Consider the following 69,412-nt stretch of genomic DNA (forward strand, 5'->3'; position numbering starts at 1 on the left):
AGAGGGAGAGGTAAAATTGATGAAGGAAATGAGGTAGGTACCTGGGGACGGGGAGTAAAAACTACTAACGCTGTTAAAGAGAGGGGATATCGGAATTAGGCAGGTGAATAAGAGGGGTGAGAGGAATGGAGGGATGAAGTAGAGTCAGGTAAAGGTGAACAGGCAGGGGAATGAGGTATGACAAGAGAGAGGTGGTAAAACTATAACAGAGGGAGGTCACTTACTTGTGACACACTTGTATTTTGCCTGGCCCAACAAGGTTTTGGGCATTGAATAGGCTGGCAAAGTGGGCATAGGCACATATTGTATTGATTTGATTATGTAGTGCAGCTGCAGTTTTGCAAGGGTTAAATAGCCTTGGACCACAAAAATTACATTTTAAATAAACAGAAGGGGGGTCAACTACATTTGACCCACTTTTATTTTGCATGGCCAAAAAAAGGTTTTGGGCATGAAATAAGTAGCTGTAGTGATGCAAGGGTTAAATAGCTTTGGGCACCAAATTTGACACTACCAACCAATAGCATGAGGTCACTTTCTCTTGACCCATTTGTTTTTTGCCTGGCCCAACAAGGTTTTAGGCATGAAATAGGCTAGCAAATTGGGCACAGGCACCGGATTTTACCATTTTGAATAAATGGCTGTAGTGTTGCAAGAGTTAAAGAGTCTTGGGCAACAAATTTGACATTTGGATTCCACAGAAGGGGGTCACTTACATATGACCAACTAATTTATTTATTTATTTATTTACAGTTTCTTATATACCGCAGCATATTCCGTTGCGCTTTACAATTGTCAACATTGATAGAACAAAACTGGGTAATAACAGACAGATATATAGGTAGGAAGTCCCTGCTCGCAAGCTTACAATCTATATTATTATTATTATTATTATTATTATTATTATCCTTTATTTATATGGCGCCACAAGGGTTCCGCAGCGCCTTACATAGTACAGAAACATAGTACATAAACAGTTGAACAGAACAAGAAAACAGTGTCATACAGTTTAAGACACTACAAGACAAGTACATGGTATATAAACACTGCTGCAACAGAAGCAGGATGGCAAAAGTCACGGGTTAGGTGCTTTTGAGTATAGAGCAGATAGTATAAGTAAAGAAAGGATAAGCACAAGAGGATAGAGGGCCCTGCTCGTGAGAGCTTACATTCTAAAGGGGATGGGCAGACAGACAGGGGTGACACAGATGTGGTAGACAGTGAGCGTGGGACAGAGGGTTAGGATGACAGATGGCTGGATTCCTATTTTAGAGTATGTGTGGAAGTCATTTGAATTAAGATTTACGCCACTGACATTCTACTTTAAGAGGCAGTTTTTGTAGGTGTTTGTGGAGAGCCATGGCTGTTATATCAGTTTACGTGAAGTCTGACGGGTGGCAGAAGCCACTTCATGTGGGGCTATTTAGAGAGTGTGGTTAACGTGTGAACCAGCAGTCTCAGGTAAATGTCGAAATTGGTGAAAGCAGTTATTGTAAAGAGATGTTCAGATGTAAAATAATAAGTTGTGATCAAGTGTGAATTCTATAAGGCACATTTATTGATTTGGAGGGTGATGGGAGACATGTGAGGTTTGCAGGATATATATTCCATAGTAATCCGCTGTATGTGTGAGGGGCCTGGATTTGGTGATATGTCACCAGATAATAAAAGCAGAAGGATGGAGAAGTAGATATAGTTGTAGGTGTGTAAAAGTTTTTTATAGTGACACAATGAGGCTGTAATTGTCAATTTTTGATTAAAAGAAATCTCATTAGTTTTTAGAGGAGGTGAGTGACTCAATAGGGCGGCAGTGTGCCCAGAGAGGGGAGAAGCAGGGAGAGTTAGGGATGTTATATCCTTAGAGAAAATACAAAGGAGAGAGTTGATAAAAAGAAATGTGTAGTACATGGTGAGTTTTAGGTTTGTTATTTTTAGTCAAATTTTAAAGCAATCAGTTTCTTAATCTGAAATTACCTTAGATGTTGGTCAATGTTTGTTCAACTGTTTGATTAACTGTTATGTAATCACGCTTTGTGCCTTTAACACTTGGTGCTTTTAACCCCAGCTGCAAACAGCCCCAGCTGCCCCTAGACTGAATATAAAGGAGTGGTATCCTTGATTAAGACAGGCTACAACTGACTCAATTGCTCTGCTGATCAAAGGAGATAACTTGATCTGAGTTGGAGCAAAAGCCAGGCCAGATATATACCATAAACTATGCTTCACTGAACAATATAGACTATACATGTAAAAACAATTCTATGCAAGAGATGAAATATCACATTCATTTAAAAACTGCACATGATTGCATGAAGGTCTATGCAGAGTATATATGCAGTAGGCAGGATGAGAGATGAAATATCACATACCTGAGGGATGAAATGAAATAGGGAAATAGGCATTGATACACAAGGATAGGTGCTATATATTGCATCTTGGTCCAGTAAAAAATGCACAGTTTCTTGGTTGGCTGCATGATCCAGTCACACAGGAATGTCGGCCAAATGTCATGAGGATGTGAGAGAAAGACAATGTGTGAGGATATGTGTGGACTGTAAAAGGGGATGTAATTAGATATGGTAACTATGAAGGTTGTGAGGGCGGTTCTGGGATCTGATAAGCTTGCCTGAAGAGGTGAGTTTTCAGGGATCGCTTGAAGGATTGGAGACTAGAGGAAAGTCGTATTTTGCGTGGTAAGGCATTCCATAGAGTGGGTGCAGCCCTAAGAAAGTCCTGTAACCGTGAGTGGGAGCAAGTAATGCATGAGGATGAGAGACGCAGATCTTGTGCTGAGCGGAGAGGTCGGGTAGGGTGATATTTTGAGATGAGTGAAGAGATGTATGTTGGTGTGGTTTGGTTAATAGCCTTATGTGTAAGTAAGAGTATTTTGTATTGATTACGGTAGAAAACCGGCAACCAATGGAGGGACTGACAGAGCGGGGCAGCAGACAATGAACGTTTGGCAAGGAAGATAAGCCTTGCAGCTGCATTCATAATTGATTGTAATGGCGATAGCCTGTTTTTGGGAAGACCAGTAAGGAGACTATTGAAATAGTCAAGGCGGGAAATAATAAGTGCATGAATTAGAGTTTTTGCAGTGTCTTGTGTGAGATATGGTCGCATTTTGGATATGTTTTTTAGATGTATGTAACATGATTTAGAGACAGATTGAATGTGGGGAACAAAGGACAGTTCAGAGTCAAGGATGACACCAAGGCAGCGAGCTTGTGGGGCAGGGTGGATTGTCGACTTATCAACTGTGATAGAGAGATCATGTTGGTAACTGTTGTTGGCTGGTGGAAATATAATTAATTCTGTTTTAGAAATATTAAGTTTCAGGTGGCGAGATGACATCCAAGATGAAATTGCAGAAAGACATTCAGTGACACGGACTAGTACAGTTGGTGATAAATCTGGGGAAGATAGGTAGATTTGAGTATCATCCGCATACAGATGGTACTGAAATCCAAAAGAGCTGATTAGTTTGCCAAGAGAGGAGGTATAGATTGAGAATAACAGAGGCCCTAACACAGAGCCTTGAGGTACTCCAACTGATAGAGGTAGCGAAGAGGAGGCAGAGTCAGAAAAACGAACAGTGAAAGAGCGATCAGATAGGTAGGAAGAGAACCAAGAAAGAGCAGTGTTCTTAAAACCCAGGGATTGTAGTGTTTGTATGAGAAGAGAGTGGTCAACAGTGTCAAAAGCAGCAGAGAGATCTAGAAGAATTAGGAGTGAGTAATGGCCTTTAGCCTTGGCAGTGACCAGATCATTTACTACCTTAGTCAGTGCTGTCTCTGTGGAGTGTTGGGAACGGAAGCCAGACTGAAGTGGGTCCAATAGGTTGTGTGAGTTAAGAAAGTGTGTGAGGCGAGTGTAGACAAGTCTCTCAAGTAGCTTGGAGGGGCATGGGAGCTGGGAGATAGGACGGTAATTTGAGAGAGTGTTGGGGTCAGAGTTTTGTTTTTTCAGAATAGGAGTAATCACTGCATGCTTGAACAGTGATGGAAAGATGCCAGTAGAGAGAGAGAGATTACAGATTTTAGTTAGGGTTGGGATAAGCACAGGAGACAGAGCTTTACTGATTTGTGAGGGTATAGGATCTAGAGAAGAGGTAATAGAGTAGGAGGATGAGAAGAGGGAAGATACTTCATCTTCATTTGTGAGATCAAATGAAGAGAATATGCCAGAGGATACAGGTAGCGAATTGAGCAGGTCACTAGCTGAGGAAGAGCATACCATTTCATTTCGTATCTCATCAATCTTGTCCCTAAAATAGGATGCCAAATCTTGTGCACAGATAGTAGCAGGTGGTTTGGGTGAGGGAGGGGTAAGAAGCAGTTTAAATGTATTAAAAAGTCGCTTGGGGTTAGAGGCTTGAGCAGAGATAAGAGATTGGAAATATGATTGTTTGGCAGTGTCCAGAGCAGTACGATAAGAGTTGTAGATAGTCTTATATGTGAGGAAGTCACTTGGAGTATGAGACTTTCGCCACTGACGTTCTACTTTACGTGAGAGTTTTTGTAGATGCCTTGTAAAGTTAGAGTGCCACGGTTGACGTCTAAGTTTACGTGGTGTGTGATGGGTAGCTGGAGCTACTTCATCAAGGGCTTTTTCTAGAATCTGGTTTAAGTGTGATGCAGCAGTCTCTGGAGAAGTGAATGTAGAAATTGGTGAGAGTTGTTGTTGTAGAGAGGTAGATAGTTGATGAAAGTTAATAGCATTAATATTTCTGCGGGTTTTAGGAGGTGTGGTTGATTTCACTGACGTTGAGGTTGATGTAATTGAGGAGAGTGTGCAGGTGATAAGGTTGTGATCTGAGAGAGGGAGAAGAGCATTAGTGAAATCAGAGACTGAGCATAGTCGGGTGAATACAAGATCAAGGCAGTGGCCCTCCTTATGAGTAGCGGAGTCAGTCCATTGGGAGAGGCCAAGAGAGGAGGTTAGAGAGAGTAGTTTGGAGGCATGAGGAGATTGTGGACTGTCAATGGGGATATTGAAATCACCCATAATGATGGTGGAGATGTCAGAGGATAGGAAGTGAGGGAGCCAGGCAGAAAAATGTTCCAGAAATTGTTGAGGTGGCCCAGGTGGGCGATAGATAACAGCAACTCGCAGAGAGAAAGGGGTGAAAGTCCTGATTCAATGTACTTCAAATGATGTAAATGTGAGTGAAGGTACCTGTGGGAGAACTGTGTATGTAAAAGATTGGGAGAGTAATAGTCCTACCCCACCTCCTTTACAATTACCAGGCCTGGAGGTGTGTGAGAAGTGTAGGTTACCATAAGAAAGTGCAGCAGGGGAGACAGTGTCTGATTGCGTGAGCCATGTTTCTGTTATCGCCAGAAGGTTGAGGTTAGTTGAAATAAAGAGGTCATGGATGGATGTTAGTTTGTTGCAGACAGAGCGTGCATTCCATAAGGCACATTTTAGTGACTTGGAGGGTGAGGGGAGGCACGCAATATTTATATTGACCTTGCCCAACAAGGTTTTGGACATGAAATAGGGCATTACATTGGGCACAAACACCAAATAATACATTTGAATAAGTAGCTGTAGTTGTGCAAAGGGTAAAGAGCCTTGTGCAACAAATTTGACACTTGGAATCCACACAAGGAAGTCACTTACATATGTCCCACTTGCAATTGGCCAAGCCCAAAAAGGTTTTGGGCATGAACTAAGGTGGTAAATTGGGCATCAGCACCATATTTTATTCATTTGAATAAGTAGCTGTAGTTGTGAGAGGGTTAAATAGCCTTGGGCAACAAATTTGACACTTGAAATCCCAAGAGGGGCGTCAATTACATGTAATTCAAATGCAATTGGCTTTCCCCAACAAAGTTTTTGGCTTGAAATAGGGTATTAAAGTGGGCACAGACACCAATTTATACTTTTGAATAAGTAGCTGTAGTTGTGCGAGGGTTAAATAGCCTTGGGCAACAAATTTGACACTCGAAATCCACAAAGGGGGGGCACTTACATATGACCCACTTGCAATTGGCCTTGCCCAACAAGATTTTGGACATGAAATAGGGCATTAAAGTTGGCACAGGCACCAATTAATACAGTTGAATAAGTAGCTGTAGTTATGCAAGGGTTAAAGAGCCTTGGGCAAAAAATTTGACACGTGGAATCCACATAGGGGGTTAATATACATATGACCCATTTGCAATTGGCCTTGCCCAACAAGGTTTTGGGCATGAAATTGGGTGGTAAAGTGGGCACAGTCACCAGATGTTATACATTTGAATAAGTAGCTGTAGTTCTGCAAGGGTTAAATAGCCAATGGGCAACAAATTCTACACTTGGAATCCACAGAGGGGATTCACTTACATATGACCCACTTTCAATTGGTTTTACCAATAAGGTTTTGTAGATTAAATAGGGTGGTAAAGTGGGCACAGGCACCAATTAATACATTTGAATAAGAAGCTGTAGTTGTGCAAGGGTTAAATAGCCTTGGGAACCACATTTTACACTTGGTATCCACAGAGAGGATTCACTTACATATGACCCACTTGCAATTGGCCTTGCCCAACAAGATTTTGGACATTAAATAGGGAATTAAAGTTGGCACAGGCACCAATTAATACAGTTGAATCAGAAGCTGTAGTTGTGCAAGGGTTAAATAGCCTTATGCAACAAATTTGATAATTGAAATCCACAAAGGGGGGTAACTTACATATGACCCATGTGCAATTGGCCTTGCCCAACAAGGTTTTGGACATTAAATAGGGCATTAAATTTGGCACAGGCACCAATTTAAACATTTGAATAAGTAGCTTTAGTTGTGCAAGGGTTAAAGAGCCTTGGACAACAAATTTTACACTTGGAATCCACAGAGAGCATTCATTTACATATGACCCACTTGCAATTGACCTTGCCCAACAAGGTTTTGGGCATGAAATAGGGTGGTAAAGTGGGCACAGTCACCAGATTTTATAAATTTGAATAAGTAGCTGTAGTTGTGCAAGGGTTAAATAGCCAATGGGCAATAAATTTTACACTTGGAATCCAAAGAGGGGGGTCACTTACATATGACCCACTTGCAATTGGCCTTGCCCAACAAGATTTTGGACATTAAATAGGGAATTAAAGTTGGCACAGGCACCAATTAATACAGTTGAATAAGAAGCTGTAGTTGTGCAAGGGTTAAATAGCTTTGGGCAACAAATTTTACACTTGGAATCCACAGAGGGGATTCACTTACATATGACGCACTTGCAATTGACCTTGCTCAACAAGGTTTTGGGCATGAAATAGGTTGGTAAAGTGGGCACAGTCACCAGATTTTATACATTTGAATAAGTAGCTGTAGTTCTGCAAGGGTTAAATAGCCAATGGGCAACAAATTCTACACTTGGAATCCAGAGAGGGGATTCACTTACATATGACCCACTTGCAATTGGCCATGCCCAACAAGGTTTTGGGCATGAAATAAGGCATTAAAGTGGGCACAGACAATTTATACATTTGAATAATAAGCTGTGTTGTGCAAGAGTTAAATAGCCTTGGTCACTTTGTCAAATTTGACACTACCAACCAACAGCATGAGGTCACTTTCTCATGAGCCACTTGTATTTTGCCTGGCCCAACAAGGCTTTGGGCATGAAATACTGTAGGCTGGTAAAGTGGGCACAAGTACAGATTGTATTGATTTGTATAAGTAGCTGTAGTTTTGCAAGGGTTAAATAGCATTGGTCCACAAAAATTACCCTTAAAACAAACAAAGGGTTGTCACATACATATGACCTACATTTTGCCTGACCCATCAAAGTTTTGGGCATGAAAAAGGCTGGCAAAGTGGGCTCAGGTACAGCTTGTATTGATCTTAATAAGCTGTAGTTTTGCAATGTTTAAATAGCTTTGGCCCACAAAAATTACACTTGAAACAAACAGAGGGGGGTCACTTAAATATGACCCGCTTGTATTTTGCCTGGCCCAAAAAAGGTTTTGGGCATGTAATAGGCTGGCAAATTAGGAACAGGCACCAAATTATACCATTTTGAATAAGTAGCTGTAGTGTTTCAAGGGTTATATTGTCTTGGACCACAACAATTACACTTAAAAAATCAGCGAGGGGGGTCACTTGCATATGACCAATTTGTATACTGTCTGGCCCAAAAAGGATTTGGGCATTTAATAGGCTGGCAAAGTGGGCATAGGCACATATTGTATTGATTTGAATAAGTTATTGTAGTTTTGCAAGGGTTAAATAGCCTTGGACCACAAAAATTAAACTTGTATCAAACAGATGGGGGTCACTTACATATGACCCACTTGTATTTTGCATGGGCAACAAATGTTTTGGCCATCAAATAGGCTGTCGAAGTAGGCAAAGGCACCATATTTTACCATTTTGAAAAAATAGCTGTAGTGTTTCAAAGATTAAATATCTTGAGCCATTAATATGACATTTGATACCAACAGATACCAACACCTACATATGAACCACTCAATCAACAGATACCAACACCTACATATGAACCACTCAACCAATAGATACCAACACCTACATATGAACCACTCAATCAACAGATACCAACACCTACATATGAACCACTCAATCAACAGATACCAACACCTACATATGAACCACTAATATTTTGCCTGGCCCAATTAGGTTTTGGGCATGAAATAGGCTGCCAAATTTAGGCACAGGTACAGAATGTATTGATTTCAATAAGTAACTGTAGTTTTGCAAGGGTTAAACAGACTTGGGCCACAATTTTGACCTTTGCAACCAACAGAGGGAGGTCACTTACTTGTGACACACTTGTATTTTGCCTGGCCCAACAAGGTTTTGGACATTGAATAGGCTGGCAAAGTGGGCACAGATTGTATTGATTTGATTATGTAGTGTAGCTGTAGTTTTGCAAGGGTTCAATAGCCTTGGGCCACTAATTTGACACTTGAAACCAACAGAGGGGGTCACTTACACATGACTCAATTGTATTTTGCCTGGCCCAACAAGGTTTTAGGCATGAAATAGGCTGGCAAAGTGGGCACAGGCACCATAATTTTCCATTTTGGATAAATGGCTGTAGTGTTGCAAGGGTTAAAAAACCTTGGGTCACTAATTTGACACTTCCAACCAACAGTAGGAGGTGACTTACTCGTGATCCACTTGTATTTTACCCGATACAACTAGGTTTTGGGCATGAAAAAGGCTTGCAAAGTGGGCACAGGTACCCCATTATACTATTTTGAATAAGTATTTGTAGTGATGCAAGGGTTAAATAGCATTGGGACACTAATTTGACACTTAAAACCAACAGAGGAGGTCACTAACACATAAACCACTTGTATTTTGCCTGGCCCAAAAAAGGTTTGTGCATGAAATACAGCAGGCTGCTTAATTTGGGCACAGGTAGAGATTATTTTGATTTGAAAAAGTAGCTATAGTTTTGCAAGGGTTGAATAGCCTTGGGCCACAAATTTGAACTTTGCAACCTACAAAAGGGGGGTCACTTACATTATTTTATTTTATTTATTTATTAACAGTTTCTTATATAGAGCAGCATATTCCGTTGTGCTTTACAATTGCAAACATTAATAGAACAAAACTGGGTAATAACAGACCAATATAAAGGTAGGAAGGCCCTGCTCGCAAGCTTACAATCTATAGGGAAATAGGCATTGATACACAAGGATAGGTGCTATATATTGCATTTTGGTCCAGCCAGAATGCACAGTTTCTTGGTGGGCTGCATGATCCATTCACACCGGAATGTCGGCCAAATGTCATGAGGATGTGAGAGAAAGAGGATGTGTGAGGTTTTGTGTGGACTGCGAAAGGGGATGTAATTAGATATGGAAGCTATGAAGGTCATGTGGGCGGTTCTGGGATTTGATAAGCTTGCCTGAAGAGGTGAGTTTTCAGGGATCGCTTGAAGGATTGGAGACTAGAGGAAAGTCGTATTGTGCATGGTATGGCATTCCATAGAGTGGGTGCAGCCTGAAGAAAGTCCTGTAACCGTGAGTGAGTGGGAGCAAGTAATGCGTGGGGATGAGAGAGCACATCTTGTGCTGAGCGGAGAGGTCGGGTAGGGAGATATTTTTAGATGAGTGAAGAAATGTATGTTGGTGTGGTTTGGTTAATAGCTTTATGTGTAAGTAAGATTATTTTGTTTTGAATACAGTAGAAAACCGGCAACCAATGGAGGGACTGACAGAGCAGGGCAGCAGACGATGAACGTTTGGCAAGGAAGATAAGCCATGCTGCTGCATTCATAATTGATTGTAATGGCGATAGCCTGTTTTTGGGAAGACCAGTAAGAAGGCCATTGCAATAGTCAATGCGGGAAATAATAAGTGCATGGATTAGAGTTTTTGCAGCGTTTTGTATGAGATATGGTCGAATTTTGGATATGTCTTTTAGATGTATGTAACATGATTTTGAGACAGATTGAATGTGGGGAACAAAGGACAGTTCAGAGTCAAGTATGACACCAAGGCAGCAAGCTTGTGGGGCAGGGTGGATTGTCGAGTTATCAACAGTGATAGAGAGATCTGGTTGGTAACTGTTATTGGCTGGTGGAAATATAATTAATTCTGTTTTAGAAATATTACGTTTCAGGTGGCGAGATGACATCCAAGATGAAATGGCAGAAAGACATTCAGTTACACGGACGAGTACAGATGGTGATAAATCTGGGTAAGATAGGTAGATTTGAGTATCCTCCGCATACAGATGGTACTGAAATCCAAAAGAGCTGATTAGTGGTATAGATTGAGAATAACAGAGGCCCTAAGACATAGCCTTGCAGTACTCCAACTGATAGAGGTAGCGAAGAGGAGGCAGAATCAGCAAATGAACAGTAAAAGAGCGATCAGATAGGTAGGAAGAGAACCAAGACAGAGCTGTGCCCTTAAGACCTAGGGATTGTAGTGTTTGTATGAGAAGAGAGTGGTCAACAGTGTCAAAAGCAGCAGAGAGATCTAGAAGAATTAGGAGTGAGCAGGGCCAGATTAACAATGGGGCGGATGGAGCTCCAGCTCCATAGGCCCATTGTCATGACAACATGATGTCTCTCCATCTGGTCTCCACACGGTCAGCCATAAATCATAAGTAGTAAAATTGTATTTCTATTTACCTCACAAAATTAAGGATTTTTTTTATTTTACATATTTAGGGAGACATTGGAGCAGAGAGTATAGGGGGTACACGCCCACATGACACTGGCCACACCCACACAGCACTGGTCACGCCTCCTCTGCTTCTCATAATAGGCCCTTTGGTCATTTTCAGCTCCAGGCCCATGTGGCCATCAATCCGGCCCTGGGAGTGAGTAATGGCCTTTAGCCTTGGCAGTGACCAGATCATTTACTACCTTAGTCAGTGCTGTCTCTGTGGAGTGTTGGGAATGGAAGCTGGACTGAAGTGGGACCAATAAGTTGTGTGAGTTAAGAAAGTGTGTGAAGCTGGTGTAGACAAGTCTCTCAAGTAGCTTGGAGGGGCATGGGAGCTGGGAGATAGGACAGTAATTTGAGAGAGTGTTGGATTCAGAGTTTTGTTTTTTCAGAATAGGAGTAATCATTGCATGCTTGAACAGTGATGGAAAGTTGCCAGTAGAGAGAGAGAGAGATTACAGATTTTAGATAGGGTTGGGATAAGCACAGGAGACAGAGCTTTACTGATTTGTGAGAGTATAGGATCTAGAGAAGAGGTAATAGAGTAGGAGGATAAGACGAGTGTTGATACTTCATCTTCATTTGTGAGATCAAATGAAGAGAATGTGCCATAGGATTCAGGTAGGGAATTGAGCAGGTCACTAGATGAGGAAGAGCATACCATTTCACTTCGGATCTCATCAATCTTGTCCCTAAAATAGGAAGCCAAATCTTGTGCACAGATAGTAGCAGGTGGTTTGGGTGAGGGAGGGGTAAGAAGCAGTTTAAATGTATTAAAAAGTCGCTTGGGGTTAGAGGCTTGAGCAGAGATAAGAGATTGGAAATATGTTTGTTTGGCAGTATCCAGAGCAGTACGATAAGAGTTGTAGATAGTCTTATATGTGAGCAAGTCAGTTGGAGTATGAGACTTTCGCCACTGACGTTCTTGTATTTTGCCTTGCCCAATAAGATTTTGAGCATGTAATAGGCTTGTAAAGTGAGCAGAGGCACCAAATTATACCATTTTGAATAAGTAGCTGTAGTGTTTCAAGGGTTAAATAGCCTTGGACATCAAAAATGACACTTGAAACAAACAGAGTGGGGTCACTTACATATGATCCACTTGTATTTTGCTTGGCCCAAAAGGGTTTTGGGCAGGAAATAGGCTGGCAAAGTGGACATAAGGCACCAAATTATATCTTTTTTAATAAGTAGCTGTAGTGTTGCAAGGGTTAAATAGCCTTGGGCCACAAATTTGACAATTCCAACCATCAGCAGGAGGTCACTTACTCGTGACTCTCGAGTATTTTGCCTGGCCTAACAAGGTTTCAGGCATGAAATAGGCTGGTAAAGTGGGCACAGGTACAGACTGTATTAATTTGAACAAGTAGCTGTAGATTTACATGGGTTAAATACCCTTGGGCCACAAATTTGACACTTGCAACCAACGGAGCACTTACATAAATAGCGGGACCCAGCACCAGCAGGTGAGAGTAGAAATCTACCTGTGCTGCACAGAATGTTGAAGACACTCACAATGCACTGTTTTTTATGCAGAAGAAGTTAGAATGCCCCATATGATTTACACAAAGGAGAAGAAAATGGATTAACTCTATCACTTTTCCTAATGAGAGAATATCCTCCATCATAAACAGTATTCTGGCAACTACAATAAAGACACTTTCAGGCCCCCATTTATCAACATAGTATATTTCCTTTAGCGCTCGCTAGGGGTTATGACTTCTTTTCTGCATTTAACAAACAGCGGTAATCAAAGATGGCGAGAACACTGAAGTCCCAATTGACGTCAATGGGCACCAGTCGCGGCCCTTCTGGCTTCAGCAAAGCCTTCCAGCCACTGCTGAGTCACCCTGTCGCTACCAGCGTGAGGTTGCCAGCAGCCCAGCGGAGGACATCGCAGAGGAGGAGGACTTCGCGGGTCCTCGCTGGAGGGGTAAGTATTGGTAAATAACAGTGAATTTTTTTGTTTGTATCACAGTGTTCCTAAATTAAAAATTGTGCTGGTGTTTACCTTCATTGATAAATGGGGGCTTCAGTTTCCACAACAAAATCGCAAGCCTAGGAACAATATATTCAGAGACAAAGTTTCCCTGCATCCGGGCCGCCCGAGGACGTCACTTCCGGCCACGTTCGGAAAAGATATACAGAAGGAAAAGACTTCAACTCATGTCAGATCCGAGGGACCACCATCAGGTGTACATGACAGAGCGTATGACACATCAGGGAATACGCTAAGCTACAGTCTCTTCCCCCACCGGATATCTTCAAACCGGTACCGGAAGGGACTGGCTGCACGGCTATTTAAAGTGAATTAATTTCTCATTACCACCGAGAAAGGGACAAATGGTCCCAAAACGCATTGAAAGGATAGGTGATAGAGCAACTACTACTGTGCTGTTTCTCTGAGGGCTTACATAGGGCCCCCGGAGCCACTCCCGTGCTGAGATTACAGTTCTGCATATTATAATTTTAAGGGCATGCATGTGGCATCCATTCAGTGCTGGTAGATGGCTGGGGCAGCCCAGCTGCTGACAGAAAACTGGGCTTGTCCCCAGCCTGACATGAAATGGGAGGCGTGCCATACAGGCATGCCCCCAAGTAACGTCATCTAGGAATCGTTGCCTACGAGGCCATGCCCCTTTATCGATGGCGCGCAGCTTTGCCAAGCGAGCAGAGTAACAGGCACGGTCCCTTTCTTGCATAGGGCCCTGGACTCAGACCTATGCGAGTGGGTCGGCTCTAAAGTCTCATGGTGCATACACACAGTCAAATTTCCTGTCAGATCTGAACGATAACGATTTTAAAAATCATTCAAATCTGACAGAAAATCTGACATGAGCCTTCAACGATGAACGATGCGCGTTCCCGCTTGTCAGATAACGATATCTGAATCTGATGTGCTTGCAGTCAGATTTGGACGATTCCATTTATTTTAATGCAGTCAGAAATCGTTCAAATTGTTCGTAGAATCGTTCAAATCGTTGCTCAAATCCTTCATCTGATACATCTGACCGTGTGTATGCACCATCAGTCTGCAGCAGCAGCCCTGAGCAGCATCATTCAATGAGGGGTGAGAGGAATGGAGGGATGAAGTAGAGTCAGGTAAAGGTGAACAGGCAGGGAATGACGTATGAAAAGAGAGAGGTGGTAAAAATATAACTGCTGGTGTAGAGGCAGGAGAATAGCAATATAGGCAGATCATGAGAGTGGTGAGGGGAAAGAGGTGGGTAAGAAGGATGAGTATGGGGCAGCTAAAGTGGGATGAGGAGTTTCAATATTTAGGTTAGTGTCTCCAGCGGAGACTGCAGGAGATCACAGGTAAGACTACAAAAGACCCAGAAAAGTGAGATTTCAAAATGAGAGAGGGCGGGAGAGACAGTTTGGGAAGGGGCAGAACACGCCAGTGCATAGGAACAGTAATGTCATAATCACCATCTAATAGAGACACATAACTCATTAGACACATACACCGTCTCAGTTCAGTCTGAATGGAGGATGAGTTCTTGTATAAAGTAAAATATCAATAACTGCATTGGTAGGAATCCCGAAACTGATATTGTCCCTATATTAGGAGCGTCACAAGCAGCAGGATGTGACGCCTTGGAGGACTCCTCCCTCATAGACCAGAGGTTTCCCATTTGGTCCGCTCGCACTGTATAAGAGGAGGACTTTGCTGAAATTGTAACAGTATTGTTCTCTTTACAGCGAGTGATACAATACAAGTGATTAAAAAGCAACATGTCTGGCAGAGGCAAAGGCGGAAAGGGGCTCGGAAAAGGAGGAGCCAAGCGCCACAGGAAAGTGCTGCGGGATAACATCCAGGGCATCACCAAGCCTGCTATTCGCCGTCTCGCCCGAAGAGGGGGTGTGAAGCGCATTTCTGGTCTCATTTATGAGGAGACCCGCGGGGTGCTGAAGGTCTTCCTGGAGAACGTTATCCGGGACGCCGTCACCTACACCGAACACGCCAAGAGGAAGACTGTGACCGCTATGGATGTGGTGTACGCTCTGAAACGCCAGGGCCGCACTCTCTATGGATTCGGGGGCTGAACACTGATGTACATTGAATACTATCACCCACACAAAGGCCCTTTTCAGGGCCGCCTATTTCTTCTATGAGAGCGCTATAATTATTCCCTTGTACTATTATATGTATCTTGTCCTGGCTGACGCCAGACCTTATACAGAGTCCTAATATAAGCCTGTTTGCTGGTTTATATTTAGATCGTTACTAGTAAATTATGGGGAACCGACAGCTTATAGGTGAAATCTGCACGTAGTCACTCGCTGTCGGTCTTGTAAATGTATCGAGTGAGTGCATTAAAGCATTGTCCTATGGGTGTCCCTATGTTAGATTATTACGGCCTCTGTTTCTAAGATGGCACAAATCAGTGTATGTGGCTGACTAGTTCTAGACTGATAATTACACTGTTTATAAAGAAACAACCGCAATGGTCAGTGCTTCTTTAAGCGTTAACTGTAGGAAATCCCTTTTAAAAGAAAAGTATTGACAAACCCCTTTCTGCCTGGGAAGGGCTCCTGCTCTATTTTGTGGAAATAATTACACATTGCATACATTTAAATCAGCATTAAGATCCATTTTCAGACATACCCTCCTTTAAAAGTAATTTGTCAAATGTCAGAGCATTACACTGGTTTAAGACAGAGTTTTATCTTCTAGAGCAGTAAATGTGAATAACATTGGTGGTATGTCATGTTTGCAACTGAATGTAAATGTAGCAATGAACGAGCTTTATACAGTTACAATATGGGCTATGGAAGCCTTAGCCTCTATTGTAACAGTATCATATATATATCAGAAGATAGAACCACTAAACCACACTGGAATTACAACACACTGCACAAAGGAATAGAGATATTGAGTGTTTTGAAGACATATTAGTAAATGAGTCAGTCAGTCTATCTGACAATTATTAAAATAGCCAGATTGTTTTCAGTCGTCTAGCGACAATCAGAAGCCAAACTAACGCTGCTCCTGGTTTGGCAGAAGACTGTTTAGGCTTTCTTACCCACACAGACACGTTCCTAGAGCGGTGACTCGGACTCCTGCTGGAAAAATACAAGAGTGAGACAGGGCTATACAGCCCATTCATCCGGTTCCCAGGGTGGGGTGGCATTTGATGAGGCTGATAATAGATTGGGTAACTGCTTCTCGGAGATGGCTATTGCCCCAGCCACCCCCGAAAATATCTGGTGGCTAAAGTTACCCTGCGGAGGAAGTCTCTGAAAAGTTTTGCTAAAGCCCCGGGGGGAATAACAACATATTATTCTAATGGTCATTACAAATGCATGTTCATTCCCAGAGACACCCCAAAATGATCTATTATGATATTTGTCTGGATGTGAAAAGATTTCCTTATGTCCAGCGTAATTGAGGAGAGTGGTAGGTAGGCTGGAATATAGCCCTGTAAACACTGTGCGAGAGTCGCCTCTGGTTGGTGCGTGGGGTTAGGTCCGGGACCTAGACTATGGGTGATGGGGCGACCTGAGTTAGCTGCCGGCTATAACTTCTTACAGTGCTCCGATAGGTCTTGCACCTCTGATAATGTAAAGCTGACTGCTACAGACTACAGTATGTATTCCGGGAATACATACTATTGCAGTCTGCCTCCCAATCACATTACTATTGCCGACTGTAATAAGGGTAATTGAAATGTATGGGACTCCTTATGTATCAATTTCAATATACATTTAAATATTTCTACCTAGGGTAAGTGTCATCAGCATTTTTTGCAAGAAGTGGGGTTTTTAAAGGGGACTTATTTTTTTTTATCACTTCTGCTTGATACCTAGAAGAAACGTTCACTCGCTTGTACTAGGAATAGGCAATTTATGGCATTATAACTGATGGTGACCTTCACATGCCAGGCTGCCACAGATGTAACATGCCCTAACAGAACACCTTTAGGCTGGGATGTGTAGTTTGTACAATGGTGAGCAAAAACTCAGCAACGCCTTCCTGCATTCACTTCCAGAATCTGGAAAAGTAGGATGGACGTTTAAACGGCGGGATTTTTGAAAAAGCGTTTTTATTTTTATTTTTTAAAGCCAATCGGTGGAGAGGGCAGGACTACTTCTATCCAATCAACGTGAAGCACTCTTTATATATAGGTTTGCTAAACGCTGTTGTGTCACTGTCTGTGTATTTAGTCACTTTGGAGGAATAATGGCCAGGACTAAGCAGACCGCCCGCAAATCTACAGGAGGGAAAGCTCCCCGCAAGCAGCTGGCAACCAAGGCTGCCCGGAAGAGTGCCCCAGCTACCGGCGTGTGAAGAAGCCTCACCGCTACCGACCCGGGACTGTTGCGCTCCGAGAGATCCGTCGCTACCAGAAATCCACAGAGCTGCTGATCCGTTACCTGCCCTTCCAGCGTCTGGTGAGAGAGATCGCCCAGGATTTCAAGACCGACTTGCGCTTCCAGAGCTCTGCTGTCATGGCCCTACAAGAGGCCAGCGAGGCTTATCTGGTCGGGCTCTTCGAGGACACCAACCTGTGCGCCATCCACGCCAAGAGGGTGACCATCATGCCCAAAGACATCCAGCTGGCCCGCAGGATCCGAGGGGAGAGGGCATAGATGGTACTCGGCACTCCTATACACACAACGGCTCTTTTTAGAGCCACCAAATCTTTCTAAAAGAGCTGAAGTATAAACTACATATTAATTTAAGTGGCAGAACGTTGTTAAAATCTCAGCTCCGTTTACCCCCGCGGTGGAGGCTACATGACCAGTCTCCTTATTTAGTTGCCACACAGCCCACACTCTGTAGTACCCCGCTCCTTCCTGCCAGCCTGTCGCTGCCATCGTCAATGGCTGAAGTCTCATCTATCCAGCGTTGGCAAAGGGAACTAGGCTAACAAGTCACAAGTAGTCGTTGCAAATCAAGTTAAAAACCTTTAATGTTTATCAGAATGTTGGGTTTCCCTGTACAGTCCTTTACAGAGCCATCCCCACGTTCTATACACAGAGCTATAAACTTCCCCTTTAGGTGTCTGCACTATTACAAGTTCTCTAATTCTAGAAGGCGCACAATGGCTCTCCCGCTAAATCGGGCTCGTTTACTCGCACTGGTATATTTGAAGCCATGAATCAGCTCTTTAGGGACGGGGTGGGTGGCTCTGAAAAGAGCCTTTGTGTTATGGGGACATGTATCTAAAAGCAACTTTACTTGCTTTTAGCTGCCTTGTGGCTCTCGGTCTTCTTGGGTAGTAGTACAGCCTGGATGTTGGGCAGGACGCCTCCCTGAGCGATAGTCACCCCACCGAGCAGCTTGTTTAGCTCCTCATCATTACGCACAGCCAACTGCAGGTGGCGGGGGATAATGCGGGTCTTCTTGTTGTCACGGGCGGCATTTCCGGCAAGCTCCAGAATCTCAGCCGTCAAGTACTCGAGAACTGCGGCCAGGTACACCGGTGCCCCGGCTCCAACACGCTGTGCATAGTTTCCCTTCCTCAGCAGACGGTGAACGCGACCGACTGGAAACTGGAGCCCAGCTCGAGATGAGCGGGTCTTTGCCTTAGCCCGGGTCTTGCCGCCTTGTTTCCCTCTTCCAGACATTCTTGAGTCCGACTCACAAAGATACAATATAATAAATCTGGCTGAAACAAGTTTGCGATCTTGACCTGCTTGTTATATATACACTCAGATGGGACCTACAACCTGCTCTGTGATTGGTCTGCTTAAAAAGCAACCAATGCAATACATGTTCATGCACGAACCAATCGGCAAATGAATAATGGGTTTTTGAGGCGGAGTACATCACATGACACGTCTACCCAATAGTGCATTCAGCACGGGTAAAGCCTTATTTGCATGAGCTGACTATAAATGAAGCAGGTCTGGGAGATTTCAGTTATATGTTTTTTCTGTGTGTGAAAACATGTCATATCGATAATGCCTGAACCTGCCAAGTCTGTGCCAGCGCCCAAGAAATGCTCAAAAAAAGCGGTGACTAAGACCCAGAAGAAAGATGGGAAGAAGCGTAGGAAGACCCGGAAGGAGAGTTACGCCATTTACGTGTACAAGGTGCTGAAGCAGGTGCACCCAGATACCGGCATCTCCTCCAAGGCTATGGGCATCATGAACTCCTTTGTGAATGATATCTTTGAGCGCATTGCAGGGGAAGCTTCCCGTCTGGCTCATTACAACAAGCGCTCCACCATCACCTCCCGGGAGATCCAGACCGCTGTACGCCTGCTACTGCCGGGAGAGCTGGCCAAGCACGCCGTGTCCGAGGGCACCAAGGCCGTCACCAAGTACACCAGCGCCAAGTGATCTGCTTTCCTTCTCCCTCCCACATGAACATAAAGGCTCTTCTAAGAGCCACCCACCTTCTCTCTAATTGGGCTATAACTATTGCTGTGACCTGGGCTAATATACAGTGACCTAGGCTGTATTGTCTGACTCTTGTTTTACTGAGTTTTTGTTGTAATTGCACCATGTTCCTCAATCACACAGATCTCCTAGGTACACTGGGCCTGATTCAGAGCCGCTCGTAAGCGGCCGCTCATTCGCTCCGAGCGATGTTCGCACATCTGCGCATGCGTATGGGTTTTAGTACGCATGCACGAACCAGTCAGTGTGGTCGAAAATCGTGTGCTCGCAAAATAGCTAATGCCAGTGTCATCGACCACGTCACTTGGTTGTTTTTTAGCCTGAACTGCTCGCATGATTGCGGTAGGAAAATCCAACCACAAGCACTGCAAGCAGTTCATACGCCTTTCGATGTACTTGATTAATCAAATAAATAGCGGAGATGACGTATGATGCCAGCGGCCAGGGGGCGTTTTTTCCAAAATAGTGAGCGCATGTTTCGTTCGCTCGTTCAGACATAGAGGCGTCAACAGACTGCAAAGAGCGAGCACTTAATTTAAATAGCCAGCCCATTTTTCGGAACGAGCGGCTGCAATTAGCGTCCGGCTCTGAATCAGGCCCTCTGGTCAGAGCGAGCTCATCCCCCGTAGCCAAACCTCTACCAGTTTCCTGTCTCTCTTACCATCTTCTTAAAAACAACTGTGATGTTACTGTCCGTGGATGGATTGTTTTAGTGCTTAAAACCATATGATCGACTGGCATTTGCTCCCATACATTACTAAGTTTTTATTCCAACCAGCCAGATTGGACAGAAACGGACAAAAAATTGTATAGTGGATGGCCAGCTTAAGTAGCTATAGTTGTGCAAGGGTTAAATAGCCTTGGGCAACAAATTTGATACTTGGAACTCACACAGTGGGGTCACTTACATATGGCCTTGCCCAACAAGCTTTTTGGGCATGCAATTAGGTGGTAAAGTGGGCACAGGCACCAATTTATATATTGATATAAGTAGTTGTGCAAGGTTTAAAGAGCCTTGGGCAACAAATTTGACACTTGGAATCCACAGAGGAAGGTCACTTGCAAATGACCCACTTTCAATTGGCCTTGCCCAACAAGGTTTTGGCATGAACTAGGGTGGTAAATTGGGCATCAGCACCATATTTTATTCATTTGAATAAGTAGCTGTAGTTGTGTGAGGGTTAAATAGCCTTGGGAAACAAATTTGACACTTGAAATCCACAGAGGGGCGTCAATTACATTTATTTAAAATGCAATTGGCTTTCACCAACAAAGTTTTGGGCTTGAAATAGGGCATTAAAGTGGGCACAGACACCAATTTATAAATTTGACTAAGTTGCTGTAGTTGTGTGAGGGTTAAATAGCCTTGGGCAACAAATTTGACCCTTGGAATCCAGACAGAAAGGTCTTTTACATTTAACCCTCATGCAATTGGCCTTGCCCAACAAGGTTTTAGGCATGAAATAGGTTGGTAAAGTGGGCACATTGACTAATTTATATATTTGAATAAGTAGCTGAAGTTGTGCAAGGGTTAAATTGCCTTGAGCAACAAATTTGACACTTGGAATCCACAGAGGGGGGGTCACTTACATATGACCAACTTGCAATTTGCCTTGCCCAACAAGTTTTTGGGCATGAAATTAGGTGTAAAGTGGGCACAGGGACTAGATTTTCTATATTTGAATAAGTAGCTGTAGTTGTGCAAGGGTTAAAGAGCCTTGAGCAACAAATTTGACATTCGGAATCCACAGACGGGGGTCACTTACATGTGACGCACTTGCAATTGGCCTTGCTCAATAAGGTTTTGGAGATTAAATAGGGTGGTAAAGTGGGCACAGTCACCAATTAACACATTTGAATAAGTAGCTGTGTTGTGCAATGGTCAAATACTGTAGCCTTGGTCAACAAATGTGACACTTGGAACTCACACAGTGGGGTCACTTACATATGACCCATTTGCAATTGGCCAAGCCCAACAAGGTTTTGGGCATGAACTAGGGTGGTAAATTGAGGTTAAGGTTTTTGGCATGAAATAAGTGGTAAAGTGGGCATAGGTCCCAGATTTTCTATAATTGAATAAGTATCTGTAGTTGTACAAGGGTTAAATAGCCTTGGGCACCGCTTTGACACGTGACTTCCACACAGGGTGGTCACTTACATATGAGCCACTTGCAATTGACCTTGCCCAACAAGTTTTTGGGTATGAAATAGGGTGGTAAAGTGGGCACAATCACTATATTCACTCTAAACAGTCATATTTCAAGAATCTCATCTCCTCCCTGTCCTATTATCACCAGTGTCTCTTTTCCACCTTTAACTCCCTCCTCTGCCCACCCCCTCCTTGTCTCCCCTCCTTGCTCTCTGCCACTGACTTTGCTACCTATTTCACATCTAAAATGATTCTATACGTCAGGGCATCATATCCGACCAGTCCCCCAGCTCCCCACCTCCTCCTTTCCTGGATCACCCCTCTCCATCCATTTAACCGACTCTGACATCCTTCTCCCCTGTGACTGGAGAGGAAGTTAAGGCCCTTATCCAGTCCTCCCCCCCTTCCACCTCTCCCCTCCTCCGCTACCTCTCTCCTTCTGCCTGCTAACATCTTGCCCACCTCCTTAATATCTCCCTATCTTCTGGCACTGTTCCTTCTGCATTTAAGCATGCCCTTGTCTCCCCCATTCTTAAATAAACCTAACCTTGATCCTAACATTCTCTCTAACTACCGACCAATCTCTCTCCTCCCTTTTGCCTCCAAACTCCTTGAGCGTATTGTTTACAACAGCCTCACCACATTTCTTTCCTCCCACTCCCTCCTTGACCCTTTTCAGTCTGGCTTCCGTTCTCTCCACTCCACTGAAACCGCCTTCACAGATGTCAGCAACGACCTCCTTGCTGCCAAATCCAAGGGCCACTACTCCCTGCTCATTCTCCTTGACCTCTCTGCTGCTTTTCACACTGTGGACCACCCTCTACTGCTGCATATCCTTCACTCCCTTGGTCTACGTGACACTGCTCTCTCCTGGCTGTCCTCCTACCTCTCTGACCGTTCCTTCTCTTTTTCCTCTCACGACGACTCCTCCACGCCACAGCCTCTTACAGTAGGTGTTCCCCAAGGTTCTGTTCTTGGATCTCTCCTATTCTCTCTCTATACATCTTATCTAGGTAAACTCATCAGCTCTTTTGACCTCCATTATCATCTCTATGCTGATGATACTCAGATCTACCTTTCCTCACCTGATCTTTCCCCCTCTCTACTGACTTGTATATCCAACTGTCTCTCTGCTATCTCTTCCTGGATGTCCCAGCGATTTCTCAAACTTAATATGTCTAAGACTGAGCTGATAGTCTTCCCACCCTCCCACATAACATCATGTCCCACTATTTCTTTATTAATAGATGGCATAACTATCTCATCTAGTCCCAAAGTACGTTGTCTTGGAGACATCTTGGACTCTTCCCTCTCCTTCAAACCACACATTCAGAACCTCTCGCAGTCCTGTCGTTTCCATCTCAAGACTATTTCCAAGATCAGCCCCTTTCTCAGCAAGGATGCTACCAAAACCCTCGTACATTCACTGGTCATGTCCAGATTGGACTACTGTAACCTTCTCCTAGCTGGCCTCCCCAAATCCCATCTCTCTCCTCTCCAGTCTGTGCTCAATGCTGCTGCTCGGCTCATCTTCCTCTCCAAACGCTCTACTACATCTGCCTCCCCTCTTTTGCAAGCCCTCCACTGGCTCCCATTCCCTTTCAGAAAACAATTCAGGGTTCTCACACTCACTTACAAAGCGCTCACCCCTTCCTCTCCCATTTACATCTCTGATCTCATCTCCCTTCACTCTTCTGTCCGCCCTCTTTGTTCACTTAATACGCGCCGCCTATCATGCCAATTGATTACTTCCTCCCTCTCCCGCCTCCAAGATTTTACCCGTGCTGCTCCCACCTTTGGAATTCCCTCCCTCTCCCCATCAGACTCTGCACCTCTCTACAATCTTTGAAATAAGCTCTCAAGACCCACTACTTCATTAAAGCCTTCCAGCTCTCATTCTAACTTGCTGCAACATCTTCCTTTCTCCCCGCCTACCCCATTCTGTGTCACTTCTGTTTGTGTACCCCTCCCTTTAAGAATGTAAGCTCTTTCGAGCAGGGCCCTCTACCCTCTTGTGCTTCTCCCTACTGTCATTTAATTTATCTTACTCCCCACTAGGGCAACTGACACTTGGCTGCTTATGTGGGCGTAAAGTTCGCTAATATAGCAATGTTTATTATCCATGTCCTGTATTGTAATGTATTGTATTGTAATGTAAGTCACTGGTTACTTATTTGTCTATATAGTTTGTAAGGTGCTACGGAACACTTGTGGCGCCATATAAATAAATGATGATAATAATAAAAATAATAAGTAGCTATAGTTGTGCAAGGGTTAAATAGCCTTGGGCAACAAATATGACACTTGGAAACCACAGAGGGCGGTCACTTACATATAACCCTCATGCAATTGGCTTTGTCCAATAAGGTTTTAGGCATGAAATAGGGTGGTAAAGTGGGCATGGAAACCAGATATTATACACATGAATAAGTAGCTGTAGTTGTGTGAGGGTTAAATAGCCGTGGGCAACAAAATTTGACACTTGGAGTTCACAGAGGAAGGTCACATACATATAACCTTAATGCAATTGGGCTGGCCTAACAATGTTTTAGGCATGAAATAGGGTGGTAAAGTGGGCACAATACCTATATATGTGAATAAGTAGCTGTAGTTGTGCAATGGTTAAATAGCCTTGGGCAACAAACTTGTATTTTGCCTGGTACAGCTAGGCTTTGGGCATGTAATAGGCTGGCAAAGTGGGCACAGGAACCACATTATACCATTTTGAACAAGTATTGTAGCTGTAGTGATGCAAGGGTTAAATAGCCTTGGGCCCCAAGTTTGACACTACCAACCAGTAGCATGAGGTCACTTTCTCGTGACCCACTTGTATTTTGCATGGCCCAATAAGGCTTTGGGTATGAAATAGGCTGGCAAAGGGTATCGGTATGATTTACCGCTGGACCCATGCCAGGCAGTTGGAATCCTGACAGCGGCATCTCGGCAGAAAAGGAAATCCCGATCATTAAAGATAAGTATATACTAACCTATTTCGACCCCCACAACCCTTCCTTCGCGGTGCCTTACCCTAACCTTCCCCCCAGTGCCTAACCCTAATCCCCTCTCTAAGTGCCTAAACCTAACCACCCTTCCCCGCCGCCTAAACCTAAGTCCCCTGAGGGGGTGCCTAATGCTGACTCCCCCTTCCCATAGCCTACACCTAAACTCCCAGGGGGGGTGTTTAACCCTAAGTCCCCCCCCGGGAACCCTAAACCTAACTCTCCCCCCCTGTGGCTATCCGCGCTCAGCGTCCCTTCGATCGGGATGCCGGGGGTCGGGCTCCGAGTGTATGTCTAATGACAGGCGTCGGCATATCGACGCCTGCCTTTAGACCCTTGCCGGGATATGACAGTCAGGAAGCCGGCTATCGGGATTAGGTCCGCCGGCTTCCCGACGGAATACCTGGCAAAAAGTGAGCACACGTACAGATTGTATTGATTTGAATAAGTAGCTGTAGTTTTTAAAGGGTTAAATAGCCTCGAGCCACAAAAATTACACTTGAAACATACAGAGGGAGATCACTTACATATGACCCGCATGTATTTTGCCAGGGCCAAAAGGGTTTTGGGCATGAAATAGGCTGGAAAGCATGAAATAAGCTGGCAATGTGGGCACAAATACAGATTGTATTGATTTGAATAAGTAGCTGTAGTTTTGCAAGGGTTAAATAGCCATGGACCACAAAATTTGCACTTGAAACAAACAGAGTGGGGTGAACTTAAATAAATAGCGGGACCCAGCACCAGCAGGTGAGAGTAGAAATCTACCTGTGCTGCACAGAATGTTGAAGGCACTCACAATGCACTGTTTGTTATGCAGAAGAAGTTAGAATGCCCCATATGATTTACACAAAGGAGAAGAAAATGGATTAACTCCATCATCATCATCATCATCATTTATTTACATGGTGCCACAAGTGTTCCGCAGCGCCTTACAAAGTACATAGACAAAAAAGTAACCATTGACTTACAATACAATGCAATACAGGACATGGATAAACATTGCTATATTAGTGACATTAACGCCCGCATAAGCAGCCAAGTGTTAGTTGCCCTAGTGGCTAGTAAGAGATAAATTAAATTACAGTAGGGAGAAGCAGAAGAGGGTAGAGGGCCCTGCTCGAAAGAGCTTACATTCTTTAAGGGAGGGGAAGACAAACAGGAGTGACACAGAATGGGGTGGGCCGGGAGAAAGGAAGATGTAGCAGCAAGTTAGGATGAGAGCTGGAAGGCTTTAATGAAGTAGTGGGTCTTAAGAGCTTGTTTGAAAGATGGTAGAGAGGTGCAGAGTCTGATAGGGAGAGGGAGGGAGTTCCAAAGGTGAGGAGCAGCATGGGCAAAGTCTTGGAGGCGGGAGTGGGAAGAAATAATCAACTGGCATGAAAGGCGGCGTGTATTAAGTGAACGAAGAGGGCGGACAGAAGAGTGAAGGGAGATGAAATCAGAGATGTAAATGGGAGAGGAACGGGTGAGGGCTTTGTAAGTGAGTGTAAGAGACTTGAATTGGGTTCTGAAAGGGAATGGGAGCCAGTGGAGGGCTTGCAAAAGAGTGGAGGCAGATGTAGAGCGTTTGGAGAGGAAGATGAGCCGAGCAGCAGCATTGAGCACAGACTGGAGAGGAGAGAGATGGGATTTGGGGAGGCCAGCTAGGAGAAGGTTACAGTAGTCCAGTCTGGACATGACCAGTGAATGTACAAGGGTTTTGGTAGCATCCTGGGTGAGAAAGGGGCTGATCTTGGAAATATTCTTGAGATGGAAACGACAGGACTGCGAGAGGTTCTGAATGTGTGGTTTGAAGGAGAGGGAAGAGTCCAAGATGTCTCCAAGACAACGCACTTTGGGGCTAGATGAAATAGTAATGCCATCTATTAATAAAAAAATAGTGGGACATGATGTTATGTGGGAGGGTGGGAAGACTATCAGCTCAGTCTTAGACATATTAAGTTTGAGAAATCGCTGGGACATCCAGGAAGAGATAGCAGAGAGACAGTTGGATATACAAGTCAGTAGAGAGGGGGAAAGATCAGGTGAGGAAAGGTAGATCTGAGTATCATCAGCATAGAGATGATAATGGAGGTCAAAAGAGCTGATGAGTTTACCTAGATAAGATGTATAGAGTGAGAATAGGAGAGGTCCAAGAACAGAACCTTGGGGAACACCTACTGTAAGAGGCTGTGGGGGGAGGAGTCACTATGAGAGGAAACAGAGAAGGAATGGTCAGAGAGGTAGGAGGACAGCCAGGAGAGAGCAGTGTCACGTAGACCAAGGGAGTGAAGGATATGCAGCAGTAGAGGGTGTTCCACAGTGTCAAAAGCAGCAGAGAGATAAAGGAGAATGAGCAGTGAGTAGTGGCCCTTGGATTTGCCAGCAAGGAGGTCATTGCTGACTTTTGTGAGGGCAGTTTCAGTGGAGTGGAGAGAACGGAAGCCAGACTGAAAAGGGTCAAGGAGGGAGTGGGAGGAAAAAAATGTGGTGAGGCGGTTGTAAACAATACGCTCAAGGAGTTTGGAGGCAAAAGGGAGGAGAGAGATTGGACGGTAGTTAGAGAGAATGTTAGGATCAAGGTTAGATTTTTTAAGAATGGGGGAAACACGGGCATGCTTGAATGCAGAAGGAACAGTGCCAGATGAGAGGGAGAGATTAAGGAGATAGGCAAGATGGGAGCAGGCAGAAGGAGAGAGGTAGCGGAGGAGGTGGGAGGGGATAGGGTCGAGGGGAGAGGTGGAAGGGGGGGAGGACTGGATAAGGGCCTTAACTTCCTCTCCAGTCACAGGGGAGAAGGATGGCAGAGTCTGTAAAATGGATGGGGAGCGGTGATCCGGGAAATGAGGAGGTGGAGAGCTGGGGGACTGGTTGGATATGATGTCTTGACGTATGGAATCAATTTTAGATGTGAACTAGGTAGCAAAGTCAGTGGCAGAGAGCAAGGAGGGGAGACGAGGAGGGGGTGGGCAGAGGAGGGAGTTGAAGGTGGAAAAGAGACGCTGGGGATTTGAGGACAGGGAGGAGATGAGATTCTTGAAATATGACTGTTTAGAGAGGGAAAGGGCAGCACTGTAGGATGACAGCATGAATTTGAAATGGAGAAAATCTGCCTGAGAGGGTGATCTTCTCCACTGTCGCTCGGCGGTTCGTGAACATTTTTGCAGGTATCTGGTGCATTTGGAATGCCAGGGTTGAGGTGTGGATTTGCGAGGGTGAGTAGTGATCGCCGGAGCAACAGAGTCAAGAGCAGAAGTAAGGGAGGCATTGTATAGGGAAGCAGCTTGTTCAGCGCAGGAGAAAGAGAGGATAGGGGAGAGAAGTGAGTCAAGTAGGGAAGAAAAGAAAGCAGTGTCGATGGCTTCAATGTTACGCTTAGTGATGGTGGCTTTCGGAGGTAGTGGAGGGGAAGGAGAGAGGGATAGGTTAAAAGAGAGGAGGTGATGGTCAGAGAGGGGGAATGGGGAATTGGAGTAAGCAGAAATATCACAACGGTGAGTGAATACCAGATCAAGCAAATGCCCACTCGCATGGGAGGGTGAGGAGGTCCATTGGGAGAGTCCAAATGAGGAAGTGAGGGTGAGTAGTTTGGAGGCAGCAGATTCTGTGGGGATATCAATAGGAATATTGAAGTCACCGAGGATAATAGAGGTAAGGTCTGAGGAGAGAAAGTGAGTGAGCCTGGAAGCAAAGTTGTCAAGGAACTTGGAGGGAGGGCCAGGGGGACGGTAGATGACAGCTACTCTGAGGTGTACTGGTTGGAAGAGGCGTATAGCATGAACTTCAAATGTGGAGAATGTAATGGATGGTTCTGATGGTATATGTTGGTATGAGTAACCAGGTGATCGAAGGACCCCAACACCACCACCATGGCGACCCCCAGGCCTGGGGGTGTGGGAGAAGGTGAGGCCCCCATAAAAGAGAGCTGCAGGAGAAGTGGTGTCAGAGGGTAAAATCCAGGTTTCAGTAATGGCCAGGAGATTCAGGGAGTTGGAGATGAAAAGATCATGGGTGGGGGCCAGTTTGTTACAGACTGATCTGGCATTCCAGAGGGCACAGGATAGAGTGACAGAGTTGATAGGAGAGATGTGAATGAGATTATCAGGGTTGCAATAGCGTGGAGATGAGAATACTTTGGGAGACCGAGATGAATAGAATGTAAGGATCATGCGTGCTCCTGTGCTAGGAGGGGACCCTGTAGGAAGTGGGCAGGGAGGGAAGTTAAGGAGACGTGAATGAAAGTGGGGCAAAGTGACAGGGAGATAAGTAAGGGAGGAAAGATTACCAGTGGGGTAGTAGGATCCTTGGGGGGTATAAGAGAAAGAAAATGGAGTAATGGGAGAAAAGGGGGAGGAAGGAAGAGAGAGAAGGGGAGATAGGAGGAGGTGGAGGAGAGAAGGGGGAAAGGATAGAGGTGGAGTCAGAGGGCAGAACAAAAGATTAGTTAGAAACTGAGTGAAGGGAGGAGACAACATGGTCATGGTAAGGATGAGGTAAAGTGTCAGCACAACAAAAATAAATTATAGAGTTTAGAAAAAGTGGAGATAAGATGGGTGCAGAATTTGAATATTAGAGTAGAGAGTAGCAGTAGCTAGATCATGTAAGACTAGACCAAAGTGCTAATGTAAAAATACATTATTACAGAGTTAAGCTGATATTAACAGTTTTCAGTAAGATTATCAGTTAAGCACAGAGACAGCACAAATAGTAAGAAGTGATGGCCAGAGTTTTTATAGCAACCAGAGTTCAGTGTTGAAAGTCCAGGTTATGCAGTCAGCAGGAGTTTATAGCAGTGAGATTTTAAAATCACCTTTGTTGATGGTTTTCCTCCAAATCTAGATTAGGTTTTTAGTAGTGTAGATCGGTTGTTTCCCTTCTGTTCCACTTTGGTTCAATGCTGGTGTAACGCCAGTATTAATCTTAAAATGCACTTCTGAATGGGGCAATTCCAGCCATTCTATTCCAGCCTACTAATGACCAATATGTAGGAGACCTGGCATGTTAAATTACTGATGGCTTACAAGCCCAGCACCCTCCCACTAATATAGCTAGCAATAAATTGAGTTAAACAAACACACAGCACATACCACTAGGCTAATAACAGGCTCAATGAGCTAACTAACAATGAAACTAAAAACATCAAACTAATATACTATGCAGTGTTATGCTAAATAACATTGCTTATCAGCAAGAGTCTGAGACTTGTAGTCCGTTACCTAAGTTCTCAGCCTGGCCAATATATATTCAGTATATTCAGTATAGCAAAAGTCTGAGACTTGTAGTCCGTTACCTAAGTTCTCAGCCTGGCCAATATATATTCAGTATATTCAGTATAGCAAAAGTCTGAGACTTGTAGTCCGTTACCTAAGTTCTCAGCCTGGCCAATATATATTCAGTATAGCAAAAGTCTGAGACTTGTATCACTTTTCCTAATGAGAGAATATCCTCCATCATAAACAGTATTCTGGCAACTACAATAAAGACACTTTCAGGCCCCCATTTATCAACATAGTATATTTCCTTTAGCGCTCGCTAGGGGTATGACTTCTTTTCAGCATTTAACAAACAGCGGTAATCAAAGATGGTGAGAGCACTGAAGTCCCAATAGACGGCAATGGGCACCAGTCACGGCCCTTCTGGCTTCAGCAAAGCCTTCCAGCCACTGCTGGGTCCCCGTGTTGCGCATGCGTATTACAAAAGACCCTGTTGCTACCAGCGTTTGGTTGCCAGCAGCCCAACGGAGGACCTTGAAGAGGAGGAGGACTTTGTGGGTCCTCGCTGGAGGGGTAAGTATTGGTAAATAACATTGGATTTTTTGTTTGTAGCACAGTGATGCTAAATTAAAAATTGTGCTGATGTTTACCTTCATTTCCACAACAAAATCGCAAGCCTAGGAACAATATATTCAGAGACAAAGTTTCCCTGCATTCGGCCCGCCCGAAGACATCACTTCCGGCCACGTTCGGAAAAGATATAAAGAAGGAAAGACTACAACTCACTTCAGATCAGAGGGACCACCATTAGGTGTACATGACAGAGCATATGACACATCAGGGAATACGCTAAGCTACAGTCTCTTCCCACACCGCAACTTTTGGATCTCTTCAAACCGGTACCGGAAGGGACTGGCTGCGCGGCTATTTAAAGTGAATCCAGTTCTCATCACCACCGTGAAAGGGACAAACGGTCCCAAAACACTTTGAAAGGATAGGTGGTGCAGCAACTATTACTGTGCTGTTTATCTGAGGGCTTACATAGGGCCCCCTGAGCCACTCCCGTGCTGAGATTACAGTTCTGCGTATTATAATTTTAAGGGCATGCGTGTGGCATCCATTCAGTGCTGGTAGACGGCTGGGGCAGCCCAGCTGCTGACAGAAAACTGGGCTTGTCCCCAGCCTGACATGAAACGGGAGGCGTGCCATACAGGTATTCCTCCAATTAACATCATCTTTGATGCATTGCCTATGGAAAGTAGGCCATGCCCCTTTATCGATGGTGCACAGCTTTGCCAAGCGAGAAGAGTAACTGTGGAAGGCTGTGCTGGGATCACGTGTTTGATCCCAGCATCAGCCGAGGTGCAGGGGCAGGCAGGAGGGATGTGTCCTCTGCGGGACACATCCGTTGCCGGCGCTGGGACAGTAATGTCCCTAGCGTCGGTGCAGACACCGCGGGCACCTGGTGAAGGGACCGCCTGGTCCCTTTCACCAGTGCCGGCGGTAAAGTGGCGCCGGGAGAAGCTTCGCTCCGGGCGCAAGCTCAGCGGAGCTTGGCGCCCGGCAGCCAAGAAGCGGCGGGTAGCCGGCGCTGGGAGAGAGTACCTGCTCCCAGCGCCGGTCAGGCATTGGGCGCTGCGGGCATTTGGCTCTGGCCGCGAGCCAAACCTGGCTCGCGGGCCAGCAGCCAATCAGAGGCGGACGCGACGAGCCAATCGCGGCTCGCCGCGTCATAGCCCCACCCACTCGCGCCGTCTTGTATTAGACGGCGCCGAGCGGGAAAGTTCAGTTCGGCGGCGGAGAGGGAGGAGAGAAGACCTCCCGAAGAGCGGAAGATCGGCGCGGCAACAGGGGCGGCGGCCGCGGAAGAGGCCAGAAGACGCCGCTGTCAACAAAGAAGAAGAAGACAGGTGGTGCCGGCTGGAAGAAAGGAAGAAGAGGCGGCGCCGCTGGCCAGGACGGGCCAGCGGCCGAAGAATGCGGCTGAGGACCGGAGAGGACTGTGGGGGAGGAAAGTAAAAGAGCGTCACGAAGCTCCCCCCGCAGCCTCTTCCAACGTAGCAGGTAGGCCCTCCGTGAGGCCCACCATATACCCCCCTCCCTAGACCGCCAGGATTGTCGGGCGCTAGGCCCGTGGAGTATTGTCGGGCACTAGGCCCGTGGGCAATTAGTCGGGCACAAGGCCCGGGGGACAGTAGCGGGCATTAGGCCCCATGAAAGGATTGCCCCATTAGTAGGTGTAAGTGGCCTGGGTACTAGGCCCAGGTCACTATATAATAAAGTAGGCGGGCAACTGCCCGAGCCACCCACCATATAAAGTGGTCTGGGCATTAGGCTCAGACCACTACCAGAGCCCACAGATAGGCAGGCAAATAGGCCTGAGCCCCATAAAAAGTGGTCTGGGCATTAGGCTCAGGCCACTACCAGAGCCCACCATTAGGCAGGCCACTAGGCCTGAGCTGCAAAATAGAGCGGGACTCTGGGCAGTAGGCCCAAGTCCCTTGAGTACCCTGCAGTAGGCAGGCATAAACCCTGAGCCGCTGGTAAGACCCTGGGCGTTAGGTCCAGGGCCCTGAGCCAATTAGGTAGCCCCTGCATAGATGATTAGAGGTGTGAGCAGTGGTGGAGAGCTGTACGGCTTCCACCCATGAGGTAGTGGTTTCCCCAGTCACCGAGAAGAGGAGCTGGCCAGCTCTGGATAGGTAGCAGACATTTAAAGGGACAGCACTGTGTTTTGATCTTGTGTATTTAGTCTGTTTGGTGTTCCGTGCAGGGCAAAAGTTTAGTTGTTGTTATATCTGTCACACTACACACACTGTAGGTTGAGGGTGATGCCATTTTAGTATGTGTAGTTGCTTGACATAGGTTTAGGCCCTGCACGGCTGTGTTGTGTATCTCCTTACAGGGACCTGTAGGCGAGTGAGCGGACGAAGAGCAAGAGTGGACACGGTGAGAAATTTCTGTGTGTACTGTCTCTCCCTGTTTGTTTGTCACTATCTATCTCTCCTTCCTTCTGGGCGGACGGTGAACCTTGCAACCCGGTGCAAGGACGGATCTTCACCTGGTGCGTGAGTACCGATAGGTGAAAATTCGGGATCTGAGGCCAAAAGTGACAATGATGATCTTCACTTAAAACCTGAATTTATCCCCCGGTTCGGTAGGGCGCGTCGGTCGACGTGAGGAAGGATGGTACTCACCTCGTCTCCTTCCTCCTAGGTCATCGTGTCCGTGTTCTATTTGGAGGTTCCAGGACCGTCTGTTCAACACACGGCCTGAAGGTGAGAGGGTGCGACGCAAGGTAAGTAACAGACGTACACCTGCACGGCAGCAGGCATTGCACCGCACCCACCCCTCACATAACGGGTGCCGTCCCATTCTTGCACAGGAATAGGAGCTTGACTCCTCCTGGAGCCGGCCCTAGACTTAGACCTCTGCAAGTGGGTCGGCTCTAAAGTACATTCTTTAAGAATGTAAGCTCTTACGAGCAGGGCCCTCTGCCCTCTTGTGCTTCTCTCTACTTTAGTTTCATCTGCATCTTACTCACCACTAGGGCATCTAACACTTGGTTGCTTATGCTCTGTTTCTTGTCTGGGTGTTATGGTCGCTAATGTAGCAATATATATTATCCATGTCCTTGTCCTGTATTGTATTGTTCTGTAAGTCGCTTGTCAACAATTTGTTTATGTACTTTGTAAGAAGCTGTGGAACACTTGTGGTGCCATATAAATAAATAATAATAATAATAATAATAATAATAATAATGTCTCAGTCTGCAGCAGCATCATTCACTGCTCCTTCCCAGAGAGGTGTCACCCCGAAGTGCCGCCGTCCAATCACAATGTGGCTGTGAGAGACTAGCGAGGTGGCTGTCTCCACACACCAAACTTTAAGTGACTGGAATCATTCGTACATCTAAATGATTTGAGTCATTGTGTCGAGATATTTACTCACCAGCCATCTCTATGCCGAAAGCGCGCCCTGGAAGTAAGTGAATGTGTGAGTGAGTTAGGGATTAAGTTATAGGAGGGGAGGAAAGAGGGAGAGGTAAAATTGATGAAGGAAATGAGGTAGGTACCTGGGGACGGGGAGTAAACACTACTAACGCTGTTAAAGAGAGGGGATATCGGAATTAGGCAGGTGAATAAGAGGGGTGAGAGGAATGGAGGGATGAAGTAGAGTCAGGTAAAGGTGAACAGGCAGGGGAATGAGGTATGACAAGAGAGAGGTGGTAAAACTATAACAGAGGGAGGTCACTTACTTGTGACACACTTGTATTTTGCCTGGCCCAACAAGGTTTTGGGCATTGAATAGGCTGGCAAAGTGGGCATAGGCACATATTGTATTGATTTGATTATGTAGTGCAGCTGCAGTTTTGCAAGGGTTAAATAGCCTTGGACCACAAAAATTACATTTTAAATAAACAGAAGGGGGGTCAACTACATTTGACCCACTTTTATTTTGCATGGCCAAAAAAAGGTTTTGGGCATGAAATAGGTTGGCAAAGTAGGCACAGGCACCATATTTTACCATTTTTAATAAGTAGCTGTAGTGATGCAAGGGTTAAATAGCTTTGGGCACCAAATTTGACACTACCAACCAATAGCATGAGGTCACTTTCTCTTGACCCATTTGTATTTTGCCTGGCCCAACAAGGTTTTAGGCATGAAATAGGCTAGCAAATTGGGCACAGGCACCGGATTTTACCATTTTGAATAAATGGCTGTAGTGTTGCAAGAGTTAAAGAGTCTTGGGCAACAAATTTGACATTTGGATTCCACAGAAGGGGGTCACTTACATATGACCAACTAATTTATTTATTTATTTATTTACAGTTTCTTATATACCACAGCATATTCCGTTGCGCTTTACAATTGTCAACATTGATAGAACAAAACTGGGTAATAACAGACAGATATATAGGTAGGAAGGCCCTGCTCGCAAGCTTACAATCTATATTATTATTATTATTATTATTATTATTATTATTATTATTATTATCCTTTATTTATATGGCGCCACAAGGGTTCCGCAGCGCCTTACATAGTACAGAAACATAGTACATAAACAGTTGAACAGAACAAGAAAACAGTGTCATACAGTTTAAGACACTACAAGACAAGTACATGGTATATAAACACTGCTGCAACAGAAGCAGGATGGCAAAAGTCACGGGTTAGGTGCTTTTGAGTATAGAGCAGATAGTATAAGTAAAGAAAGGATAAGCACAAGAGGATAGAGGGCCCTGCTCGTGAGAGCTTACATTCTAAAGGGGATGGGCAGACAGACAGGGGTGACACAGATGTGGTAGACAGTGAGCGTGGGACAGAGGGTTAGGATGACAGATGGCTGGATTCCTATTTTAGAGTATGTGTGGAAGTCATTTGAATTAAGATTTACGCCACTGACATTCTACTTTAAGAGGCAGTTTTTGTAGGTGTTTGTGGAGAGCCATGGCTGTTATATCAGTTTACGTGAAGTCTGACGGGTGGCAGAAGCCACTTCATGTGGGGCTATTTAGAGAGTGTGGTTAACGTGTGAACCAGCAGTCTCAGGTAAATGTCGAAATTGGTGAAAGCAGTTATTGTAAAGAGATGTTCAGATGTAAAATAATAAGTTGTGATCAAGTGTGAATTCTATATGGCACATTTATTGATTTGGAGGGTGATGGGAGACATGTGAGGTTTGCAGGATATATATTCCATAGTAATCCGCTGTATGTGTGAGGGGCCTGGATTTGGTGATATGTCACCAGATAATAAAAGCAGAAGGATGGAGAAGTAGATATAGTTGTAGGTGTGTAAAAGTTTTTTATAGTGACACAATGAGGCTGTAATTGTCAATTTTTGATGAAAAGAAATCTCATTAGTTTTTAGAGGAGGTGAGTGACTCAATAGGGCGGCAGTGTGCCCAGAGAGGGGAGAAGCAGGGAGAGTTAGGGATGTTATATCCTTAGAGAAAATACAAAGGAGAGAGTTGATAAAAAGAAATGTGTAGTACATGGTGAGTTTTAGGTTTGTTATTTTTAGTCAAATTTTAAAGCAATCAGTTTCTTAATCTGAAATTACCTTAGATGTTGGTCAATGTTTGTTCAACTGTTTGATTAACTGTTATGTAATCACGCTTTGTGCCTTTAACACTTGGTGCTTTTAACCCCAGCTGCAAACAGCCCCAGCTGCCCCTAGACTGAATATAAAGGAGTGGTATCCTTGATTAAGACAGGCTACAACTGACTCAATTGCTCTGCTGATCAAAGGAGATAACTTGATCTGAGTTGGAGCAAAAGCCAGGCCAGATATATACCATAAACTATGCTTCACTGAACAATATAGACTATACATGTAAAAACAATTCTATGCAAGAGATGAAATATCACATTCATTTAAAAACTGCACATGATTGCATGAAGGTCTATGCAGAGTATATATGCAGTAGGCAGGATGAGAGATGAAATATCACATACCTGAGGGATGAAATGAAATAGGGAAATAGGCATTGATACACAAGGATAGGTGCTATATATTGCATCTTGGTCCAGTAAAAAATGCACAGTTTCTTGGTTGGCTGCATGATCCAGTCACACAGGAATGTCGGCCAAATGTCATGAGGATGTGAGAGAAAGACAATGTGTGAGGATATGTGTGGACTGTAAAAGGGGATGTAATTAGATATGGTAACTATGAAGGTTGTGAGGGCGGTTCTGGGATCTGATAAGCTTGCCTGAAGAGGTGAGTTTTCAGGGATCGCTTGAAGGATTGGAGACTAGAGGAAAGTCGTATTTTGCGTGGTAAGGCATTCCATAGAGTGGGTGCAGCCCTAAGAAAGTCCTGTAACCGTGACTGGGAGCAAGTAATGCATGGGGATGAGAGACGCAGATCTTGTGCTGAGCGGAGAGGTCGGGTAGGGCGATATTTTGAGATGAGTGAAGAGATGTATGTTGGTGTGGTTTGGTTAATAGCCTTATGTGTAAGTAAGAGTATTTTGTATTGAATACGGTAGAAAACCGGCAACCAATGGAGGGACTGACAGAGCGGGGCAGCAGACAATGAACGTTTGGCAAGGAAGATAAGCCTTGCAGCTGCATTCATAATTGATTGTAATGGCGATAGCCTGTTTTTGGGAAGACCAGTAAGGAGACTATTGCAATAGTCAATGCGGGAAATAATAAGTGCATGAATTAGAGTTTTTGCAGTGTCTTGTGTGAGATATGGTCGCATTTTGGATATGTTTTTTAGATGTATGTAACATGATTTAGAGACAGATTGAATGTGGGGAACAAAGGACAGTTCAGAGTCAAGGATGACACCAAGGCAGCGAGCTTGTGGGGCAGGGTGGATTGTCGACTTATCAACTGTGATAGAGAGATCATGTTGGTAACTGTTGTTGGCTGGTGGAAATATAATTAATTCTGTTTTAGAAATATTAAGTTTCAGGTGGCGAGATGACATCCAAGATGAAATTGCAGAAAGACATTCAGTGACACGGACTAGTACAGTTGGTCATAAATCTGGGGAAGATAGGTAGATTTGAGTATCATCCGCATACAGATGGTACTGAAATCCAAAAGAGCTGATTAGTTTGCCAAGAGAGGAGGTATAGATTGAGAATAATAGAGGCCCTAACACAGAGCCTTGAGGTACTCCAACTGATAGAGGTAGCGAAGAGGAGGCAGAGTCAGAAAAACGAACAGTGAAAGAGCGATCAGATAGGTAGGAAGAGAACCAAGAAAGAGCAGTGTTCTTAAAACCCAGGGATTGTAGTGTTTGTATGAGAAGAGAGTGGTCAACAGTGTCAAAAGCAGCAGAGAGATCTAGAAGAATTAGGAGTGAGTAATGGCCTTTAGCCTTGGCAGTGACCAGATCATTTACTACCTTAGTCAGTGCTGTCTCTGTGGAGTGTTGGGAACGGAAGCCAGACTGAAGTGGGTCCAATAGGTTGTGTGAGTTAAGAAAGTGTGTGAGGCGAGTGTAGACAAGTCTCTCAAGTAGCTTGGAGGGGCATGGGAGCTGGGAGATAGGACGGTAATTTGAGAGAGTGTTGGGGTCAGAGTTTTGTTTTTTCAGAATAGGAGTAATCACTGCATGCTTGAACAGTGATGGAAAGATGCCAGTAGAGAGAGAGAGATTACAGATTTTAGTTAGGGTTGGGATAAGCACAGGAGACAGAGCTTTACTGATTTGTGAGGGTATAGGATCTAGAGAAGAGGTAATAGAGTAGGAGGATGAGAAGAGGGAAGATACTTCATCTTCATTTGTGAGATCAAATGAAGAGAATGTGCCAGAGGATACAGGTAGCGAATTGAGCAGGTCACTAGCTGAGGAAGAGCATACCATTTCATTTCGTATCTCATCAATCTTGTCCCTAAAATAGGATGCCAAATCTTGTGCACAGATAGTAGCAGGTGGTTTGGGTGAGGGAGGGGTAAGAAGCAGTTTAAATGTATTAAAAAGTCGCTTGGGGTTAGAGGCTTGAGCAGAGATAAGAGATTGGAAATATGATTGTTTGGCAGTGTCCAGAGCAGTACGATAAGAGTTGTAGATAGTCTTATATGTGAGGAAGTCACTTGGAGTATGAGACTTTCGCCACTGACGTTCTACTTTACGTGAGAGTTTTTGTAGATGCCTTGTAAAGTTAGAATGCCACGGTTGACGTCTAAGTTTACGTGGTGTGTGATGGGTAGCTGGAGCTACTTCATCAAGGGCTTTTTCTAGAATCTGGTTTAAGTGTGATGCAGCAGTCTCTGGAGAAGTGAATGTAGAAATTGGTGAGAGTTGTTGTTGTAGAGAGGTAGATAGTTGATGAAAGTTAATAGCATTAATATTTCTGCGGGTTTTAGGAGGTGTGGTTGATTTCACTGACGTTGAGGTTGATGTAATTGAGGAGAGTGTGCAGGTGATAAGGTTGTGATCTGAGAGAGGGAGAAGAGCATTAGTGAAATCAGAGACTGAGCATAGTCGGGTGAATACAAGATCAAGGCAGTGGCCCTCCTTATGAGTAGCGGAGTCAGTCCATTGGGAGAGGCCAAGAGAGGAGGTTAGAGAGAGTAGTTTGGAGGCATGAGGAGATTGTGGACTGTCAATGGGGATATTGAAATCACCCATAATGATGGTGGAGATGTCAGAGGATAGGAAGTGAGGGAGCCAGGCAGAAAAATGTTCCAGAAATTGTTGAGGTGGCCCAGGTGGGCGATAGATAACAGCAACTCGCAGAGAGAAAGGGGTGAAAGTCCTGATTCAATGTACTTCAAATGATGTAAATGTGAGTGAAGGTACCTGTGGGAGAACTGTGTATGTAAAAGATTGGGAGAGTAATAGTCCTACCCCACCTCCTTTACAATTACCAGGCCTGGAGGTGTGTGAGAAGTGTAGGTTACCATAAGAAAGTGCAGCAGGGGAGACAGTGTCTGATTGCGTGAGCCATGTTTCTGTTATCGCCAGAAGGTTGAGGTTAGTTGAAATAAAGAGGTCATGGATGGATGTTAGTTTGTTGCAGACAGAGCGTGCATTCCATAAGGCACATTTTAGTGACTTGGAGGGTGAGGGGAGGCACGCAATATTTATATTGACCTTGCCCAACAAGGTTTTGGACATGAAATAGGGCATTACATTGGGCACAAACACCAAATAATACATTTGAATAAGTAGCTGTAGTTGTGCAAAGGGTAAAGAGCCTTGTGCAACAAATTTGACACTTGGAATCCACACAAGGAAGTCACTTACATATGTCCCACTTGCAATTGGCCAAGCCCAAAAAGGTTTTGGGCATGAACTAAGGTGGTAAATTGGGCATCAGCACCATATTTTATTCATTTGAATAAGTAGCTGTAGTTGTGAGAGGGTTAAATAGCCTTGGGCAACAAATTTGACACTTGAAATCCCAAGAGGGGCGTCAATTACATGTAATTCAAATGCAATTGGCTTTCCCCAACAAAGTTTTTGGCTTGAAATAGGGTATTAAAGTGGGCACAGACACCAATTTATACTTTTGAATAAGTAGCTGTAGTTGTGCGAGGGTTAAATAGCCTTGGGCAACAAATTTGACCTTTGGAATCCAGACAGAAAGTTCTTTTACATTTAACCCTCATGCAATTGGCCTTGCCCAACAAGGTTTTAGGCATGAAATAGGGTGATAAAGTGGGCACAATGACTAATTTATATATTTGAATAAGTAGCTGAAGTTGTGCAAGGGTTAAATAGCCTTGGGCACCGGTTTGACACATGACATCCACACCGGGTGGTCACTTACATATGAGCCACTTGCAATTGACCTTGCCCAACAAGTTTTTGGGCAAGAAATATGGTGGTAAAGTGGGTACAGGGACCATATTTTCTTTAATTGAATAAGAAGCTGTAGTTGTGCAAGGGCTAAATAGCCTTGGCCAACAAATTTGACACTCGAAATCCACAAAGGGGGGGCACTTACATATGACCCACTTGCAATTGGCCTTGCCCAACAAGATTTTGGACATGAAATAGGGCATTAAAGTTGGCACAGGCACCAATTAATACAGTTGAATAAGTAGCTGTAGTTATGCAAGGGTTAAAGAGCCTTGGGCAAAAAATTTGACACGTGGAATCCACATAGGGGGTTAATATACATATGACCCATTTGCAATTGGCCTTGCCCAACAAGGTTTTGGGCATGAAATTGGGTGGTAAAGTGGGCACAGTCACCAGATGTTATACATTTGAATAAGTAGCTGTAGTTCTGCAAGGGTTAAATAGCCAATGGGCAACAAATTCTACACTTGGAATCCACAGAGGGGATTCACTTACATATGACCCACTTGCAATTGGCCTTGCCCAACAAGATTTTGGACATGAAATAGGGCATTAAAGTTGGCACAGGCACCAATTAATACAGTTGAATAAGTAGCTGTAGTTGTGCAAGGGTTAAAGAGCCTTGGGCAACAAATTTGACACATGGAATCCACAGATGGGGGTCACTTACATATGACCCACTTTCAATTGGTTTTACCAATAAGGTTTTGTAGATTAAATAGGGTGGTAAAGTGGGCACAGGCACCAATTAATACATTTGAATTAGTAGCTGTAGTTGTGCAAGGGTTAAATAGCCTTGGGAACCACATTTTACACTTGGTATCCACAGAGAGGATTCACTTACATATGACCCACTTGCAATTGGCCTTGCCCAACAAGATTTTGGACATTAAATAGGGAATTAAAGTTGGCACAGGCACCAATTAATACAGTTGAATCAGAAGCTGTAGTTGTGCAAGTGTTAAATAGCCTTATGCAACAAATTTGATAATTGAAATCCACAAAGGGGGGTAACTTACATATGACCCACGTGCAATTGGCCTTGCCCAACAAGGTTTTGGACATTAAATAGGGCATTAAATTTGGCACAGGCACCAATTTAAACATTTGAATAAGTAGCTTTAGTTGTGCAAGGGTTAAAGAGCCTTGGACAACAAATTTTACACTTGGAATCCACAGAGAGCATTCATTTACATATGACCCACTTGCAATTGACCTTGCCCAACAAGGTTTTGGGCATGAAATAGGGTGGTAAAGTGGGCACAGTCACCAGATTTTATAAATTTGAATAAGTAGCTGTAGTTGTGCAAGGGTTAAATAGCCAATGGGCAACAAATTCTACACTTGGAATCCACAGAGGGGGGTCACTTACATATGACCCACTTGCAATTGGCCTTGCCCAACAAGATTTTGGACATTAAATAGGGAATTAAAGTTGGCACAGGCACCAATTAATACAGTTGAATAAGAAGCTGTAGTTGTGCAAGGGTTAAATAGCTTTGGGCAACAAATTTTACACTTGGAATCCACAGAGGGGATTCACTTACATATGACGCACTTGCAATTGACCTTGCTCAACAAGGTTTTGGGCATGAAATAGGTTGGTAAAGTGGGCACAGTCACCAGATTTTATACATTTGAATAAGTAGCTGTAGTTCTGCAAGGGTTAAATAGCCAATGGGCAACAAATTCTACACTTGGAATCCAGAGAGGGGATTCACTTACATATGACCCACTTGCAATTGGCCATGCCCAACAAGGTTTTGGGCATGAAATAAGGCATTAAAGTGGGCACAGACAATTTATACATTTGAATAATAAGCTGTGTTGTGCAAGAGTTAAATAGCCTTGGTCACTTTGTCAAATTTGACACTACCAACCAACAGCATGAGGTCACTTTCTCATGAGCCACTTGTATTTTGCCTGGCCCAACAAGGCTTTGGGCATGAAATACTGTAGGCTGGTAAAGTGGGCACAAGTACAGATTGTATTGATTTGTATAAGTAGCTGTAGTTTTGCAAGGGTTAAATAGCATTGGTCCACAAAAATTACCCTAAAAACAAACAAAGGGTTGTCACATACATATGACCTACATTTTGCCTGACCCATCAAAGTTTTGGGCATGAAAAAGGCTGGCAAAGTGGGCTCAGGTACAGCTTGTATTGATCTTAATAAGCTGTAGTTTTGCAATGTTTAAATAGCTTTGGCCCACAAAAATTACACTTGAAACAAACAGAGGGGGGTCACTTAAATATGACCCGCTTGAATTTTGCCTGGCCCAAAAAAGGTTTTGGGCATGTAATAGGCTGGCAAATTAGGAACAGGCACCAAATTATACCATTTTGAATAAGTAGCTGTAGTGTTTCAATTGTTATATTGTCTTGGACCACAACAATTACACTTAAAAAATCAGCGAGGGGGGTCACTTGCATATGACCAATTTGTATACTGTCTGGCCCAAAAAGGATTTGGGCATTTAATAGGCTGGCAAAGTGGGCATAGGCACATATTGTATTGATTTGAATACGTTATTGTAGTTTTGCAAGGGTTAAATAGCCTTGGACCACAAAAATTAAACTTGTATCAAACAGATGGGGGTCACTTACATATGACCCACTTGTATTTTGCATGGGCAACAAATGTTTTGGCCATCAAATAGGCTGTCGAAGTAGGCAAAGGCACCATATTTTACCATTTTGAATAAATAGCAGTACTGTTTCAAGGATTAAATATCTTGAGCCATTAATATGACATTTGATACCAACAGATACCAACACCTACATATGAACCACTCAATCAACAGATACCAACACCTACATATGAACCACTCAACCAATAGATACCAACACCTACATATGAACCACTCAATCAACAGATACCAACACCTACATATGAACCACTCAATCAACAGATACCAACACCTACATATGAACCACTAATATTTTGCCTGGCCCAATTAGGTTTTGGGCATGAAATAGGCTGCCAAATTTAGGCACAGGTACAGAATGTATTGATTTCAATAAGTAACTGTAGTTTTGCAAGGGTTAAACAGACTTGGGCCACAATTTTGACCTTTGCAACCAACAGAGGGAGGTCACTTACTTGTGACACACTTGTATTTTGACTGGCCCAACAAGGTTTTGGACATTGAATAGGCTGGCAAAGTGGGCACAGATTGTATTGGTTTGATTATGTAGTGTAGCTGTAGTTTTGCAAGGGTTCAATAGCCTTGGGCCACTAATTTGACACTTGAAACCAACAGAGGGGGTCACTTACACATGACTCAATTGTATTTTGCCTGGCCCAACAAGGTTTTAGGCATGAAATAGGCTGGCAAAGTGGGCACAGGCACCATAATTTTCCATTTTGGATAAATGGCTGTAGTGTTGCAAGGGTTAAAAAACCTTGGGTCACTAATTTGACACTTCCAACCAACAGTAGGAGGTGACTTACTCGTGATCCACTTGTATTTTACCCGATACAACTAGGTTTTGGGCATGAAAAAGGCTTGCAAAGTGGGCACAGGTACCCCATTATACTATTTTGAATAAGTATTTGTAGTGATGCAAGGGTTAAATAGCATTGGGACACTAATTTGACACTTAAAACCAACAGAGGAGGTCACTAACACATAAACCACTTGTATTTTGCCTGGCCCAAAAAAGGTTTGTGCATGAAATACAGCAGGCTGCTTAATTTGGGCACAGGTAGAGATTATTTTGATTTGAAAAAGTAGCTATAGTTTTGCAAGGGTTGAATAGCCTTGGGCCACAAATTTGAACTTTGCAACCTACAAAAGGGGGGTCACTTACATTATTTTATTTTATTTATTTATTAACAGTTTCTTATATAGAGCAGCATATTCCGTTGTGCTTTACAATTGCAAACATTAATAGAACAAAACTGGGTAATAACAGACCAATATAAAGGTAGGAAGGCCCTGCTCGCAAGCTTACAATCTATAGGGAAATAGGCATTGATACACAAGGATAGGTGCTATATATTGCATTTTGGTCCAGCCAGAATGCACAGTTTCTTGGTGGGCTGCATGATCCATTCACACCGGAATGTCGGCCAAATGTCATGAGGATGTGAGAGAAAGAGGATGTGTGAGGTTTTGTGTGGACTGCGAAAGGGGATGTAATTAGATATGGAAGCTATGAAGGTCATGTGGGCGGTTCTGGGATTTGATAAGCTTGCCTGAAGAGGTGAGTTTTCAGGGATCGCTTGAAGGATTGGAGACTAGAGGAAAGTCGTATTGTGCATGGTATGGCATTCCATAGAGTGGGTGCAGCCTGAAGAAAGTCCTGTAACCGTGAGTGAGTGGGAGCAAGTAATGCGTGGGGATGAGAGAGCACATCTTGTGCTGAGCGGAGAGGTCGGGTAGGGAGATATTTTTAGATGAGTGAAGAAATGTATGTTGGTGTGGTTTGGTTAATAGCTTTATGTGTAAGTAAGATTATTTTGTTTTGAATACAGTAGAAAACCGGCAACCAATGGAGGGACTGACAGAGCAGGGCAGCAGACGATGAACGTTTGGCAAGGAAGATAAGCCATGCTGCTGCATTCATAATTGATTGTAATGGCGATAGCCTGTTTTTGGGAAGACCAGTAAGAAGGCCATTGCAATAGTCAATGCGGGAAATAATAAGTGCATGGATTAGAGTTTTTGCAGCGTTTTGTATGAGATATGGTCGAATTTTGGATATGTCTTTTAGATGTATGTAACATGATTTTGAGACAGATTGAATGTGGGGAACAAAGGACAGTTCAGAGTCAAGTATGACACCTAGGCAGCAAGCTTGTGGGGCAGGGTGGATTGTCGAGTTATCAACAGTGATAGAGAGATCTGGTTGGTAACTGTTATTGGCTGGTGGAAATATAATTAATTCTGTTTTAGAAATATTACGTTTCAGGTGGCGAGATGACATCCAAGATGAAATGGCAGAAAGACATTCAGTTACACGGACGAGTACAGATGGTGATAAATCTGGGTAAGATAGGTAGATTTGAGTATCCTCCGCATACAGATGGTACTGAAATCCAAAAGAGCTGATTAGTGGTATAGATTGAGAATAACAGAGGCCCTAAGACATAGCCTTGCAGTACTCCAACTGATAGAGGTAGCGAAGAGGAGGCAGAATCAGCAAATGAACAGTAAAAGAGCGATCAGATAGGTAGGAAGAGAACCAAGACAGAGCTGTGCCCTTAAGACCTAGGGATTGTATTGTTTGTATGAGAAGAGAGTGGTCAACAGTGTCAAAAGCAGCAGAGAGATCTAGAAGAATTAGGAGTGAGCAGGGCCAGATTAACAATGGGGCGGATAGAGCTCCAGCTCCAGGCCTCCACATAAAAATAGGCCCATTGTCATGACAACATGATGTCTCTCCATCTGGTCTCCACACGGTCAGCCATAAATCATAAGTAGTAAAATTGTATTTCTATTTACCTCACAAAATTAAGGATTTTTTTTATTTTACATATTTAGGGAGACATTGGAGCAGAGAGTATAGGGGGTACACGCCCACATGACACTGGCCACACCCACACAGCACTGGTCACGCCTCCTCTGCTTCTCATAATAGGCCCTTTGGTCATTTTCAGCTCCAGGCCCATGTGGCCATCAATCCGGCCCTGGGAGTGATTAATGGCCTTTAGCCTTGGCAGTGACCAGATCATTTACTACCTTAGTCAGTGCTGTCTCTGTGGAGTGTTGGGAATGGAAGCTGGACTGAAGTGGGACCAATAAGTTGTGTGAGTTAAGAAAGTGTGTGAAGCTGGTGTAGACAAGTCTCTCAAGTAGCTTGGAGGGGCATGGGAGCTGGGAGATAGGACAGTAATTTGAGAGAGTGTTGGATTCAGAGTTTTGTTTTTTCAGAATAGGAGTAATCATTGCATGCTTGAACAGTGATGGAAAGTTGCCAGTAGAGAGAGAGAGAGAGATTACAGATTTTAGATAGGGTTGGGATAAGCACAGGAGACAGAGCTTTACTGATTTGTGAGAGTATAGGATCTAGAGAAGAGGTAATAGAGTAGGAGGATAAGACGAGTGTTGATACTTCATCTTCATTTGTGAGATCAAATGAAGAGAATGTGCCATAGGATTCAGGTAGGGAATTGAGCAGGTCACTAGATGAGGAAGAGCATACCATTTCACTTCGGATCTCATCAATCTTGTCCCTAAAATAGGAAGCCAAATCTTGTGCACAGATAGTAGCAGGTGGTTTGGGTGAGGGAGGGGTAAGAAGCAGTTTAAATGTATTAAAAAGTCGCTTGGGGTTAGAGGCTTGAGCAGAGATAAGAGATTGGAAATATGTTTGTTTGGCAGTATCCAGAGCAGTACGATAAGAGTTGTAGATAGTCTTATATGTGAGCAAGTCAGTTGGAGTATGAGACTTTTGCCACTGACGTTCTTGTATTTTGCCTTGCCCAATAAGATTTTGAGCATGTAATAGGCTTGTAAAGTGAGCAGAGGCACCAAATTATACCATTTTGAATAAGTAGCTGTAGTGTTTCAAGGGTTAAATAGCCTTGGACATCAAAAATGACACTTGAAACAAACAGAGTGGGGTCACTTACATATGATCCACTTGTATTTTGCTTGGCCCAAAAGGGTTTTGGGCAGGAAATAGGCTGGCAAAGTGGACATAAGGCACCAAATTATATCTTTTTTAATAAGTAGCTGTAGTGTTGCAAGGGTTAAATAGCCTTGGGCCACAAATTTGACAATTCCAACCAACAGCAGGAGGTCACTTACTCGTGACTCTCGAGTATTTTGCCTGGCCTAACAAGGTTTCAGGCATGAAATAGGCTGGTAAAGTGGGCACAGGTACAGACTGTATTAATTTGAACAAGTAGCTGTAGATTTACATGGGTTAAATACCCTTGGGCCACAAATTTGACACTTGCAACCAACGGAGCACTTACATAAATAGCGGGACCCAGCACCAGCAGGTGAGAGTAGAAATCTACCTGTGCTGCACAGAATGTTGAAGACACTCACAATGCACTGTTTTTTATGCAGAAGAAGTTAGAATGCCCCATATGATTTACACAAAGGAGAAGAAAATGGATTAACTCTATCACTTTTCCTAATGAGAGAATATCCTCCATCATAAACAGTATTCTGGCAACTACAATAAAGACACTTTCAGGCCCCCATTTATCAACATAGTATATTTCCTTTAGCGCTCGCTAGGGGTTATGACTTCTTTTCTGCATTTAACAAACAGCGGTAATCAAAGATGGCGAGAACACTGAAGTCCCAATTGACGTCAATGGGCACCAGTCGCGGCCCTTCTGGCTTCAGCAAAGCCTTCCAGCCACTGCTGAGTCACCCTGTCGCTACCAGCGTGAGGTTGCCAGCAGCCCAGCGGAGGACATCGCAGAGGAGGAGGACTTCGCGGGTCCTCGCTGGAGGGGTAAGTATTGGTAAATAACAGTGAATTTTTTTGTTTGTATCACAGTGTTCCTAAATTAAAAATTGTGCTGGTGTTTACCTTCATTGATAAATGGGGGCCTCAGTTTCCACAACAAAATCGCAAGCCTAGGAACAATATATTCAGAGACAAAGTTTCCCTGCATCCGGGCCGCCCGAGGACGTCACTTCCGGCCACGTTCGGAAAAGATATACAGAAGGAAAAGACTCCAACTCATGTCAGATCTGAGGGACCACCATCAGGTGTACATGACAGAGCGTATGACACATCAGGGAATACGCTAAGCTACAGTCTCTTCCCCCACCGGATATCTTCAAACCGGTACCGGAAGGGACTGGCTGCACGGCTATTTAAAGTGAATTAATTTCTCATTACCACCGAGAAAGGGACAAATGGTCCCAAAACGCATTGAAAGGATAGGTGATAGAGCAACTACTACTGTGCTGTTTCTCTGAGGGCTTACATAGGGCCCCCGGAGCCAGGACAAGATACATATAATAGTACAAGGGAATAATTATAGCGCTCTCATAGAAGAAATAGGCGGCCCTGAAAAGGGCCTTTGTGTGGGTGATAGTATTCAATGTACATCAGTGTTCAGCCCCCGAATCCATAGAGAGTGCGGCCCTGGCGTTTCAGAGCGTACACCACATCCATAGCGGTGACTGTTTTCCTCTTGGCGTGTTCGGTGTAGGTGACGGCGTCCCGGATAACGTTCTCCAGGAAGACCTTCAGCACCCCACGGGTCTCCTCATAAATGAGACCAGAAATGCGCTTCACGCCTCCTCTCCGGGCGAGACGGCGAATGGCAGGCTTGGTGATATAATAATCTCCCGTGCTGAGATTACAGTTCCGCATATTATAATTTTAAGGGCATGCATGTGGCATCCATTCAGTGCTGGTAGATGGCTGGGGCAGCCCAGCTGCTGACAGAAAAACTGGGCTTGTCCCCAGCCTGACATGAAATGGGAGGCGTGCCATACAGGCATGCCCCCAAGTAACGTCATCTAGGAATCGTTGCCTACAAGGCCATGCCCCTTTATCGATGGCGCGCAGCTTTGCCAAGCGAGCAGAGTAACAGGCACGGTCCCTTTCTTGCATAGGGCCCTGGACTCAGACCTATGCGAGTGGGTCGGCTCTAAAGTCTCACACGGTCAAATTTCCTGTCAGATCTGAACGATAACGATTTTAAAAATCATTCAAATCTGACAGAAAATCTGACATGAGCCTTCAACGATGAACGATGCGCGTTCCCGCTTGTCAGATAACGATATCTGAATCTGATGTGTTTGCAGTCAGATTTGGACGATTCCATTTATTTTAATGCAGTCAGAAATCGTTCAAATTGTTGCTCAAATCCTTCATCTGATACATCTGACCGTGTGTATGCACCATCAGTCTGCAGCAGCAGCCCTGAGCAGCATCATTCAATGAGGGGTGAGAGGAATGGAGGGATGAAGTAGAGTCAGGTAAAGGTGAACAGGCAGGGAATGACGTTTGAAAAGAGAGAGGTGGTAAAAATATAACTGCTGGTGTAGAGGCAGGAGAATAGCAATATAGGCAGATAATGAGAGTGGTGAGGGGAAAGAGGTGGGTAAGAAGGATGAGTATGGGGCAGCTAAAGTGGGATGAGAAGTTTCAATATTTAGGTTAGTGTCTCCAGCGGAGACTGCAGGAGATCACAGGTAAGACTACAAAAGACCCAGAAAAGTGAGATTTCAAAATGAGAGAGGGCGGGAGAGACAGTTTGGGAAGGGGCAGAACACGCCAGTGCATAGGAACAGTAATGTCATAATCACCATCTAATAGAGACACATAACTCATTAGACACATACACCGTCTCAGTTCAGTCTGAATGGAGGATGAGTTCTTGTATAAAGTAAAATATCAATAACTGCATTGGTAGGAATCCCGAAACTGATATTGTCCCTATATTAGGAGCGTCACAAGCAGCAGGATGTGACGCCTTGGAGGACTCCTCCCTCATAGACCAGAGGTTTCCCATTTGGTCCGCTCGCACTGTATAAGAGGAGGACTTTGCTGTAATTGTAACAGTATTGTTCTCTTTACAGCGAGTGATACAATACAAGTGATTAAAAAGCAACATGTCTGGCAGAGGTAAAGGCGGAAAGGGGCTCGGAAAAGGAGGAGCCAAGCGCCACAGGAAAGTGCTGCGGGATAACATCCAGGGCATCACCAAGCCTGCTATTCGCCGTCTCGCCCGGAGAGGAGGCGTGAAGCGCATTTCTGGTCTCATTTATGAGGAGACCCGTGGGGTGCTGAAGGTCTTCCTGGAGAACGTTATCCGGGACGCCGTCACCTACACCGAACACGCCAAGAGGAAGACTGTGACCGCTATGGATGTGGTGTACGCTCTGAAACGCCAGGGCCGCACTCTCTATGGATTCGGGGGCTGAACACTGATGTACATTGAATACTATCACCCACACAAAGGCCCTTTTCAGGGCCGCCTATTTCTTCTATGAGAGCGCTATAATTATTCCCTTGTACTATTATATGTATCTTGTCCTGGCTGACGCCAGACCTTATACAGAGTCCTAATATAAGCCTGTTTGCTGGTTTATATTTAGATCGTTACTAGTAAATTATGGGGAAACGACAGCTTATAGGTGAAATCTGCACGTAGTCACTCTCTGTCGGTCTTGTAAATGTATCGAGTGAGTACATTAAAGCATTGTCCTATGGGTGTCCCTATGTTAGATTATTACGGCCACTGTTTCTATGATGGCACAAATCAGTGTATGTGGCTGACTAGTTCTAGACTGATAATTACACTGTTTATAAAGAAACAACCGCAATGGTCAGTGCTTCTTTAAACGTTAACTGTAGGAAATCCCTTTTAAAAGAAAAGTATTGACAAACCCCTTTCTGCCTGGGAAGGGCTCCTGCTCTATTTTGTGTAAAGAATTACACATTGCATACATTTAAATCAGCATTAAGATCCATTTTCAGACATACCCTCCTTTAAAAGTAATTTGTCAAATGTCAGAGCATTACACTGGTTTAAGACAGAGTTTTATCTTCTAGAGCAGTAAATGTGAATAACATTGGTGGTATGTCATGTTTGCAACTGAATGTAAATGTAGCAATGAACGTGCTTTATACAGTTACAATATGGGCTATGGAAGCCTTAGCCTTTATTGTAACAGTATCATATGTATCAGAAGATAGAACCACTAAACCACACTGGAATTACAACACACTGCACAAAGGAATAGAGATATTGAGTGTTTTGAAGACATATTAGTAAATGAGTCAGTCAGTCTATCTGACAATTATTAAAATAGCCAGATTGTTTTCAGTCGTCTAGCGACAATCAGAAGCCAAACTAACGCTGCTCCTGGTTTGGTAGAAGACTGTTTAGGCTTTCTTACCCACACAGACACGTTCCTAGAGCGGTGACTCGGACTCCTGCTGGAAAAATACAAGAGTGAGACAGGGCTATACAGCCCATTCATCCGGTTCCCACGGTGGGGTGGCATTTGATGAGGCTGATAATAGATTGGGTAACTGCTTCTCGGAGATGGCTATTGCCCCAGCCACCCCCGAAAATATCTGGTGGCTAAAGTTACCCTGCGGAGGAAGTCTCTGAAAAGTTTTGCTAAAGCCCCGGGGGGAAGAACAACATATTATTCTAATGGTCATTACAAATGCATGTTCATTCCCAGAGACACCCCAAAATAATCTATTACGATATTTGTCTGGATGTGAAAAGATTTCCTTATGTCCAGCGTATTTGAGGAGAGTGGTAGGTAGGCTGGAATATAGCCCTGTAAACGCTGTGCGAGAGTCGCCTCTGGTTGGTGCGTTGGGTTAGGTCCGGGACCTAGACTATGGGTGATGGGGCGACCTGAGTTAGCTGCCGGCTATAACTTCTTACAGTGCTCCAATAGGTCTTGCACCTCTGATAATGTAAAGCTGACTGCTACAGACTACAGTATGTATTCCGGGAATACATACTATTGCAGTCCGCCTCCCAATCACATTACTATTGCCGACTGTAATGAGGGTAATTGAAATGTATGGGACTCCTTATGTATCAATTTCAATATACATTTAAATATATCTACCTAGGGTAAGTGTCATCAGCATTTTTTCCAAGAAGTGGAGTTTTTAAGGGGGATTTATTTTTTTTATCACTTCTGCTTGATACCAAGAAGAAACGTTCACTCGCTTGTACTAGGAATAGGCAATTTATGGCATTATAACTGATGGTGACCTTCACATGCCAGGCTGCCACAGATGTAACATGCCCTAACAGAACACCTTTAGGCTGGGATGTGTAGTTTGTACAATGGTGAGCAAAAACTCAGCAACGCCTTCCTGCATTCACTTCCAGAATCTGGAAAAGTAGGCTGGACGTTTAAACGGCGGGATTTTTGAAAAAGCGGTTTTATTTTTATTTTTTAAAGCCAATCGGTGGAGAGGGCAGGACTACTTCTATCCAATCAGCGTGAAGCACTCTTTATATATAGGTTTGCTAAACGCTGTTGTGTCACTGTCTGTGTATTTAGTCACTTTGGAGGAATAATGGCCAGGACAAAGCAGACCGCCCGCAAATCTACAGGAGGGAAAGCTCCCCGTAAGCAGCTGGCAACCAAGGCTGCCCGGAAGAGCGCCCCAGCTACCGGCGGCGTGAAGAAGCCTCACCGCTACCGACCCGGGACTGTTGCTCTCCGAGAGATCCGTCGCTACCAGAAATCCACTGAGCTGCTGATCCGTAAGCTGCCCTTCCAGCGACTGGTGAGAGAGATCGCCCAGGATTTCAAGACCGACCTGCGCTTCCAGAGTTCTGCTGTCATGGCCCTACAAGAGGCCAGCGAGGCTTATCTGGTCGGGCTCTTCGAGGACACCAACCTGTGCGCCATCCACGCCAAGAGGGTGACCATCATGCCCAAAGACATCCAGCTGGCCCGCAGGATCCGAGGGGAGAGGGCATAGGTGGTACTCGGCACTCCTATACACACAAAAAAACCCACAAAGGCTCTTTTCAGAGCCACCACATCTTTCTAAGCGAGCTGAAGCATAAACTACATATTAGTTTGAGCAACAGGATACTAGGTAATCCTCAACTCCGCTCTCCAACTAGGTGGGTAAGAAAGTACAAAACTCCCATTAAAAGTCGGAGCTCAAAGCGCATTATCTGTCTTCCCCGTCTCCTTCCTGGCAGCCTGTCGCTGTTTTGGATGGCGACAGGAGCCTCTTTATGGGGGGAAAATAAAATGCGGTGCACCAACAAAACCCGCAGTCACTTGCATGAAAACAACCCCCCATGATGGAGGATATATTACATTAGAGCTTGAAAGTTCCACAGCACAGGGATTGTTTTTCCCTTTGGACTCACTCTCCGCGATATTTTGATAGTCAAAGAAAACAAATATTATATACTACACTGTGGATCATAAAAATGATAGGTGCGCCAGATTCCAGACCCCTTCTGTACAAACTATTTGGAAATGTGAGGTTGTCTTTAAATAATCTCAATTGTGAGGTCAGCAACAACCCTAATGGTATTGTATTTACTTGATTTTAACTTGCCAGAAAGCCGTCAATATTTTATTTCCTTTCAGTGGTTACACCACAATTCCATCATGTTAAATTAATCTTCTCACGTTCATGGAAAAAAAAAAAAAAAAGGGAAACCGAGCGCAATTCATTTTACACTAGCAACTTTATTAAATTGAAATCCGTATGCACTTACACTATGAGCATGTATATAAATCAGCCTACCAGATATAAGATACAGTAGATAAAGGTCTTTTGTGAGAAGAGGTGATGGTAAAGAAAAAAGGACTATTACTAGACTTGTGCCATAACAGATCAGAGCTTCTATACATGAGGGAGCGTTTTAGCAGCAGTAGTCTTTAATGGACGTGTGTATAGAGCAGAGCCTCCTCTGCACAGCTGCTATCCCCAATCTGGATGGAATGTTGGGGATGGGGTAAAACAAAGCGCTGCTGAGCAGCCAGGCGTCACTACAATAAGAAACAATGGCCGTGTTCTAGGCTCTCGTAGGAAGACGTGGGTGGCTCTTAAAAGAGCCTTTGTTCTATTACAGAGACATCGGTTTTGTAGTGGAAGTTGCCAGGATTACATTACTTGCTCTTGGCCGACTTGTGACTCTCCGTCTTCTTAGGCAGTAGCACGGCCTGGATGTTGGGCAGGACCCCTCCCTGAGCGATGGTCACTCCACCGAGTAGTTTGTTTAGCTCCTCATCATTGCGTACGGCGAGCTGGAGGTGGCGGGGGATGATGCGGGTCTTCTTGTTGTCGCGGGCAGCGTTGCCTGCAAGCTCCAGTATCTCAGCCGTCAGGTATTCGAGTACTGCGGCCAGGTAGACTGGTGCCCCGGCTCCCACACGCTGTGCATAGTTTCCCTTCCTCAACAGCCGGTGAACGCGGCCAACAGGAAACTGGAGACCGGCCCGAGAAGAACGAGTCTTTGCCTTAGCCCGGGTCTTGCCGCCCTGTTTCCCTCTTCCAGACATGATCGATTTACAAGCGCAAATAAAATCTAAATGAATTATAAGCCAGCCATACTCCTTATATTCCAAACAGGAAATCCAGTGCTTGCTCTGTGATTGGTCCCCTTTACACAATGTCCAATGCAGTTTAGGGTCATGCACAAACCAATCAGCATTTAGAGGGTGGAGTTATGTTGCCGTTCGACATTTGAAAAAAAACAAAACCGTCTACCCAATAGTACATCCTGAAGGGCTAAAGCCTCATTTGCATGGACTGACTATAAATGGAGCAGATCTGGGCCGTGTCAGCAACACATTTTTTACATTGTCGAAAGAGATTTTGTCTGTTGCTTCGAAATGCCTGAGCCTGCGAAGTCTGCGCCAGCGCCCAAGAAGGGCTCAAAGAAAGCGGTGACTAAGACCCAGAAGAAAGATGGGAAGAAACGTAGGAAGACCAGGAAGGAGAGTTACGCCATTTACGTGTACAAAGTGCTGAAGCAGGTGCACCCAGATACCGGCATCTCCTCCAAGGCTATGGGCATCATGAACTCCTTTGTGAATGATATCTTTGAGCGCATTGCAGGGGAAGCTTCCCGCCTGGCTCATTACAACAAGCGCTCCACCATCACCTCCCGGGAGATCCAGACCGCTGTACGCCTGCTGCTGCCGGGAGAGCTGGCTAAACACGCCGTGTCCGAGGGCACCAAGGCCGTCACCAAGTACACCAGCGCCAAGTGATCTGCTTTCCTTCTCCCTCCCACATGAACACAGGCTCTTCTAAGAGCCACCCACCTCCTCTCTTAACGGGCTGTAACTATCATGGTTTGTGCTGTGACCCTACTTATATACTTGGCTGAATCGCAGAAACCGAGGCTGTATAGCCTGAATCTCTTACATGCATAGTTTTCTTTGCACTCTGCTGGTTGCAAAAAAAATAGTTTCTTTCAGGGGAAACTATTTTTGAAGAGCTAAAATGTATCCAGAATAAAAACCATCCCTTATTTAGATAATAAAGTACGCCCTGATCTGCATTTTCCATGATTGTTAACGTAGGGAGTACAGAAAGACAGCCGGCCTTAGATATATCTATTACAGTGATTATATAAGGTGATCCTGTGCTTCGCTTGTAGCACACTTGGATGCAGGCAACATCCGAACAACTCACAGGACACGTCAGTGGCATCGTGTCTGTGAGATAAAATAGAGAGATGGTATAATACAAGCACCATAGGTCTGACTCCAACAATATAATACCAGATCTATACTGATAACATTAATTTACTAATCATTTTGGAGTAAAGCTGCATAGTAACTAGTGAGGTGCCGGCAAAATTGTGCATGATACTGATACATGCTACCTGTGAGACAGTGAATGACCGTCTATTGGAAATGACTATAATATAAAGCACTAATTACATGGAAGAGTGGGTCAGGCTTGGAGAAAGAAACCTAAATTAGGTACATAACAGCAAATGTTTTCATACACATACCCACCAAGATTAATTACATTTAATGTAGATTAGAGCTATCGCTATGTGTGATAAAAATTACAAGTGCTATTTAAACGAGCACAAATATGTGATCACAACCTTTGTTGATAAGAATCTGGATAAAATAATAACCGCACATTATCCACATCGTGCTGTAGACTAGAAATCACTATATTGCTATAATAGACTTACAATGATAATTTTATCATGAGTGCTGTTTTCACTGGCAGCGGAATTTGTAGGATAATTGTGGGACAGCTGCTGAGTTTGAAAGACAATAGAAAAAGCTACATGTTTCTGAATTTGAAATAGTATTCATAGTAAAAAAGAACTTGCAACACTATCCATTACAGTCTCAGGCAGCTGAAATGATACAATTAATGTTACTCTGCGGCTGATTTTCAGAGACTGCAATGTAATGGTAGTAAGTAGTTTCAAAGAGAGCTATGTCCTGTCTTTAGAAAAGAAAGGGAGGGATACAGATGGCTCCTCCTCTCAAAAATTGAAGGCTTCAATCAGGTCCGCCCTTTGTCTTAATAAAGGGCAGCTGTGCTGCTTATACGGTTTCGTTTTTGTTACTGATTTGAACAGGTTTCAAGATGTCAGGAAGAGGCAAAGGCGGTAAAGGACTCGGGAAAGGAGGAGCCAAGCGCCACAGGAAGGTGCTGCGGGATAACATCCAGGGCATCACAAAGCCTGCCATCCGCCGTCTAGCCCGGAGAGGGGGCGTGAAGCGCATTTCTGGTCTCATTTATGAGGAGACCCGCGGGGTGCTGAAAGTGTTCCTGGAGAACGTGATCCGGGACGCCGTCACCTACACCGAGCACGCCAAGAGGAAGACTGTGACCGCTATGGATGTGGTCTATGCTCTCAAGCGCCAGGGCCGCACTCTGTATGGTTTTGGAGGTTAACTAGGTCCGGCTGATCTCGTTTTCAGAAACACAAAGGCCCTTTTAAGGGCCACCTACAACACTCCTGAAATGAGCTTGATGAACATACTGCTTTTGTTTGATTTATTTTTTTCCACGGTAAGCAGCATCATCAACGCATGATCTATAATGAACAGAATAACTTATTTGCTACAAATAAAGAATCCTGTTGCTTTTCGGCTAACCTGCAGTTTGTTCATTTATATATGATCATATGTATATGGCGCCACAAGTGTTCCGCATCACCTTTCACAGTGCATAAACAAATTAGTGAACAAGAAACCAGTGACTTCCTAGACAAGGACATGGTTTACAGACATTGCTGCATAAACGATCATAACACTAAGCAGCTGGGCGTCACTTCGGTGGAGATTAATGTTTACAATTGTAAAGCGCAACGGAATATGCTGCGCTATATAAGAAACGTAATAAATAAATGTGTTAGGTGCCCTTGAGGGTAGTAAATAATATTAGATAAAAGTATAAGGGAATGTTGTGCAGATGGCGCGCTGCTGCTTTCCCCAGCACTAGTCTTTAGCTCCGAGTAGTCGGCTAAAAGTAGAAACCAGCGCATCCGATATACCTTTCCCCAGCTGTCCTGCTGCAGCATCAGCTCTATTCTAGAACACTGCGTTACCACACAGAAATCACAAGCTTAAGGTAGTGACTGCTGCTCAGTAAGCCCAGGAGATTTCATTTCTATTTTACTGTATCTAATGACTCAATTGTACAGGGCGCCCCTTCCAGACCGTCATCTGCCTACAGCTCTGCCACGAGAGGGTGGGTGGCTCTGAAAAGAGCCTTTGGTGTGATAATAAGGAAGCGAGGCTGCGGCGATTGATCCATTACTTCTTTGTCGCAGCTTTCTTGGGCTTAGCTGCCTTCTTTGCAGGACTCTTGGCAGCTTTGGGCTTCACTGCTTTCTTAGCCGGACTCTTGGCAGTTTTGGGCTTCGCTGCCTTCTTGGCCGGGCTCTTGGCAGCCTTCTTAGGCTTCTTTGGGCTTTTGGCAGCAGCCGCCTTTGCTGGTTTCTTGACCTTCTTCGGGCTCTTGGCTGCACTCGGAGCTTTCTTGGGCTTCTTCGGGGATTTGGCCACTTTCTTTGCCGCAGGCTTCTTGGGCTTCAGAGATTTCTGGGCGGGCTTCTTGCTTTCAACCTGCTTCTTATCGAGCTTGAAGGAGCCGGAAGCGCCGGTGCCTTTCACCTGGGTGAGGATTCCTTTGGTCACCAAAGCTTTCACGCCCAGTTTGATGCGGCTGTTATTCTTCTCCACATCATAGCCTCCGGCAGCCAGAGCCTTCTTCAAGGCGGAAAGAGAAACCCCACTGCGCTCTTGAGAGGCAGCCACGGCTCTCACAATCAGCTCGGAGACACTGGGACCAGAAGACTTGGGGCTCTTCTTGGATGATCCTCCTGCAGCTTTCTTCGTCTGTCTTTTCTTTTTGGCTGCGTCCTCTGATGGAGCAGGGACGGCGCCAGCTGGTGCAGTTTCTGCCATTTTACAGAATGCTTCTGAGTATAACAACTAATAACAATACAACTATGATTTTGCTTATATACCCATCTGGCTGTGCTGTGATTGGCTGCTGAGCGTGGGGCGTTCTGTGTTCCCATTGGCAGAATATGTAGCCGTGTAAACCCTTCAATGTCTGTGTGTAAGGGACATTCTGGTGTCAACTTGTGTTTCCCTAGCGCAGAAAAATAGTCATTTATACGGCATGAGAAGAGAAACGAGCTGGCTATCTGCACCACACTTGTGCTCCATGGTCTCTCCTGGCCCTTTATGGTCAATGCTGGCTTTGATGTTGCGAAGGAAAAGAGGAATAGCCACTGGCAGGTCACCCACACCAGGCTGCACATGCCCGGCATGTATCACATTTCTCCTTTTTTCTGCTGCTAAAATGTTCCATCGGGGCTTTTTTCTCTCCTTCTGGCCCTGGAGATAATGAAGGTGCTCTGCGGCACAATCTGTACAGAGCAGGGCACATATTGAAAGACAGAAATGTGATGTGTGGGCTCTTCATGATAAGGACAGATAGCACAGTCAGCTACAGATTAATCTTGCCTGGGATTCTCCGGGATGTGGAGAATGCTGGGGGCATTTTAACAAAATGTTCCTCTAGTGATCCACGTTGCTTGTCATTTCTGTGTATTTAATAAGATAAATGTGTCTGTAAAAAGAATGATGGCGGCCTGATCCCATTACTTTATGATTTGAAAAGGGAGAGATGGGAGCAATATGGGGAGACAAGAAGAACAGACGGTAGACTGGACAAATACAAAGCGGAATGATGGGAGAGTGTAGAAGGAAGAGGGAAAGACAGCCCTGCACAGCAGATAGCGAGCCAGCGAATGACGGGTCCAAATAAATACTAATGTTGTAATCCGGCCTAACATCCCTACTCACCCAGTATTGCATCAAGTGACCTGTATGAGCATATTAACATATACAATGTATCTGTCACCTCAGAGTCGTTGGTGTAAGATTCTGAGCTATCAATAAGGTGGTTATAGCTCGATTTGGGTATATGGCACCTAGCAGAGGAAATTGTGACCTGATGGATGGAAGATCAACAGAACAGGCAAAGAAGTGACATGAGTTCCTGGCTCATTATGTGCTAAAACTGTCTCCAGATTTCCTAGAGTGGGTGGCCGGCCGCAAACCATCCTTCTCATGCGTGGTGACTGAGTGTCCCAGATCCATGCTAGGTTCTATAGACCCTGAACCATTAAGCAAACTACCGGGTGCGGTTTGTAGCTTCGAGTTATGGACGTCAAATGATAATGACACATCTCCGCCGGTGCAGAGCATCTGGGACAGATCAGCCTGTGTTACCCCAAAGAGGAAGGATAGGAGCTTAGAAATGGATGAGTGTGGGGGGAGATGTTGTAGTAACAGGAGGATGGGGGAGATCTGATAACTGGATTTGATGTGATGATTATTATGCTATGTGTTCTTCTACTGGGTACTAACTAACTTGATGGGGAAAATAATGGAAACAACATAAACGAATATATTTTCCTTTGGTCGCATGTTTAAGTTATATCATATGTTGGATAACCATTTCTCTTGTCTCCTTTTTTCTCATATCATATGATATTTTATTCCCTATTACTAATTATATCTCAGTAATAACTAAGTATTTGCATGTTCAGGAGTCATGGACAGTAGAAATAGAACAGCCGAAAAATAATAAATAAGAATGTTGAATGTGCAGATAGAAAAATTCAGGGATTATTATAGCCATAAAAAGGGTTTTATTTTCTATACTAAAGCTTTAGTACAATGGTTCTGAATTGTATTTCCACCGAGTACAGTATTTTGTGAACCCTTATATATTATCCAGAGGTAGCCCTGTATTTCTTCCTGTAGTTTCTCCGATTTATGAAGTTTAACTTGTGGACTAATGTGCCACAGATTGTATCCACTAATGTTTCATAGGATTGTAACAAAAGCAACTGTTTCTCATTAGTATCGTATTGTATCCACTGCATGCAAAACTTCTGAGTATACTCAGTTCAAATACTATTTACAATATGACAAATTGACAACTGATACCTACCATAATATAAATGTATTCCTAATGCTTTATTAGTAAAATGGTTATAATTATATTGTGAATTTTGCTGATACATTGAGCTAGGCTGCTTTTACTGCAGTTACAGTATATACTATGATCTCCCGGAGTGTAGCTTGAAGGTATCATATTGTTTAAACACAAAACTGTTCCCGCTCAGGGCAGCTATTCAGTACTGTATGTGATTATGTCATTTATTTCAAGAGACTTTACACCCGAACAGAGTCCACAATTGTAGTGTATCACCGTCCGTATGTTTCTCGTTGTTTATTCTGGCTGGAATAGAAGGAAACAAAAACAAACGAAAAACACCATTTATTGTAATTTCCGCGCTGGCGTGTAATCTTACATTCTGTATATAATCAACTGATGAGAAAACAAAGTCGTTGTAACTTTGAAAGAGCCCGCCAAAAATTTCCCTCAGCCAATCAGGAAGAAGGGCGCTCTAAATTGATTAAATCACAGCGCATAAATAGAGTTGTTGCCGGCTATTTTAGTCATATTCATTCTACTTCCAACAGTACTAGCGTATAGCACGATGGCCAGAACCAAGCAGACCGCCCGCAAATCTACAGGAGGGAAAGCTCCCCGCAAGCAGCTGGCAACCAAGGCTGCGCGGAAGAGCGCCCCAGCTACCGGCGGTGTGAAGAAGCCTCATCGCTACCGACCAGGGACTGTTGCCCTCCGAGAGATCCGTCGCTACCAGAAATCCACTGAGCTGCTGATCCGTAAGCTACCCTTCCAGCGTCTGGTGAGAGAGATTGCCCAGGACTTCAAGACCGACCTGCGCTTCCAGAGCTCTGCTGTCATGGCCCTACAAGAGGCCAGCGAGGCTTATCTGGTCGGGCTCTTCGAGGACACCAACCTGTGCGCCATCCACGCCAAGAGGGTGACCATCATGCCCAAAGACATCCAGCTGGCCCGCAGGATCCGAGGGGAGAGGGCATAGATAGTACTCGGCACTCCTATACACGCAAAAAACACAAAGGCTCTTTTCAGAGCCACCAAATCTTTCTAAAAGAGCTGAAGCATAAACTACATATTAATTTAAGTGGCAGAACGTTGTTAAAATCTCAGCTCCGTTTACCCCCGCGGTGGAGGCTACATGACCAGTCTCCTTATTTAGTTGCCACACTCTGTAGTACCCCGCTCCTTCCTGCCAGCCTGTCGCTGCCATCGTTAAAAGGCTGAAGTCTCATCTATCCAGCGTTGGCAAAGGGAACTAGGCTAACAAGTCACAAGTAGTCGTTGCAAATCAAGTTAAAAACCTTTAATGTTTATATCAGAATGTTGGGTTTCCCTGTACAGTCCTTTACAGAGCCATCCCCACGTTCTATACACAGAGCTATAAACTTCCCCTTTAGGTGTCTGCACTATTACAAGTTTTCTAATTCTAGAAGGCGCACAATGGCTCTACCGCTAAATCGGGCTCGTTTACTCGCACTGGTATATTTGAAGCCATGAATCAGCTCTTTAGGGACGGGGTGGGTGGCTCTGAAAAGAGCCTTTGTGTTATGGGGACATGTATCTAAAAGCAACTTTACTTGCTTTTAGCTGCCTTGTGGCTCTCGGTCTTCTTGGGTAGTAGTACAGCCTGGATGTTGGGCAGGACACCTCCCTGAGCGATAGTCACCCCACCGAGCAGCTTGTTTAGCTCCTCATCATTACGCACAGCCAACTGCAGGTGGCGGGGGATAATGCGGGTCTTCTTGTTGTCACGGGCGGCATTTCCGGCAAGCTCCAGAATCTCAGCCGTCAAGTACTCGAGAACTGCGGCCAGGTACACCGGTGCCCCGGCTCCAACACGCTCTGCATAGTTTCCCTTCCTCAGCAGACGGTGAACGCGACCGACTGGAAACTGGAGCCCAGCTCGAGATGAGCGGGTCTTTGCCTTAGCCCGGGTCTTGCCGCCTTGTTTCCCTCTTCCAGACATTCTTGAGTCCGACTCACAAAGATACAATATAATAAATCTGGCTGAAACAAGTTTGCGATCTTGACCTGCTTGTTATATATACACTCAGATGGGACCTACAACCTGCTCTGTGATTGGTCTGCTTAAAAAGCAACCAATGCAATACATGTTCATGCACGAACCAATCGGCAAATGAATAATGGGTTTTTGAGGCGGAGTACATCACATGACACGTCTACCCAATAGTGCATTCAGCACGGGTAAAGCCTTATTTGCATGAGCTGACTATAAATGAAGCAGGTCTGGGAGATTTCAGTTACATGTTTTTTTTTCTGTGTGTGAAAACCTGTTATATCGATAATGCCTGACCCAGCCAAGTCTACGCCAGCGCCCAAGAAAGGCTCAAAAAAAGCGGTGACTAAGACCCAGAAGAAAGATGGGAAGAAGCGTAGGAAGACCCGGAAGGAGAGTTACGCCATTTACGTGTACAAGGTGCTGAAGCAGGTGCACCCAGATACCGGCATCTCCTCCAAGGCTATGGGCATCATGAACTCCTTTGTGAATGATATCTTTGAGCGCATTGCAGGGGAAGCTTCCCGTCTGGCTCATTACAACAAGCGCTCCACCATCACCTCCCGGGAGATCCAGACCGCCGTACGCCTGCTACTGCCGGGAGAGCTGGCCAAGCACGCCGTGTCCGAGGGCACCAAGGCCGTCACCAAGTACACCAGCGCCAAGTGATCTGCTTTCCTTCTACCTCCCACATGAACACAAAGGCCACCCACCTCCTCTCTAATTGGGCTATAACTATTGCTGTGACCTGGGCTAATATACAGTGATCTAGGCTGTATTGTCTGACTCCTGTTTTACTGAGTTTTTGTTGTAATTGCACCATGTTCCTAAATCACACAGATCTCCTAGGTACACTGGGCCTGATTCAGAGCCGCTCGTAAGCGGCCGCTCCGAGCGATGTTCGCACATCTGCGCATGCGTATGGGTTTTAGTACGCATGCACGAACCAGTCAGTGTGGTCGAAAATCGTGTGCTCGCAAAATAGCTAATGCCAGTGTCATCGACCACGTCACTTGGTTGTTTTTTAGCCTGAACTGCTCGCATGATTGCGGTAGGAAAATCCAACCACAAGCACTGCGAGCAGTTCATACGCCTTTCGATGTACTTGATTAATCAAATAAATAGCGGAGATGACGTATGATGCCAGCGGCCAGGGGGCGTTTTTTCCAAAATAGTGAGCGCATGTTTCGTTCGCTCGTTCAGACATAGAGGCGTCAACAGACTGCAAAGAGCGAGCACTTAATTTAAATAGCCAGCCCATTTTTCGGAACGAGCGGCTGCAATTAGCGTCCGGCTCTGAATCAGGCCCTCTGGTCAGAGCGAGCTCATCCCCCGTAGCCAAACCTCTACCAGTTTCCTGTCTCTCTTACCATCTTCTTAAAAACAACTGTGATGTTACTGTCCGTGGATGGATTGTTTTAGTGCTTAAAACCATATGATCGACTGGCATTTGCTCCCATACATTACTAAGTTTTTATTCCAACCAGCCAGATTGGACAGAAACTGACAAAAAATTGTATAGTGGATGGCCAGCTTAAGTAGCTATAGTTGTGCAAGGGTTAAATAGCCTTGGGCAACAAATTTGATACTTGGAACTCACACAGTGGGGTCACTTACATATGGCCTTGCCCAACAAGCTTTTTGGGCATGCAATTAGGTGGTAAAGTGGGCACAGGCACCAATTTATATATTGATATAAGCAGTTGTGCAAGGTTTAAAGAGCCTTGGGCAACAAATTTGACACTTGGAATCCACAGAGGAAGGTCACTTGCAAATGACCCACTTTCAATTGGCCTTGCCCAACAAGGTTTTGGCATGAACTAGGGTGGTAAATTGGGCATCAGCACCATATTTTATTCATTTGAATAAGTAGCTGTAGTTGTGTGAGGGTTAAATAGCCTTGGGAAACAAATTTGACACTTGAAATCCACAGAGGGGCGTCAATTACATTTATTTAAAATGCAATTGGCTTTCACCAACAAAGTTTTGGGCTTGAAATAGGGCATTAAAGTGGGCACAGACACCAATTTATAAATTTGACTAAGTTGCTGTAGTTGTGTGAGGGTTAAATAGCCTTGGGCAACAAATTTGACCCTTGGAATCCAGACAGAAAGGTCTTTTACATTTAACCCTCATGCAATTGGCCTTGCCCAACAAGGTTTTAGGCATGAAATAGGTTGGTAAAGTGGGCACATTGACTAATTTATATATTTGAATAAGTAGCTGAAGTTGTGCAAGGGTTAAATTGCCTTGAGCAACAAATTTGACACTTGGAATCCACAGAGGGGGGGTCACTTACATATGACCAACTTGCAATTTGCCTTGCCCAACAAGTTTTTGGGCATGAAATTAGGTGTAAAGTGGGCACAGGGACTAGATTTTCTATATTTGAATAAGTAGCTGTAGTTGTGCAAGGGTTAAAGAGCCTTGAGCAACAAATTTGACATTCGGAATCCACAGACGGAGGTCACTTACATGTGACGCACTTGTAATTGGCCTTGCTCAATAAGGTTTTGGAGATTAAATAGGGTGGTAAAGTGGGCACAGTCACCAATTAACACATTTGAATAAGTAGCTGTGTTGTGCAATGGTCAAATACTGTAGCCTTGGTCAACAAATGTGACACTTGGAACTCACACAGTGGGGTCACTTACATATGACCCATTTGCAATTGGCCAAGCCCAACAAGGTTTTGGGCATGAACTAGGGTGGTAAATTGAGGTTAAGGTTTTTGGCATGAAATAAGTGGTAAAGTGGGCAAAGGTCCCAGATTTTCTATAATTGAATAAGTTTCTGTAGTTGTACAAGGGTTAAATAGCCTTGGGCACCGCTTTGACACGTGACATCCACACAGGGTGGTCACTTACATATGAGCCACTTGCAATTGACCTTGCCCAACAAGTTTTTGGGTATGAAATATGGTGGTAAAGTTGGCCCAATCACTATATTCACTCTAAACAGTCATATTTCAAGAATCTCATCTCCTCCCTGTCCTATTATCACCAGTGTCTCTTTTCCACCTTTAACTCCCTCCTCTGCCCACCCCCTCCTTGTCTCCCCTCCTTGCTCTCTGCCACTGACTTTGCTACCTATTTCACATCTAAAATGATTCTATACGTCAGGGCATCATATCCGACCAGTCCCCCAGCTCCCCACCTCCTCCTTTCCTGGATCACCCCTCTCCATCCATTTAACCGACTCTGACATCCTTCTCCCCTGTGACTGGAGAGGAAGTTAAGGCCCTTATCCAGTCCTCCCCCCCTTCCACCTCTCCCCTCCTCCGCTACCTCTCTCCTTCTGCCTGCTAACATCTTGCCCACCTCCTTAATCTCTCCCTATCTTCTGGCACTGTTCCTTCTGCATTTAAGCATGCCCTTGTCTCCCCCATTCTTAAATAAACCTAACCTTGATCCTAACATTCTCTCTAACTACCGACCAATCTCTCTCCTCCCTTTTGCCTCCAAACTCCTTGAGCGTATTGTTTACAACAGCCTCACCACATTTCTTTCCTCCCACTCCCTCCTTGACCCTTTTCAGTCTGGCTTCCGTTCTCTCCACTCCACTGAAACCGCCTTCACAGATGTCAGCAACGACCTCCTTGCTGCCAAATCCAAGGGCCACTACTCCCTGCTCATTCTCCTTGACCTCTCTGCTGCTTTTGACACTGTGGACCACCCTCTACTGCTGCATATCCTTCACTCCCTTGGTCTACGTGACACTGCTCTCTCCTGGCTGTCCTCCTACCTCTCTGACCGTTCCTTCTCTTTTTCCTCTCACGACGACTCCTCCACGCCACAGCCTCTTACAGTAGGTGTTCCCCAAGGTTCTGTTCTTGGATCTCTCCTATTCTCTCTCTATACATCTTATCTAGGTAAACTCATCAGCTCTTTTGACCTCCATTATCATCTCTATGCTGATGATACTCAGATCTACCTTTCCTCACCTGATCTTTCCCCCTGTCTACTGACTTGTATATCCAACTGTCTCTCTGCTATCTCTTCCTGGATGTCCCAGCGATTTCTCAAACTTAATATGTCTAAGACTGAGCTGATAGTCTTCCCACCCTCCCACATAACATCATGTCCCACTATTTCTTTATTAATAGATGGCATAACTATCTCATCTAGTCCCAAAGTACGTTGTCTTGGAGACATCTTGGACTCTTCCCTCTCCTTCAAACCACACATTCAGAACCTCTCGCAGTCCTGTCGTTTCCATCTCAAGAATATTTCCAAGATCAGCCCCTTTCTCAGCAAGGATGCTACCAAAACCCTCATACATTCACTGGTCATGTCCAGATTGGACTACTGTAACCTTCTCCTAGCTGGCCTCCCCAAATCCCATCTCTCTCCTCTCCAGTCTGTGCTCAATGCTGCTGCTCGGCTCATCTTCCTCTCCAAACGCTCTACTACATCTGCCTCCCCTCTTTTGCAAGCCCTCCACTGGCTCCCATTCCCTTTCAGAAAACAATTCAGGGTTCTCACACTCACTTACAAAGCGCTCACCCCTTCCTCTCCCATTTACATCTCTGATCTCATCTCCCTTCACTCTTCTGTACGCCCTCTTTGTTCACTTAATACGCGCCGCCTTTCATGCCAATTGATTACTTCCTCCCACTCCCGCCTCCAAGATTTTACCCGTGCTGCTCCCACCTTTGGAATTCCCTCCCTCTCCCCATCAGACTCTGCACCTCTCTACAATCTTTGAAACAAGCTCTCAAGACCCACTACTTCATTAAAGCCTTCCAGCTCTCATTCTAACTTGCTGCTACATCTTCCTTTCTCCCCGCCTACCCCATTCTGTGTCACTTCTGTTTGTGTACCCCTCCCTTTAAGAATGTAAGCTCTTTCGAGCAGGGCCCTCTACCCTCTTGTGCTTCTCCCTACTGTCATTTAATTTATCTTACTCCCCACTAGGGCAACTGACACTTGGCTGCTTATGTGGGCGTAAAGTTCGCTAATATAGCAATGTTTATTATCCATGTCCTGTATTGTAATGTATTGTATTGTAATGTAAGTCACTGGTTACTTATTTGTCTATATAGTTTGTAAGGTGCTACGGAACACTTGTGGCGCCATATAAATAAATGATGATAATAATAAAAATAATAAGTAGCTATAGTTGTGCAAGGGTTAAATAGCCTTGGGCAACAAATATGACACTTGGAAACCACAGAGGGCGGTCACTTACATATAACCCTCATGCAATTGGCTTTGTCCAATAAGGTTTTAGGCATGAAATAGGGTGGTAAAGTGGGCATGGAAACCAGATATTATACACATGAATAAGTAGCTGTAGTTGTGTGAGGGTTAAATAGCCGTGGGCAACAAAATTTGACACTTGGAGTTCACAGAGGAAGGTCACATACATATAACCTTAATGCAATTGGGCTGGCCTAACAATGTTTTAGGCATGAAATAGGGTGGTAAAGTGGGCACAATACCTATATATGTGAATAAGTAGCTGTAGTTGTGCAATGGTTAAATAGCCTTGGGAAACAAACTTGTATTTTGCCTGGTACAGCTAGGCTTTGGGCATGTAATAGGCTGGCAAAGTGGGCACAGGAACCACATTATACCATTTTGAACAAGTATTGTAGCTGTAGTGATGCAAGGGTTAAATAGCCTTGGGCCCCAAGTTTGACACTACCAACCAGTAGCATGAGGTCACTTTCTCGTGACCCACTTGTATTTTGCATGGCCCAATAAGGCTTTGGGTATGAAATAGGCTGGCAAAGGGTATCGGTATGATTTACCGCTGGACCCATGCCCGGCAGTTGGAATCCTGACAGCGGCATCTCGGCAGAAAAGGAAATCCCGATCATTAAAGGTAAGTATATACTAACCTATTTCGACCCCCATAACCCTTCCTTCGCGGTGCCTTACCCTAACCTTCCCCCCAGTGCCTAACCCTAATCCCCTCTCTAAGTGCCTAAACCTAACCACCCTTCCCCGCCGCCTAAACCTAAGTCCCCTGAGGGGGTGCCTAATGCTGACTCCCCCTTCCCATAGCCTACACCTAAACTCCCAGGGGGGGTGTTTAACCCTAAGTCCCCCCCCGGGAACCCTAAACCTAACTCTCCCCCCCTGTGGCTATCCGCGCTCGGCGTCCCTTCGATCGGGATGCCGGGCGTCGGGCTCCGAGTGTATGTCTAATGACAGGCGTCGGCATATCGACGCCTGCCTTTAGACCCTTGCCGGGATATGACAGTCAGGAAGCCGGCTATAGGGATTAGGTCCGCCGGCTTCCCGACTGAATACCTGGCAAAAAGTGAGCACACGTACAGATTGTATTGATTTGAATAAGTAGCTGTAGTTTTTAAAGGGTTAAATAGCCTCGAGCCACAAAAATTACACTTGAAACATACAGAGGGAGATCACTTACATATGACCCGCATGTATTTTGCCAGGGCCAAAAGGGTTTTGGGCATGAAATAGGCTGGAAAGCATGAAATAAGCTGGCAATGTGGGCACAAATACAGATTGTATTGATTTGAATAAGTAGCGGTAGTTTTGCAAGGGTTAAATAGCCATGGACCACAAAATTTGCACTTGAAACAAACAGAGTGGGGTGAACTTAAATAAATAGCGGGACCCAGCACCAGCAGGTGAGAGTAGAAATCTACCTGTGCTGCACAGAATGTTGAAGGCACTCACAATGCACTGTTTGTTATGCAGAAGAAGTTAGAATGCCCCATATGATTTACACAAAGGAGAAGAAAATGGATTAACTCCATCATCATCATCATCATCATCATTTATTTACATGGTGCCACAAGTGTTCCGCAGCGCCTTACAAAGTACATAGACAAAAAAGTAACCATTGACTTACAATACAATGCAATACAGGACATGGATAAACATTGCTATATTAGTGACATTAACGCCCGCATAAGCAGCCAAGTGTTAGTTGCCCTAGTGGCTAGTAAGAGATAAATTAAATTACAGTAGGGAGAAGCAGAAGAGGGTAGAGGGCCCTGCTCGAAAGAGCTTACATTCTTTAAGGGAGGGGAAGACAAACAGGAGTGACACAGAATGGGGTGGGCCGGGAGAAAGGAAGATGTAGCAGCAAGTTAGGATGAGAGCTGGAAGGCTTTAATGAAGTAGTGGGTCTTAAGAGCTTGTTTGAAAGATGGTAGAGAGGTGCAGAGTCTGATAGGGAGAGGGAGGGAGTTCCAAAGGTGAGGAGCAGCATGGGCAAAGTCTTGGAGGCGGGATTGGGAAGAAATAATCAACTGGCATGAAAGGCGGCGTGTATTAAGTGAACGAAGAGGGCGGACAGAAGAGTGAAGGGAGATGAAATCAGAGATGTAAATGGGAGAGGAACGGGTGAGGGCTTTGTAAGTGAGTGTAAGAGACTTGAATTGGGTTCTGAAAGGGAATGGGAGCCAGTGGAGGGCTTGCA

The 69,412-nt window shown here is 44.6% G+C and overlaps 12 protein-coding genes and 1 pseudogene across 12 annotated transcripts; 9 read left to right on the plus strand and 4 right to left on the minus strand.

The window, feature by feature from the left end:
* The first annotated feature begins 14,868 nt into the window (after positions 1-14,868).
* LOC148515464 (histone H4) lies at positions 14,869-15,180 on the plus strand. Its single transcript, XM_088479883.1, has one exon. It carries the CDS (start codon positions 14,869-14,871, stop codon positions 15,178-15,180), a length of 312 nt encoding a protein of 103 aa, XP_088336009.1.
* Positions 15,181-17,317: 2,137 nt separating this feature from the next.
* LOC148515465 (histone H3-like) lies at positions 17,318-17,732 on the plus strand (annotated as a pseudogene).
* A 465-nt stretch (positions 17,733-18,197) lies between these two features.
* Positions 18,198-18,744, minus strand: LOC148515466 (histone H2A type 1-like). Its single transcript, XM_088479937.1, has one exon. The coding sequence runs from the start codon at positions 18,706-18,708 to the stop codon at positions 18,316-18,318; it is 393 nt and encodes a 130-aa protein (XP_088336063.1). The 5' UTR covers positions 18,709-18,744; the 3' UTR covers positions 18,198-18,315.
* A 287-nt stretch (positions 18,745-19,031) lies between these two features.
* LOC148515467 (histone H2B 1.1-like) lies at positions 19,032-19,440 on the plus strand. Its single transcript, XM_088479938.1, has one exon. The coding sequence runs from the start codon at positions 19,045-19,047 to the stop codon at positions 19,423-19,425; it is 381 nt and encodes a 126-aa protein (XP_088336064.1). The 5' UTR covers positions 19,032-19,044; the 3' UTR covers positions 19,426-19,440.
* Positions 19,441-49,646: 30,206 nt separating this feature from the next.
* On the plus strand, positions 49,647-49,958 carry LOC148515468 (histone H4). Its single transcript, XM_088479884.1, has one exon. The coding sequence runs from the start codon at positions 49,647-49,649 to the stop codon at positions 49,956-49,958; it is 312 nt and encodes a 103-aa protein (XP_088336010.1).
* Positions 49,959-52,076: 2,118 nt separating this feature from the next.
* On the plus strand, positions 52,077-52,968 carry LOC148515469 (histone H3). The gene has a single exon (XM_088479939.1). The coding sequence runs from the start codon at positions 52,093-52,095 to the stop codon at positions 52,501-52,503; it is 411 nt and encodes a 136-aa protein (XP_088336065.1). The 5' UTR covers positions 52,077-52,092; the 3' UTR covers positions 52,504-52,968.
* Positions 52,969-53,584: 616 nt separating this feature from the next.
* Positions 53,585-54,086, minus strand: LOC148515470 (histone H2A type 1-like). The gene has a single exon (XM_088479940.1). It carries the CDS (start codon positions 54,048-54,050, stop codon positions 53,658-53,660), a length of 393 nt encoding a protein of 130 aa, XP_088336066.1. The 5' UTR covers positions 54,051-54,086; the 3' UTR covers positions 53,585-53,657.
* A 272-nt stretch (positions 54,087-54,358) lies between these two features.
* On the plus strand, positions 54,359-54,817 carry LOC148515471 (histone H2B 1.1). The gene has a single exon (XM_088479941.1). The coding sequence runs from the start codon at positions 54,384-54,386 to the stop codon at positions 54,762-54,764; it is 381 nt and encodes a 126-aa protein (XP_088336067.1). The 5' UTR covers positions 54,359-54,383; the 3' UTR covers positions 54,765-54,817.
* Positions 54,818-56,115: 1,298 nt separating this feature from the next.
* On the plus strand, positions 56,116-56,427 carry LOC148515472 (histone H4). Its single transcript, XM_088479885.1, has one exon. It carries the CDS (start codon positions 56,116-56,118, stop codon positions 56,425-56,427), a length of 312 nt encoding a protein of 103 aa, XP_088336011.1.
* Positions 56,428-56,896: 469 nt separating this feature from the next.
* LOC148515473 (histone H1-like) lies at positions 56,897-57,957 on the minus strand. The gene has a single exon (XM_088479942.1). It carries the CDS (start codon positions 57,942-57,944, stop codon positions 57,291-57,293), a length of 654 nt encoding a protein of 217 aa, XP_088336068.1. The 5' UTR covers positions 57,945-57,957; the 3' UTR covers positions 56,897-57,290.
* Positions 57,958-60,546: 2,589 nt separating this feature from the next.
* LOC148515474 (histone H3) lies at positions 60,547-61,033 on the plus strand. The gene has a single exon (XM_088479943.1). It carries the CDS (start codon positions 60,563-60,565, stop codon positions 60,971-60,973), a length of 411 nt encoding a protein of 136 aa, XP_088336069.1. The 5' UTR covers positions 60,547-60,562; the 3' UTR covers positions 60,974-61,033.
* Positions 61,034-61,509: 476 nt separating this feature from the next.
* LOC148515475 (histone H2A type 1-like) lies at positions 61,510-61,993 on the minus strand. The gene has a single exon (XM_088479944.1). It carries the CDS (start codon positions 61,955-61,957, stop codon positions 61,565-61,567), a length of 393 nt encoding a protein of 130 aa, XP_088336070.1. The 5' UTR covers positions 61,958-61,993; the 3' UTR covers positions 61,510-61,564.
* Positions 61,994-62,279: 286 nt separating this feature from the next.
* LOC148515476 (histone H2B 1.1-like) lies at positions 62,280-63,375 on the plus strand. Its single transcript, XM_088479945.1, has one exon. The coding sequence runs from the start codon at positions 62,297-62,299 to the stop codon at positions 62,675-62,677; it is 381 nt and encodes a 126-aa protein (XP_088336071.1). The 5' UTR covers positions 62,280-62,296; the 3' UTR covers positions 62,678-63,375.
* The last annotated feature ends 6,037 nt before the right edge of the window (positions 63,376-69,412 follow it).

This window comes from Taudactylus pleione, unplaced genomic scaffold (genome assembly GCF_031769625.1).
Source record: "Taudactylus pleione unplaced genomic scaffold, aTauple2 ptg000248l, whole genome shotgun sequence".
Taxonomy (NCBI): domain Eukaryota; kingdom Metazoa; phylum Chordata; class Amphibia; order Anura; family Myobatrachidae; genus Taudactylus; species Taudactylus pleione.

Bases quoted from the DNA above. Each gene is read 5' to 3' on its own strand.
- LOC148515464 (XM_088479883.1), top strand. From the start codon at position 14,869: ATGTCTGGCAGAGGCAAAGGCGGAAAGGGGCTCGGAAAAGGAGGAGCC.
- LOC148515466 (XM_088479937.1), bottom strand. From the start codon at position 18,708: ATGTCTGGAAGAGGGAAACAAGGCGGCAAGACCCGGGCTAAGGCAAAG.
- LOC148515467 (XM_088479938.1), top strand. From the start codon at position 19,045: ATGCCTGAACCTGCCAAGTCTGTGCCAGCGCCCAAGAAATGCTCAAAA.
- LOC148515468 (XM_088479884.1), top strand. From the start codon at position 49,647: ATGTCTGGCAGAGGTAAAGGCGGAAAGGGGCTCGGAAAAGGAGGAGCC.
- LOC148515469 (XM_088479939.1), top strand. From the start codon at position 52,093: ATGGCCAGGACAAAGCAGACCGCCCGCAAATCTACAGGAGGGAAAGCT.
- LOC148515470 (XM_088479940.1), bottom strand. From the start codon at position 54,050: ATGTCTGGAAGAGGGAAACAGGGCGGCAAGACCCGGGCTAAGGCAAAG.
- LOC148515471 (XM_088479941.1), top strand. From the start codon at position 54,384: ATGCCTGAGCCTGCGAAGTCTGCGCCAGCGCCCAAGAAGGGCTCAAAG.
- LOC148515472 (XM_088479885.1), top strand. From the start codon at position 56,116: ATGTCAGGAAGAGGCAAAGGCGGTAAAGGACTCGGGAAAGGAGGAGCC.
- LOC148515473 (XM_088479942.1), bottom strand. From the start codon at position 57,944: ATGGCAGAAACTGCACCAGCTGGCGCCGTCCCTGCTCCATCAGAGGAC.
- LOC148515474 (XM_088479943.1), top strand. From the start codon at position 60,563: ATGGCCAGAACCAAGCAGACCGCCCGCAAATCTACAGGAGGGAAAGCT.
- LOC148515475 (XM_088479944.1), bottom strand. From the start codon at position 61,957: ATGTCTGGAAGAGGGAAACAAGGCGGCAAGACCCGGGCTAAGGCAAAG.
- LOC148515476 (XM_088479945.1), top strand. From the start codon at position 62,297: ATGCCTGACCCAGCCAAGTCTACGCCAGCGCCCAAGAAAGGCTCAAAA.